The following is a 72,089-nucleotide window of genomic DNA, read 5'->3' as shown; positions in this document are numbered from 1 at the left end:
CAACATGATAGCGACCTTATCCGCTATTGGTAAACGGTCCATTTTAACACGGGTAATTTATCACGAAGCAAATACCGTCCACACTGGCGGAATGTTACGTGATACCACGTACTTATACGTTTGTGACTATTACAGCGCTATCTATCACAAAGCGAAAAAAATGGTCCAACTCAAACATTCATATTTATTTACGTACTACACGAGTATATAATAAAAAATGGGAGTTCCTGTTTTAAAAAAAACGCAGTTGATATCCCTTTGAGCTATGGCAGCGCCATCTAGCGGGCCAGCCATAGCGCCATCTGGTTTCCCCCTTCAAGGTAGACGAGTTTCGTTCTTTGTAGTTTTTCGTTTGATGCTTATTTCGTGAGATATTTGGCTCGGTCACTATCAATGAACCACCCTGTATATCCTTGCCAGAGGTGTTACTAGTTGAGGAGAGAGGGACTGCACCATATCCATTACAATGTTATCTGGTTTGGGAGCCTTGCCCCTCTTTGGGAATTTGATATGGACAGCCACTTCTTCCTCTGAGTTTGGGTATACTATGGCATTGTTGTCATATTGACCTTGATCTTCCCGCCTAATCAGGCGTTGACCCTCTGTGTCCTCTTCCTCAATGTCATCAGGCAACACGGACCAGAGGAGGACCTCAGTAGTATCCTGCAAGGATACCATCATCCAGTTCCTGTTCCTGAAATTGGGCAGCACCATGGGGGACCGTATTTTTTTCCCTTAAAGGTTTGTAAGGGACGCCCGAGGAATCGATAGTCAGTTGGCTCAGTACATACCTCTCCCGACTTTGGAGCTTTACTTCCCTCAGCTCTTTTGTAATTACTCCTTAGCTTCCTGATATATCTGTAGCCATCGCTGTTTTTCCTCTAAGACGACGCTTCTCTGGTAGTACGACCCCGCTCTCCCGACAGACTGACGCATTTGCCCTGGTGATGGAGAGGCCGCAACAGCTCGCTTGTGGTGTACCTGTCGCTCACAGTCGAATTTTTGACGTTTCCCACTATTTTCGGTGACATCAGTTTCATGTCAATATTGCTGCCCTTACCCCCTCTGCCACTGTAGGTTTCCTGGCCTATTGGCAATTAGGAACTGCAAGGCCATAATCGTTCCTTCCATCTTACCAACTCTCTCATCCTCAGTGCTGCTGTGCCAAAGGGGGGATTTGGCGTTTATAACCACCATCACTTCAGTCTTGCACCCCCTCAATACCGTGATGACCTGTACGAGTTGGTCTAGATACACATCTATCTCTCTTCTGTACTGGAAGTACATGTAATGAAATATGTTATTCCTACAGGCGATTGGAGCTCCATGAGGTTGAAGTGGCCAACCGATAGGTGTGATAAAATTGTGGCTCTCTGAGCCTTGTTCATTACCAGAATGGCAGCTTTCGGCTCATCACCGATGGTTATTACTTGTCAGTTGACAGTGGCAAATGCAATTTTACCTGCAAGAGCGTATGGTTCCTATAGATAGAGCACATCAAGGCTCATCGCCTCCACCAACCTCCGAAACTCTTGCATGACCAACGTGCTGTTGTGTGTGTTCAATTGTCCCAGCTGTATTTCTGTTGTCATGGAAATTACGTGTGTACATGTGATTCTGGGATGTTTTCTTCTGCAACCGAAAGCAGTTCTCCCATGGGTCAGGACTGACTGATTGTATATTTCGTCAAGATCGAATAGTTCAATTAGTCTTTCAAATACCTTCCTCACCAAGTCACGCAGGGCACCGAAGTCAGTGAGAAGATTCATTGTCTTCAGCTGTATTCTATCTACAGCCTCCACGGCCGAGAAGGTGACTGTACGCCCACATTTGTGACCGACACGCACCATATGCCACAGAGGCGGTTCCTCCAGTCGGTATAGCTGCATGGAGTATTCCAGATTAGAGTAAATTCTAACAGGATCGATTTCTAGTCTTCTAATATATGATCGACCTGGCGTTGTCATGTCACCACTCGTGCTACTCACGGCGTTGACCTGTACCTTTTGTTCTGGTACAACATTCCGCTGCACAACCACCAGTCGGCCCACCACTAAAGCACGCCCTTCTTGCCGTGTCCGATCTTCTGGCAACCTGTAAACCCAGCAATAGGGAGAGGGAGCTGACTCTTGTTCGTAACGTTCAGTCTGGACGCATGCGTCCACCATTTCCATTCTTCGTATTCGACCTTCTTCGACCATTCTGAAAAATAGCTTGAACTTTTCAGCCCTTCTCGCATCCCTTCTCCTTTTGCAAGATGGCTTTCTCTTAGGCATCCTGTGCCCTGTTTTATCCTCAGCCATAATCGATCCTAGATATTAGTCTTCGTTCTTGCATCCTGTACGTGAGGCAGTTCCTAGCGGTGGTGTTACAGGACTTCTTACCCCTCTTGGTACTGGAAATGCAAATTCCGTTTTTGAACAATTTTTTCTGATGTGATCTTCTGCCCTGCACCTGGAGCAAGCCGGCTTCCGATCACAATACTTTTAGACATGATCTGAGTCTCTGCAGTTATGGCAGCGAGGTACCACCAAATAGTCACGCACAATGGCATGGAACCCAATGTAAAGTATACCCATATATGTTAGCTTTCTCCACATGTTCCCAGAAACCTCAGCAACGTGGTGTACCACGTCTCGCGCCCGAGGCTCAGTTTTAAATCTTAATTTGAACGTATTTTGGAAATCTTCTGTACTCATGTCTTCGAAATTTTGCTGCATAAGTGTTTCACAGATCTTGTTTTGATCTAAAGTGACTGGAACATCATATATTAGCACGAGAGGATTTCTCTGTTTCGGCGGTTTACACTTTACTGCCTTAGAAAGATTCTGGTTGTTTAGTATTTCATTCCTGCCCTCTTCTGTTGCTACATCAACTATAACTACGTTCTTAGTTGCCTAATCTTTCTTTTGCTGCGTTTATCACGGTTGTAAATATTTCTTGCACATTTTGATGTCCCGACCGGGCAAGGGTTGTGTGCAGTTTGGTTGCCGCTTGAGCGGCCACACCTGCCCATGATTTTACTGACTGCTTGCGCAGCCCTTCATTCTCCTTTTCAAGTTCTTCCACTAGGCCGTCGAGCTCTGGATGAGCAATAGTCCAAGAAACGAGTTCATTCTTTATAGCCAGGATCTCAGACTTGTTTAATTTTTCGTTCTTCACATTGGATTTCAGGTGTTGTGTAATCTTTCCATTACACTTTCTTCTGTCTGCCTCAGGCCCCCTTGTGGGAAGGGAACAGAAAGCATCGAAGCCCTTGCAGGCGCTCTCGAATCACTTGTCTCATCATCAGCCATCATCAGTAAAAGACAAGTGAAACAGATTGGGAGCCCGTCTCTTGTTGCCCCGGACCGGGTCCTCTGGTAAGGGAGAGGAGGGGGGTGGGGGGACTTGTGCAGCTCGCCCACCGACATCGCCCCTGCGCCAAGGACACTGCTCAGCTGCTGGGTTCAGCACGCCAACAAACTAGTCCCCCTCGACGGCCCCGTCACGGACGATTTCACTCAGCGTTCCTCGGCAAGTACAACCCGCACTCCGGAGAGGTGGATGCACATTTTCGCTCTTCGCCGCCTACTAGCCCGAGCTTCCACCTCTCGGTCAGGTACCCACTCCTACTCAGGTGGTGGTCCGGTCACCCAGTCGTTCAGCGGTCTTGACCCAGCTAACCTAATGCTAGAACAGTGGACACCAGCCGGCCGCGGTGGTCTCGCGGTTCTAGGCGCGCAGTCCGGAACCGTGCGACTGCTACGGTCGCAGGTTCGAGTCCTGCCTCGGGCATGGATGTGTGTGATGTCCTTAGGTTAGTTAGGTTTAAGTAGTTCTAAGTTCTAGGGGACTGATGACCACAGCAGTTGAGTCCCATAGTGCTCAGAGCCATTTGAACCATTTGAGTGGACACCAAAACATCTTGAAGAAGGTCCCAGAGGGGGTCGTAACGCTGATTATTTTAGAAGGAAATATGACGCAGTCTAACAACTTAGAAGATTTTAACTTTAGTGACAACGACCACGAAAGCCTGCAGGCCCAGGTATTGATGCTAATAATTCTGTCATGGAACATATCGTCAGTTGCGTGCAAAGAAACATTGGCCGTATGAGCCTTTGGCGAATTCTGCTGAAAAAACATGAAGCTTTCTTCCCTATCACCATGTTAATTACAAAACGGTTGCAAAATGTTTTACAGATATCTTTCATTATTAACTGTGTAATTAAAAAATTGGATTTATTATTCTGTCGCCAATAACAGCACAACAGTCGTATTTTCTGACTGTGAAGGTGTTCCTCATGAAGCACAATAGCTCTGTCGACACTCCATACCTGTGTAAATGCAACCAAGCCTTGTCTAAAAATAGAATCTGGCGAGGATGCATTTCACTGTCACGTCCTTCTTTCAAAACCCGTTCGCAGAAATCAACCATGTGCGCAGGATCACCAGGCTCAAATTCCTGCACTACTGTTATAAGGCCATAGCCCAAGTAATTTGGAGCTCTTTGCACAGAGGTACAAGAAATTTGTTTTTGCTGCGGAAGACGTCCAAGAGACTTTCTATTGGAACTCTCCAGGCAGTATTAAGTGTAATCAAGATAAGCGCCGCGTGGGGTACCCGAGTGGTCTACGGCGCCTTGTCACGCTTCTCGCGGCTCTCCCCGTCGGAGGTTTGAGTCCTCTCTCTGGCATGGGTGTTTGTGTTGTCCTTAGCGTAAATTACTTTGATTAAATGATGTATAAGCCTAGGGACCGATGACCTCAGCAGTTTGGTCCCATAGAAACTTAACGGTCACCACAAGATAAGTTTCTGCGAATACTTTACATCGTCATTTCGCTTCTTTTCACGAGACGTATTCAGTAATTTTTGATTTCCATCACGTCTTTGAATTCGAGCACCTGGAAACTTCTGTTCAGTATCTGTACATTATAAAAGGACTCTGTACGCACATACCAACCGCTCGTTGTAGAATGGAATAATTCGGTCTTACCATTGTTGCGTTCCGAGACTCCACTGTTAACACTCGTTATGTTTGTTTCACTGTAAGAATGACACTGGCCGAAAACGCACGTGGTGCGTCACTAACAGGTAGCCGTGGGACCCACTCGACCGACCTGTGCGACTCCTTTGGCCGTAAAACACAAACACACGCGTGCGGTCATCAAATAAATAGAACGCAATGTATTTCTCAATCTGTTGTAGAGTTAATTGTTCGAATAATGGTTATAGACTTTCGAGGTAAATACTAGATGAGTGAATGCCAGTTAATATTTAACTTGAACCAACGACAACCTGCCTAAAACTCTGATCACAACCGGGGACTGACACAGTGTTCACAAGGAGTGTATTCATAGACTTGAATGAGGTGTGCATCGCACACGTGCCATTTTTCTTCTTTCTTCATTACATGATTCCCTCTCCATTCCAGGGAGTAGAGACGTTTAGTTTAGATCCGGCCCATTACAGAGTTGTGGTTCCTTTCAGACAATTACGAAACGAGCTGGTAATGGATCAGAAACGGCTCCCAGTTAGGAATAAATTTGAAAGACTTACCAGCTGCTACTGACAGGCGTCAACCTTGTCTGGCCCTCCCGCTCTCATTTTACATTCAATATTCCGATAAAGTAAAACCGAATTTACGTAAGTTTGTTCTTATTTTGATATCACGTTTATTTAGAAACGGAGAAGGAGTGATTACTGATTTCGCTTTTATTGTGTTCTTCAGTTGATTTAATCTACTTACATTCTTTTAGCGTTTGGTATAACATCGACGCATATGCCATGATGAGTACAGCCTGGCGTTCGACAGTTCTGTATTCTATGCAGGGGAAGGGGGCGGGGGGCGAGGGAGAGGAATTTATAATGGGCTTCCTGTTTGAAAACCTGCAGGACTGAGTGCGTGGGATGAGGAGCCTGGTAATATCTAATCGGGCCAGTTCTTGATGTGCGGTGGCGCCTGTCTGGGTCTGAAAACATCTGGGGAGGGGAGCAAGAGGTGGGGGGGGGGGTTGTATTGTTGCTCAGTCCCTGTTCTTCAGAGTCGCCTTTACTTCGGCATCAGGGAGTGCACAATGCCGAGTTACTCGTAAAACGGAGTCTTCAGTGGCGTTCTTCCGGCACAAGGAACGTCAGAAGATTTTGCTCAATAAAAATTTTGCTGCCTAGGAATGCGATGGCAGGATATTTCTGGGCGGATAACATCATCTATAGAGTCTCGTGAAAACAAAGGGCACTTAAAGTTACATGTATGGCTTCTGTCTTGCATTCTTGGAAGAAGGGTGGGGGGGAGGGGGGGCACACGACACCTGCATCAGACACTGGACAGGGGAGTTGCGCGCGTATTTGTTTCAGACAGGAGAGCATCTGATTGTCTGTTCTGTGCGGACTACGATAGTGGGAGTTAAATATCATTGTTAATTTGTTTAATTAGGAGCTGCGTCTCGTTTCTGCCTTGCGATTGGTCGTGGGAGCGGAAGGGGCACACTGTTCTGCGCTCATGTGGTGAGCCGAACAGAGTGAAGAAAGTTCATTAGGATTCCAACTCAGAGCAAGTTCAATTCTGATTCCAGATTCCACCAAAAGAGGTCTTTGGCATTGTGATTCCCGATTCTATGGATACTTACATTCTGCATCAGGAATTGGAGCGGACTTCGACTTTCAGCGTTGATGTCTTTGAGACGCAAGTTGTAGTAGCAACCTATCTGCATACGCCACTCAGGAACGAGGTGAGGGTGTGTCTTGCAGCAGCTTCACATGATCTGCAGGCATAATCATTAGCCAGTTGAGTTGATAACAGAGCGCAGTGCGAACTTCTGAGTTAAGAATAAGGGACTAGATAGTTAGATTTCAAGTTAGGTTATGTGTGAGTTAGAGTTGGCGTGAATTACAGAGCCTATGTGCGGTGTTAATGATCTTTTGGATATTTCTTGTTCTATTGTTCGAGTCGATTAATTACTCATTAAAGTTGTGAGGATACGTGTAATGGAGTTATGAGAAAGATGGTTGTTACTTATTTCCTTAACCATAATCACCGGGGCTTTTCCTCTACAGATTTTAGATACATGTTGCGTTGACTGTTATTCATTATTGGTGCTGTATAATCTCTTATGTTAGGAAGTTCACTCTACCTTTCTTATGGTTTCATGAAGAAATTAATATTGTTGAATGCTTGATTTTCATTTAGTAGAGTAACCATTTTCATTATTTTACTGTGTGAATTCACCACCATATCTTAGTTATTACACTCATTTTTAATTTTAATCATTGTTCATCATGTAGGGAATTTGTAGTTTGTTCTCTTGCACAGCAGTGTTATAATCGCAAGGATCATGGCGGTTCCCCGCAACACTAGGACGAGCGTGTCAGGTCATAGTACGAGCTTTACTTCATCAGCCTTGGGGAAACTTCATTTACCTGGTAACTATGGGAAACCTGCCAAAATCTTTTTACGGAACTATAGGTACTTCAATTTGTTTCTGGACAATGTTCTTCATTTCCCAAATTAAAACTCATATTACACTTAGGTGTATGTGTATGTGTGATGAATATGTAAATATGGTTGCTGTTGGTGTTGTGGTGTGTGTGCGTGTGGGGGGAGGGGGGGGGGAAGGGCTTGCCTTTGTTTATTTCTATTACTTTTCATGCCCTACTCCAAAAGGTAGAGTACATTGTTAAAGCAATGACCCACTGAAGAGTCCGGAGTTTTTCAGCCAAACACCAGGCGGGCTGCTATTGGTGTGTGGGGAACCCCAGTTGAAAGTAACTGAAGGAGATTTTCGGTTCCGGCATTTTCCCTCGATAAAAGATCAGAACGGGGGCATGTGGAATTATTTTTAATTTAATTCTCGAATGGTACTTCACAGGTATAGTATGAATGCTTGTGTACATAAACGAATATTTGTTTCTATGTATAAATATCTTCATTCTCCACTTCACGGACTGGTACAGGCTGTTCGAGATCTGGAGAATTAATGACACGTGATTCAATTCAGCCAGTTATCATACAATCTGACAGTGAGGCAGATGGGGGATCCCAAATGGGAATAAATGGAATAGGATTACCAGTTCCAGCATTGTCTACCAATCAAGGGAAACCTCCTAAAAATATTTATCAGGACTGGGGTATTGGAGCCTTATTGATTTACTTCTGGGACGTCGTGTTTGGTTGAGGACGTTGTCCTAGCAAAAAACTAAAATTTAGTATCGTGTTACACGTATACAGTGTGTAACGGGTAGAAGTGAAGAGATTTTTGTTGGTGACTAAGGGCAATGTACTAAAATTCATTACATCAGTATTTACGTCATTTACGGACTAATAATAGTAGGTACTACAAATTGTTTGTTTTTAGTTTGGGTAGTACCTCCAAGAACGTGTGGCTAGAGCATGCCTTAATGCTTATTTTCCTTCGGGCAGCAGTTCAGGTTTTGAAGTGTGAATGCGTAGATGTAAAACTGTTATCTATACTGACAGGCGTAGTCCAATTAGTGGTGTTAATAAGATCGTGCAGAAAACATCAGGTCGTAAAGCTTGTGACGTGTTTGTGGGAAGACCGTTCGAAGCAGAGAAAAAACAACCAACACACTGATGTGTGGACATATTAAGGTTCAAATGGTTCAAATGGCTCTGAGCACTATGGGACTTAACTTCTAAGGTCATCAGTCCCCTAGAACTTAGTACTACTTAAACCTAACTAACCTAAGGACATCACACACATCCATGCTCGAGGCAGGATTCGAACCTGCGACCGTAGCGGTCGCGCGGTCCCAGACTGTAGCGCCTAGAACCGCTCGGCGACCCTGGCCGGCGGACATATTAAGGTACTACACATAAAAATATCTGCACTTACACGCATTACACACTGTAGATGTTATATATGAGTGTGTATGTGTATGGACTACTAAACAAAGGGAAATGTTGCTCCTGTGTCATGTTTATGTGTAGATGTGGTGGCCTCAATTGTTCACGTTCACAATCATTGCTAGTCTGACATAACCTGCAAGATTTCGCGATTTCTACATCATTTTTGAGCCAAGTTCCTTTATACCATATAGTACCATTAGATTGCAAATTTTCCGCTACTGAGAGTCTTCACTCAGCTTGCAAATCTGTCGATGGCATCGTTCATGAATCATACAAACAAATTTCGTGAGGTAATAATTAAAATTATTGAAAATCAAAGTCACATGACTACGAGTACAAACAGGTTTCTACCTAAAAGAACTGAGTCGAAGGCAGTTGGTGAGATTATCTCTACTAACCTGAGGTGTCCCTCATACTGTGACAGGAGGCTGTCAACATTTCCCTTCGAAAACCACCACTCCCTGAAACCAGTAATATTCACTGTATGCCACGCTAGACACCACGATCTTCTCTTCTACTCTCCGTGAGGTTAGGCAACTAAATTCCCTATTAATCCTAAAACCTATACACCATTTGCTACTACGTCCGAGATAGCCAGATAGTCAAGAGATGATAGGGACCTGGATACAGGGAGAAGCGGTTCCCGCGCGACGTCGAATACAGCGTGCAACACCCTGTATTATGAGGGAAGTTCTTTTGCCTTCTGTATGCTGCTGATTGCATAGTTGTTTCGGAGGGAACAGTTCTTGACTCCCTACCAGGAATTCGAGCGGACTGGAGACTGGGCCAGTGCGCGGTAGCTCCTGGGGACCGGCGGAGGACGGAGGACGCGTCCCCAGGTGGGCCGCCGGCCCGCATAGCGCACGGGCAGCGGCCATTAGGGCGGCGGCGGTCGCAGCGGGGGTTTCGCCGGCACCCGGCGCGTCTCCTCCTCCACCGCCGCCACCAAGAAGGATGGCCGCCATAATTTCCAATTACAAGCCATGTCGACGAACCGACGATATATGGACGAGGCGTGACTCATAACTCGGCGTAAACAAACCCCATCGAGTAAGAGAGCGGCCAGCGCCGGCGCGAACGGCGGCGCCCAACTTTCCCTCATTACGAGCGCGCGGGCTGATTTAGTTCTGAAACGCGCCCTCCCTCCCCCACAGGTTATCACCCCTTTGGGCTATTATGTGACGCAAATGGAGGGGTAAATTGTTTCGACGGCTTGTAGCGGCGGGGCGCCGCCGGCGGTAAATTGGTTTCTCCCTCGTAGTTGCTTTGACCCGACTCTCGCGAACTCGTTACCTCACCTCTGGACGGGGCAGCGAGCTTGTTCTGAGGCCGCATACGCCACTGCGTCACCAGCCCGCACAGCGCAGTCTGAGTCCGACGGGAAGACAGAAGGCGGCGGAGTCTCACTGGCAAGTGGACCATCACACGTGTTGACCACGGATAATGCTACCAGTCTCCGTACCATTTTTCCACTGTGTCCAGGGTGCAATGCTATAGGCTAAGACGAATGCTGGCCTTCGGCGGCAGTATGGTGTTTGGTCCAAAAAATGATCGCCCTTCTCCTTCGTGTGGTGCCACAAGCAGTAGAACCAAGGATACTACTTCTCCCAGATACGACATACTTTCCCCGAAGGAAAACCAACTTAGTGACTCTGGTTCGGGGTCTGACTGTATTTCATATTTTCCGAGAGGGCAGTAAGAATGTGCTATAATTTTGAGCCTTACTACAGGAACGTCACTCAGTGATTACCAAAAATTCGAGTATTGTACATATTAAACAATTTTTTTAGGGAGTGTCTTGCTTGATCCCCAACCCAGTTGGCTTCTATGGGGTAGGAGAATGTAATAATCTCATATAATTATTCTGAACAAGAAAGGACCAGAACAGTGGCGCGAATTCAACATGCATGAAGACGTACCCGGCACCAACGCGAAATACAAGGGGATTGTTGAGGAACGTACCCATGAAGAGGGACGTGGTCCGTTATTTTTTGTACTGGACCAAGAGCTTATGGTTATTATTCTCGCACCAGTAGTGTAGAAAAAAGTAATAATGAGAAAGTTCACTTATTTACCTTTTCCAGAAAGATTTTATTTTAAAAAGAACGTCGTCTTATTTTCACACAACTAAAAAAAGTAAGCAAGAGATCCTAAAATGAGAAAGGGCGATATAGCACGTCGTGCAGTGGAGCCGTAAGCCGACTCGAATCCTGGTGCTGGAAAAAATTTTCTCTGCCAATATTAGGACCAATGTATTGGACTTAGTCACGGATCAGAGTAGTCGTTGTCCCACCATAGACACGTCGCAAAGTAGATGTACCTGTCGTGGTCACGAGCCGAAATGGTACTGGTTTAAAAAGAAACTGCCTGTTTGGCTGATATCCTTTCACGTGCAGACTCCTCCAAATTTCCGGGACTAAAGTCAAATATCAGTGCATGATTGTCAGGCCACTATGTTCATTAATTCCAGATGGAGGGTAAGATATGGAACCACTCGCCTTCCACCAATGCATGGCCACTACTTACTAGAAATGTTTGCGCCTTCAATGGTGTCGCGGCTTATTCGCTAATATGTTGAATCTTGTATTTCGTTCGTCAAGATATCGGTCGAGTTAACCGGTCCTTGTGGTTTTCTCCTCATGGTCCCGTTCAGGAATATTGTTATGCAGTTCATTTCATTTTTGTAGCCCTGTTTGTTTATCTTTTTTAATTAATGAAAAGAAGATAAACAACAAATTGTCGCACGCAATGACTGACCAAGATTTTTTTTTCTTTTTTAAGTGACGTTAGCCATGTAGGATGAAATCGAATTCCGGTTTCTTTGTTTTTTTTGCTAGTTGTAAGGATAAAATAAATAAAAGTAAAAAATAAAATAAAACATCGAAAAGGCCAGCAACAAGTGTGGGACTAGCACAGTGGCAGGTGGGGTGGTTTGGGGTTATTGCAAGAGTTCTGTAGTCATCAAACTAAGTTTTATGTCGTCATCTTTTAGATGAATGGTTAGGTTAGGTTAGTGTTGTTTAACGTCCCGTCGACAACGAGGTCATTAGAGACGGAGCGCAAGCTCGGGTTAGGGAAGGATGGGGAAGGAAATCGGCCGTGCCCTTTCAAAGGAACCATCCCGGCATTTGCCTGAAACGATTTAGGGAAATCAAGGAAAACCTAAATCAGGATGGCTGGAGACGGGATTGAACCGTCGTCCTCCCAAATGCGAGTCCAGTGTGCTAACCACTGCGTCACCTCGCTCGGTTTTTAGATGAATGAAACTTCATGACGCGCTATCGCCGTATAAAGGGTACTTCGCGCCTATACAGTTGTCATGACCTCGAAATTATTCCACAGTTTCACATGGAGCCATAGGCACCTTACAAAAATCATTTTTCATACGAAATTCTTTGTACTTGCAAATCAAACATAACATTTTTTGGTGTACTGTAGGTGTAGCCTAAAATGCAGTACATTCTTATGTAATGTAGTTTAAAGTAAAATTGCATTCCAGAGGAGACGAGTATCTCTTAACCTTATTTTATGCATACTTATTTGTTGTTTATATGTGACAATGTATGTAAATGTGTCAATGTATACACACAAACTGTCAAAACGTTACAGCCCTACAGAGTTCGCTTTGTGTAAGAACACCGAAATAATAGGGAAAAGCAGGAAATCAACATTAAAATGCTCCTGTTAGAGCAGAAAAAGGTGAATATGCTCCTCCTTAAGCGACTCGGACAGAAAATCTGCCTCAGCCCTCATACTTGCCAGCAAATGTTCAACAATCATAGTTGGTGATCATCATAATATCAGTAATGTGATGACTAGCGTCATCACTACTCTTCATAGTGGAGATTCTTCTGCGATCCCAAAGACATATATAGTCACTTATGTCGAAGTATGAATACCAGTAGTAAATTGCACCAGTAATATGAACAGAGGTAGAAGACCAGATGCATAACCACTTCTATCTATATCGATAGCGAATAATCTGGCTAGGAAAAGTTCAGGGTCCTAATGAAATTACAGACTGGATGATGCGACAACGCTTTACATCAGAGTGAATAGACAAAATTGAAAGTGACCTCCGAATAAGACAAAATCAATAATTGTGGCATCAGCTGCCAATTAAACATAGAATAATCTAACATGACAGAGAACATCACTGGTTCATAATGTTATACTGTGGCTTTCAGTAGCCTTGTATAAGCAATATCGTGACATAATTTCTTAAGGAAACCTAACAGTAAAATCAAGAACTAAATTGCTCCAGGTAGCCTTGTACTTCGAACGCACCCAAATCTTAATATATGAAAAAAATGAATAGAAAATATCAATCATAGGCTCAAAGTGGACTTCCTACAAATATAAATGCTGATATTAAAAGCTATAAAGTGATTGAGGATCCAAATGGCCGAGTACACGAAATAAATGTTGACCTTAATAGCTAAAAAGTTACAGAAATCACCTTTTTGACTCAAAGTGGCCTAGAACATGACGTAAATGCTGACTTTAATAGTTACAAATGTTTTAGAAATCATCTTTGTGGCTCAAAGTGGCCTAGTGAACATGAGAGCTTACAAAATATCACAAAAATCACTTACCTTGATATGGCCCTCAGAGGCCTATGCACAATTCATAATGAGAATATGTAACTCGATATGGCTTTTACTAGAACGAAGTGCATAAATGGCAGTATTACATGGAAGTATGGCTCTATATGGCCTGTATGAGTACATATTAGAGAAACAGCATCATAAAATCAAAGTATGGCATTGTATGAGTAAAGACACAATAATTATAGGTTGTATAGCACCCTCAGGGCTTCATAAATTTCAATCTATTAAATGACCTATATGTCTAATAATGTGCATATCTACAGGGAAGGATATGGGAGTGATTGATAAAGGTAGTGCACTTTATCTGTAAAAAAATGATTAACAATCAATCGTCATTCGCCTGGAGTCAAGAACTGCTATGGCCAAAGCAAAGAAAAAATCGGATTATAGTACTTGCAAGCATGAAGAAAGGAGTATTAAGATAGCTTGTGGTGTTTGAAGGGACCAGACTACAAAGGCAATCTGTCCGAGTTCTATGAGCAATATAGCTTACTTACTAAGTAAATGTAACATATCACAGTAAATCATGAGATATATATGCAAATCTGAGGGTGAATTGCAGAAATAGTGGAAGATGGAAATATGATAACTAACCTGGAAAAAAAGCAGTCGTGCATGATAACATAATAAAATCAAAATCTCATAAGGAATGATGAAAAAACTTTTTTAGGGGCAAAGCTTCTGTGACAGTTTCCCCCAAACACCTCCAATAATGTGGCACAAGGTGAGACAGATTTTCCTAGAAAGAAAACAACATACAAAAAATACATATTAACATCATACAATATCATTATAGAAGAATCATCAATATATCAATACATTCCTTATTACTGGAGTGCAACTCAGTGCGTGAACATTCATTAAACATGAACATTCTATCATTATCTCTCCTTGTCCAAACTGTTTATCGTCCATATTTGACCTCCATAGATGGCTACACTCATTCACAAAAGACTTCCTAATGCTTAAAAGTACAGTTTCATCTACTACATTAAGTGTCTCGTTTCCTAATGAGTTACTGAATAGAAATTGTGAGGAAAGAAATTTGTCGCACGACTTGACGAAAACAAGGGATCGGTTAGTAGGACATATTCTGAGAAATCAAGGGACCATAAATGTAATATTAGTGTGAAGTACGGAGGGTGAAAATCGTAGAGGAAGATTAGGAAATGAAAACAGTAAGCGGATTCAGCAGGATGTATACTGCAGTAGTTATTCGGAGATGAAGAGGCTTGCTCAACAGATAGTAGCATGGATGGCTGTATCAACCCAGTCTTCGGATAGCGGACGACAACAACATGAATCCTTTCAAAAATTTCTATTTTGTCTACTGTCTGACGTGGCTTTTTGAAAATACTCTAAATATTATATATAGACCAACAGGGCAACAAAACTTTAGGGTATTTCCTAATGTCGATTCTATAAGTCAACTACACGAAGTAATCATTTTATGTGTAAATCTGCGTTTTGTCTAACTGTGTTTTCTTGCATAATAAAGAATAACAGAATGGCTTTATCTTACGAATTTTAATAAACACGAAATAAAATTAATGTAGTCGGTCTACGACAGGAAGAAATCTGTTAGGCTAAATGAAATTGTCATCCAGTATTGTAATTAAAGAAGTTGGCAGTGGTAGTCCAGGCCCGGCCTCTACCGATGTCTTACGCAGCCGTAGCTCAAAACACTCCCCGCCTAAATCTGCCACGATGTAGTGTCCATATAATACTACACAGACTTCTCACAGAAATGAAAACAACAAATAAACGGATGTGAACTATGTTACAACAAAGGTATTCAGGTGTAAAAACTTCCAAAACGGGACACAGCTGCAAAAACATTAAAAACATATCATTTGACAGAGCATAGAGAAACTGTGCGATTATGAAATTGTTGCTTTCGTTTGTTGCAGCTTATGTCAGAAACTATTATGTTTTCATCATTTCCATGAGAGGGATCACATTCATACGGACGCCTATGTTGAGGAAGGAGGCATATCTCACTGACTTACCAGTCGTACAAATTAGGAGCGTTGATAACGCATTTCTATCATATGACACACGTACTGTTACTAATGCCGTGTTTGACACACCAGACGTGTTTTCCGATGGAGGATTCGCTTGACTTGTCGCCTTGTCATGTTTGTGGTTTCCATTCGAAAGCCAATTCCTTTCGGTTTGCTGATTGAGTAGTTGTGCAGAATCAACTGTCGTTATATGTCCCTACCATAAATCTTGCTGCTGCAAATGGACACCACGGCACAGACACAAATTTGAATAAAGCGAACAGCGAAAGAAATAAGCTGGTACGAGCGAGGTTTTAACTCTGTTCGCCCGCATGGCAGACCAATACCATAACCGACATTTTTTTTTGCATTTTATTCGTTATTGTTCGTTGTATTTGGTCATAGCGGATGTCACATGGCATCCGCTGAAGTTCGTTGTTCATCCCTTCATTCAATAGCTCATTACAGAAACTAGTCAGCTCGCTGACGGATCACGCTGAGCTACCGTGCCGGCAAACCACTGAACTAAGACACAATTTCTCTGCCAAGCAGCTCTGTATGACACTTCTTCTTCTTAGACCGTTCATTGTTTCTATTTTCCTTTTTTCTCACAGTCCAGTATACCTTCTTCTTGTTTTTATGCTTGATCATTGTTCAGTTTTTGACGGGATCTCCACTGGGCCCCCTACCACTAAATCTGAGGGGGCTACGATGGTGAGCTTTCCTTGTCAGTATTCATTACACGTTCTTCTTTTCTTCACACTAATATTGGTCCGATAGGTGTGTCTGGATATGGCAGTGTTCGAATACGATTTGTATAGATCATTTTTTCCTAGGGGAGAGGCATATGTACCCTTGTCATCTCACCCTCCCCGTGAAGCACTTACAGATGCTTTCTTTGGTTGGTTAATATTAAATTACACGTTTCTGACATGAGACGGTATCGAAATTTATACAATTTCTTAATGTTTGGGGTCATATAAAACTGCAGTACTACGTGAAAATTTCATTCGCCTCTGCGATGGTTCACATGTATTTGTGTTCATTGCAAAAACAAATAAAAGGGATTTTTTTTTCAAGCGTAATAACAGGATGGTTGCTGCCTCGTGAATTGAACCACTGGCTTTAGCGGATACGTGAGAAAACTACGCAAAGGGGAACCGCTGTAGCAACAGCAGCTCATTAGCGTGTGCACAGAGGTGTCTGTGACAAACCGTATCTTTCTGTATTGGGCTGCGGGATTGTTGATCGTCAAAAACAGTGCATGGAATAAAGCGCGCGTTTCTAAACTGACCTAACTCCAAGGAATGTGCATTCTCAGGCAATACAAATAAAATATCAGCTTAATGCTCTTGCAGAAACTTACATTTTGATTCAGGGTTCATACTTTTATGCTGTGAATATGTATATAATAAGGAGGACGTGTTACACACTTTGTATTTTGCAGTTTGGTCAATTTGGAGCCAAACCATAGGATTTATTTTTATTTCGCCATTAAAACATTCAAATACTTTATCCATTTGTTGTAAAAATTCAAACACGTCTTTTGGCTCTGAGCACTATGCGACTTAACTTCTGAGGTCATCAGTCGCCTAGAACTTAGAACTAATTAAACCTAACTAACCTAAGGACATCACCCACATCCATGCCCGAGGCAGGATTCGAACCTGCGACCGGAGCGGTCACGCGGTTCCAGACTGAAGCGCCTTTAACCGCACGGCCACACCGGCCGGCTCAAACACGTCTTTTATAAAACCTCATGCACTGCTTACATTGTAGGATTTAAGGGAAAAGTATTTATATTCAGATAAAATTATCGGTAAGACGCAATATTCCTCGTACAAAGAGTAAATTAATCATTATTTCATAGGCATAAACTGGCTTGGAATAACGTTCATCACTTATTCTTAATTTAGCCATAAACTGATGCCAATGATCCTACGTATGTTACGAAATAGTACCATAACATACTTTTACATTATCCTGGCTGAAAATATCCCACTGAGAACTATAGCTGCTGACTATGATCCTTTCTAGTTTTTGAAGTTTTTTGTAACTTAATAGCATTGCAATAAAACTAATTTGTTGATGTGGATGAGCTTGATTGTAAAACAATTCAGAAAGCGATAGTAACCTCCCCTCTGCAATTTCGCAGCCTAGTGGCAGTCATAATTATTACAAGCCAGCGCAGGCTGATGACTGTCATTAGCACAAGACCACACTTCTTTCTTCTATTATTCTAATGGATTACCGTATCCCCTATCAGGTATGTTTTATGTATCTATCCTTAAAACCTTGGCCATATTACACAGTGACCAAGAAAAGCTTACGAAAATTCAACACGTCGATACCAACTACGCAGTCATGTCATAGCTAGACAACTTACCGAACACTTGAGTCAGAAATGAATTTCTTTATGGATGCTCGGAGATACGGTGGTTAGACGATGAACATCAGAAGCAGGTAAGTTACTCTGGAAATGATATTGAGTTTTCGATACCGCTTAAACAGGATAAACGACGCAAGTAGTACGACAAAACAAACTAGCCAATACTTCGGTACTACACACTGAATACTACTCTGAGGTGGAAGTAAGTCCTTTCAGAAATATTCTCTTCAAATGTCACAAGAGTGCATTAACTGTTTTGTGAGCGGCTTGTGCCACGAATGCCTGTAAATATTTTCTTTACAGATGCAGCACCTATACCCTCTTACACGCAATTTAATTGGAAAGGCTATACAGACACAACACTAAGCACACCGGTTTCTCTACAACAGCTTACTGGAGTTCTGTTTCTCTCCAAGGAGAAACAAGCAGGAGAGAACGGTTTTCATCTTGAATAGGTTTTCAGTAGTATTTGCACAAGCGATGTTCTAGAGTGGAACAGTAGAGAAATAGTTTAAGGGTGGTTCGATGAATCCTCTGACAGGTAATTAATTGTGATTTGCCGTGTAATCATGTGGATATAGATGTAGACTACAGACACCAATCAGAACTGAAGAATTACATGTTACTCCGGACAGTGGATTGCGAACTAGACGCTCCACATATTTTCCTTACTGTTGACACTCGTAAGTGCTTTTATTAGAATTAGAATCGAAAATTCCTTTAACGTGGCAGTAGGTATTTTATATGACTGGAGTATGAGTACAAGTAAGCTACTAGGTATTTATCTCTTGAATATTTATCTCTTGAACGGGCTGGTAACTGCTCTGAAAAGGAAACTGTGCACTTATCAGGTCTTTGACACAATTTGAATCTCTTAGAGTTTAAATGCAACGTGACCCCTTATGTAAAGATGGGCAACTAATTCTACAAAATGGCGAAACCAAATATTTAAAATTAATTGGCAATGCAAATTGTTATGATAAATTTCACATAGAGACTTCATATATATTACATACGTGTCATAGGAAAGATATAGAATGAGAAATGCTTCCGAGTCTCTAACATTGAATGATACACACGACATTTCTCTCCAGAGTCTTGGTTGGAAAAGAGTGGGTGGAAAGAGGTTGCCAGACAAGTAATTGTTAGCGCATTGACTTTCCACCCTGTTTTTGCTACGTGCGGGTCAATTAAAGGGCAGTCGTAACGTTTGAGTACACCATGCGATACCTCCAGTTTAACACCGTTGTGAGACTTCGTCTGTTAACGATCAACTAGCAACTCACGTTTAGCGCTCTCTCTAACGATTACAAGTGAATACTTTACAAAGTTTCCTTCACGCAGTACGGAGCAATGGAAGTGATTTTCTTCTAGTATTTCGCTAATTATACGCTGCTGTGCTGATGAAATCAAATGTCGCGAGTGACTGTAATTGGGTACGTTGCGACATGTTCTTCGACCGGACGCCTTAAAAGGAAGTTAGACACGAAAACGATCGACCTGTACGAGCAACATCGCTTTCACCTGCAATGATTTACAGAAACTGCAGAAAGCTCAAAGCAAGAATACCAGTCAGGTATTTGAACCTCGCTCTTCCGGTATTCAAGTTTATTACCGTAGCTACCACGCTACTTTGTATGGCGGACGTTAAGTCGAAGGTCCGCTCCCTAGTACGCTAAATATTTCCATTAATTATTTACATTACACTTTATCAGCATAGAAAGATGTCTTCATTAAATAAAATCACTGTAACTGTCCAACGCTAATTACAACTCTAATGTCCGTTTAGTATAGTTCTCTGCAATAAGTACAAGAACAAAACAGTCACATAATCTCAAAATTTTTCATCAGGAGACACAGTACATGGACACCAGCACGCGGATCTGGGGATGCTGCACAAAGAGATATGGCGACATCTCTCAACACATCAAGCACGTTCGTGAAATCGTCGGAGCTACTGGTAGGGACAATATGAGCATTAGAAGTCGTATATAAAACTACGTAAAGCCGAAACATGGGAAACAGATTATCGCATTTGTAATGTTTCAATTAGTGTAGTAAAATATCTTTGGTAGTCCGTTATCGGTCTAACACGGCCACTACGCTATTACACAAGATGCAAAAGCATGTAAAAAGCAACTGTGAGAATGGATGATTTTATCGCTAATGAACTGCTACCACGTACTTTAGAATAGCGTAGTCCTTCCTCATGGCTACAGAGTGGAAGAGTGCGGATATCGGTTCTGTCCCGGTTAGAGTGAATCTATCCCTCCTGCGCATCATATCCGGAACTACCTATTTAATTCAACTCTTCTTCCAAGTACTTTGTTGCCTCTGTTACAATTACAATGTTATCGGTAAATCTCAAAGTTCTTATTTCTCCTCCCTGAACTTAAATTCCGTGTCAAAAACTCCTTTTTTTCCTTTACAGCTAGTTTCGGAGATACGCTACAACCAGGTCTTACTCTTTCTCAACTGCTGCTTCCCTTTCATGTCTTCGACTCTGATAACACCTGTCTTGGTTCCGTATAAGACCGTGTATTTTATACCTACTACACACCAAATTTTGAAGTGTTTCCCCTAGCCAACATTATCAAAAAAATTTCTAGATCAGAAAACGTTGTAAACATAGTGTTGCCTTTCTGCAACTTATCTTTTAAAGCTAGTCTTAGGATCAATTTTGCCTATCGTCTTCTTACTGGGCCTTGTCTTATTGCCTCTTTGAGCGTCTGTTGCCTTCACTATATCATATCTCTAGGATATCTGTTCGTCTCCTATTATACTTTTTTCCGATTTTTCAGTCACCGAACTGCCTAATGCTACTTTGGATACTCTCAACAACCTCGTGTTCTTTCAGTTTATCCAGATGTTATCTCCTTAATTACTCACTTTTCCGTGATTTCTGAGTTTCCATCAGTTCATAACTAACATTTATTTGGTGAAGCTGCACCTCTGCCTATAAATATATTCTGTAGTTTAAAATTTAGTTTGGAGATCTCTTTCTTATCGTTATGTTATTTACGTAATACCGTCCTCTTTCTCGAAGTCTCTTATGACTCTTCAATTAAATACCATTAGAAATGATATAGTTATGTTCTGTGCAAAATTCTACCAGATAGCTTCCCCAGGACAAGTTTTCTTAACATTTTTCCTTCTCATCTTATTTCTAATCTTGAAATCAAGGCTCCATCACAATTCGTCTACTATAACTGTATTCGAAACAGGTTATGAGATGAACATTAACAGAAGAGAAACAAGGTGATTTTTAGGGAATTTGATTAAGAAATAAGACACCGAAAGTAGTAGAGTTTTCCTGTAGGCACCAAAAAAAAAACATAATGGCCAAGACAGAGATGAAATCAGATGCAGACTGCCTACAGCAAGAAAAGTATTACTGAAAAAGAGGAGTCTATTAGCATCTAATATAAATTTGACTCTCTCCGTCCGGACAGGTCTCAGAAGGCCCAACGGCACCGACCGACCGCCGTGTTATTTTCTGATTCCAGGCATTTCTGGATGCGGACGTGGTCAGCACACCGCTCTCCAGGACGTTCTGAGTTTTCGTGGCTGGAGCCGTTACTTCTCAGTTGGCCTCGCAATGGCTGAGTGCACCCGCTTGCCAACAGTACTCGATAGACCCTAATGGTCATCCATCCAAGTGCTAGCCAAGCTCGACAGCTCCTGATTTCGGTGCTCTAACAAGAACTGGTGTTATCACTGTGGCGAGGCCGTTGGAAAATGTAAATTGAAGCGTCGGTAAGGCTCTTAAGAAGGTATTTGTCTAGAGTGTGTGTCCGTGTAGAATTGAAATATGGACGAAAAGCAGTTGAGACGAAAAGAGAATAGAAGCTTTAGAAATGTGATGCAACATTAGAATGCTGAGATTAGACGGGTAGAATGCGTAAGTAAAGGGGAGACAGAATATCGAACAGGGAGAAAAGAAATGTAATGCACAATCTGACTAAAAGATGGGATCATTTGATAGGACACATTCTGAGGCATCAAGAAGCCATTTGGTAAGGGAATTTAAGCCTATGTATGTAAAAATTATAGAGGGATACCAACAGATATACATAAAAAGGTATAGGTTGCCGGAGTTACTCGGAGGTGAAGATAGGTATATAAGATGCACTAGCGTTGAGACTTGCATCATACCAGTCATCGGACTGAAGACTACAAGAACGACAGTCACTGTCGAAATAAAGTTTTAGCAGTAAAACTCGAAAGATTCTCTCTGTGGGAATACAGTTCCATCTGACGCTATGCGTGGCTTCCAGGATATTGCAGTCTGAAGGGTCTTGCTTGACTATAGTCAGTAGACATTCTCAAAGAGATTGTCAACAGTTATATCATTGTTGATGCATTCCACGTTAAGGTCGGTGGAAGCGCATGTAACGGGCATTCGGCTGACAACTAACCTATTCACCACTAGGACGTAGCCCCGCTTGTATTGATTCTTGCATCAACCCTCGAATCGAGCAGGTTATTGGTTATTTGTTTTGGTTAGATCAGGTCAGTGTAGACTAATCATCAGTGATAGAAAATCTGCGATCCTGCTGCATATAACCATTTGTTTGTGAATCATATTTATAAGTACTGTGAGTTGACACAGCTTCTCTTGAGAAGCTACTTACTTTAAATTTCGTCAATATTCTTTAGCCTCAACTAATGTATTTTGTGCATGTCTGTGTATTTATCAGTCAGCCTTTGTTATGGATAAGAACTGTGACTGCTGTGTTCAAATGCAAGCCAAGTTGATTACCCTTCGCTCACAGCTCCAGGTGGCGTTGGCTTCGGTCACACAGCTCAAGCCTGTTGCCAATGGGCATCACTGTGGTAGGCCAGATGGGGCGATCCGAGGGATGCCCAGCACGATCTACGTACTACCGTGGCCAACCCAGTAATGCCCGCACTGAGGTTGATCGTTCGCCCAGGTTCGATTGGGATGTCGTTCCAAGGCAGCGAAAGACTTTCCGAGGAGCCGATCGGAAAGTCTCACTGGTTCGTCTAACAACAGCTTTCTGGCTCTATCTGTGACTGATGAAGTCCCTGAGTCAGATGAAGTCGCTCGAGCTTTTCCAGAAGAATCCTCTGGCCTACCAGGTCAGGACATTCACAGAGGGTGGAATTACTCGTAGTTGGGAGCTCCAATGTTTGGCCAATATTGATGCTCCTTACGGGCACAGCTGCGAAGGAGGGGAAAGAACCCAACGAGTACGCTGTGTGCGTAATAGAAGAAGTCATTCCACTCATGTAACAGATGCTTTCGTGTGCCACGAAGATACAAGGTGAAGTCAACTGCAGGTCGTGGCTCATGTTGGTACAAACGGCGTCTGTCGCTTTAGATCGAAAGAGATTCTCTCTGGTTTCGGGTGACTAGCAGATTTTATAGAGAGTACCAGTCTCGCTTGCGCGATGAAGGTGCAACTCACCATCTGTAGTATCGTCGACATAACCGACTTTGGTCCTTTGGTGCAGAGTCGAGTATAGGACCTGAATCCGAAGCTCAGACTACTCTGCGACCGTTTAGATTGCAGATTCTTCGACTTTTGCCATATGGTAGGGGGTTTCCAGGTTCTGCTAAATGGATCAAGGGTTCTCTATATGCAGGAAGCAGCTACGCGGGTAGCGGGGGCTGTGTGGAGGAGTGTGGGCTGCTTTTTACGTTAGACGGCCTCGGGAATGTGCAGAAGGGGCTTCACTTTCAAAGGGTGGAGGACTAACACAAGAAGGGGTAGAATGGGAACAATAAATATTGTAGCTGTTAAGTGCCGTAGCTGTTGGAAAAGAACCAGAGCGCCAAGAGCTAACAGAAAAAGAAAACACTGAACCCCAAACCGCTATCGGTATGGAAAGCTGGCTAAAGTTGGAAATAAGTTCAGTCGAAATTTTTGCAGGGGACCTAACCATGTTCAGAAAGAATAGATTAAATACAGTTCGTGGCGGAAGGATTATTGCTGTCAGAGATAGTTTACCTTGTAATGAAATTAAAATTAATTGAACCTGTGTAGTATGGGTAGAGGCTGTTTTGACAACCTGAGTAAATTAACAATTGATTCCTTTTTTCGTCCCCCGCCCGCCCCCTCCCCACCGATTCCGATGCTTCAGTTGCTGGACACTTCAAAGAAAAATTGAGTGCCATTTCAAACAGGTCTTTCTCTCATACAATTATCGTTCGTGGTAACTTCAAGCTACTTTCGACACGTTGGCGAAAATACATGTTTAAAGTCGGTGGCAGACATAAAACATCGTCCTAAATCGTACTGAATGCATTCTCAGAAAATTATTTTGAACAACTTGTTCAGGAGCCCACTCGAAGTGTAAATGGTTGCGTAAACATACTTTAACTCTTATTGACAAATAGTTCTGACCAAATAATGGGGATCCTAATAGATACGGGGATTAGTGACCACAAGGTTGTTGTAGTGAGACTGAATACCGTGACATCTAAATCCAATAAAAATAAAAGCAAGATGCTTGTATTTTGAGAAGCAGATAAAAATTCGCTGGACACCTTCTTTACAGGCAGTCTCCACTCCGTGCAATCTGACTGTATAAGCGTAGACCAGATGTGGTTTAGATTCAAAGAAGTAGTATCGTCGGCAGTTGAGAGATATGTACCAAATAAATTGATGAAATTAGGTATTGATCCCGTTTGTTACATAGAACAGGCCAGAACTTAAACAACGAGAAAAGCATGAGCCGAGCGGTCTAGGGCGCTGCAGTCATGGACTGTGCGGCTGGTCCCGGCGGAGGTTCGAGTCCTCCCTCGGGCATGGTTGCGTGTGTTTGTTCTTAGGAAAATTTAGGTTAAATAGTATGGAACCTTAGGGACTGATGACCTTAGCAGTTAAGTCCCATAAGATTTCACACACATTTGAACATTTTTGAGAAAAGCATGACAAATTTAACGCAAAATACCCAAGATCGCGAAATTTTACGCAAGTTCGAAATAAAGCGTGGACTTCAATACGAGGTGCTTTTAATAGTTTCCACAACCAAAATCTGTCTCGAAATCTGGCAGAAAACTCAGATTCCGGTCATATGTAACGTACAACACTAGCAAGATGCAATCAATACTTTCCCTGGATGATAACAATGTTGATGTTACAGATGACAGCGCCACAAAAGCAGCGTTACTAAACACGTTTCTATGACATTCCTTCACAAAAGAAGACGAAGAACATATTCAACAATTCAAAGCAAGAGCAGCTGGCAATATAACTTATAAGCAGTTATCCTTGGTGTTGTGAAGCAGCTTAAAACACTTACGAGGGCAAAGCCTCAAGTCGACATAGTATATTAGTCAGGTTCCTTTCAGACTGTGCTGATACAGCAGCTCCACACTTAGCAGTCATATACAACCGCTCGCTTGTAGAATTATCCGTACCCGGAGACTGGAAAGTTGCACAAGCCACAACCGTACCAAAGAGTGGAAATAGGAGTAATCCGGTGTATTACAGATCCATGTCAATAGCCTCGAATTGCAGTAAGATTTTGGAACGTATACTGTACTCGAAGAAGCCGGACAGTGTGGTCGAGCGGTTCTAGGCGCTTCAGTCTGGATCCGAGCGCCGCTACGGTCGCAGGTTCGAATCCTGCCTCGGGCATGGATGTGTGTGATGTCTTTAGGTTAGTTGGGTTTAAGTAGTTCTAAGTTCTAGGGGACTGATGACTACATGTTCGGTCCCATAGTGCTCAGAGCCATTTGAACGATTTTTTTTGTACTCGAAGATTATGAATCGCCTCGAAGAAAAATATTTATTGACAAATAGCCAACAGGGATTCAGAAAATATCGTTGTTGTGGAACACAACTAGCTCTTTATTCTATGAAGTAATTAACGCTATCGACGAGGGGCATAAAATTGATAAAATTGATTCCTTATATTTAGATTTCCAGAATTTTATTGCCACAGTTCCTCACAAGTGACCTCATCAGGTGATCAAAACGAACTGCAAAATGATTAAGATATGATATCTGTATGGTGCAAGAAGTGTCAGTTGACTCTAAGTAATGAAAAGTGTGGAGTCGTGCACATGAGCACAGAAAAAAAAAATGTTAAATTTCAGTTACACAAATCTAGAAGCTGTAAACTCAAATAAATACTTAGAGATTACAATTACGAATAACTTACTCTCGAAAGATCACATAGACAGTGTTGTGGGGGAGGCAAACCAGCGACTGAGATATGTTGGCAAAACACGTAGAAATTGTAACAGGTTTGCTAAAAAGAATACTTCCACTACACTTGTCCATCCTTTTCTGGAGTACTGCTGTGCGGTGTGGGATACGCATCAGATGGGATTGATGGAGCACATCAAACATTTCAAAGAAGCGTAGCTCGTTTTGTATTGTCGCGAAATAAGGGAGAGAGCAAAGAAGCGTAGCTCGTTTTGTATTGTCGCGAAATAGGGGAGAGAGTGCCACTAATATGATACACGAATTGAGATGGCATTCATGAAAACAAAGGCGTTTTTCGCTGCGGCAGGACTTTCTCATGAATTTTCAATCACCAACTTTCTCCTCAGGGTGTGAAGCTATTCTGTTAGCGCCCTCCTACATTTGGAGAAATAATCATATACTCTCGAAAGATCACATAGATAGTGTTGTGGGGGAGGCAAACCAGCGACTGAGATATGTTGGCAAAACACGTAGAAATTGTAACAGGTTTACTAAAAAGAATACTTCCACTACACTTGTCCATCCTTTTCTGGAGTACTGCTGTGCGGTGTGGGATACGCATCAGATGGGATTGATGGAGCACATCAAACATTTCAAAGAAGCGTAGCTCGTTTTGTATTGTCGCGAAATAAGGGAGAGAGCAAAGAAGCGTAGCTCGTTTTGTATTGTCGCGAAATAGGGGAGAGAGTGCCACTAATATGATACACGAATTGAGATGGCATTCATGAAAACAAAGGCGTTTTTCGCTGCGGCAGGACTTTCTCATGAATTTTCAATCACCAACTTTCTCCTCAGGGTGTGAAGCTATTCTGTTAGCGCCCTCCTACATTTGGAGAAATAATCATAATAATAAAATAATAAAAATCAGAGCTCGCACCAAAAGATTTAAGCATTTGTTTTTCTTTCACGCTTTTCGAGAGTGTTGAACTCTCTGCCAGGCAGTTGACTGTGAATTGCAGAGTAGTCGTGTAGTTGTAAATGAAGCTGTGGACATAGTCTTGGAGTTGAACCCTGCATGCCGTCTGTATAGTGTCTCCAGACAGTGTAAGATAATTGTTAGTAAGACTTCCTGTATTTCATTGACCAGAATCGAGTCCCTACTTACTTTTTTTTTCCATTCAAGATTAATGAGGAATATCTAAACGGCACGACAAGGATAGTGGTGAAAGATATAAAACATTTAACATCAGAAAATTTCTTGGCATTATTGTCATTTATCATTCTGACTTATGTTCACAGAAGCATTTATCATGAAATATAATTAAATAAAAAATGTCGTACTTTATCAATATAAAGGCAGGAATGAAGACTGGAGTTGAACGCAACGTTGACAAAGACGTCTTAGGAGACCGCACAGCAGCTAGGCCGCCAAGGGAAAGGTATATGGCGCCTGTGGTGACTCTTTGAACGAAGCGTTCTGCTTTCAGTGATTTCAAGTGTTTTAGGGACACCACTGAAACAGAAATTAGAAGTAGTCCACACTCTTCATGAGTACAAGACGATTCCTGTAGACAGAGCGCGACCACCTCATCAAAATAACACTTGAAGGTGGAGAAAGCATACCCTAAACAGATTGTGCAACATGAGTACAGGAATCGCTCAATCATAATACTGACATACACTGATGCTGACCATGGCCAGCTGCAGACATTTTCATGCTAAACGGCCTCCAGATATACCCATCCAAACTGTTTTCAAAGGTCTCTTTCCCATCTTGAGGTGGTTATTTCTGAGCTTTTGCAGTCTCGCAAAGAATTTTCTTTATCTACTAAGTATCCATTGGTATGGTTAATTACCTCGCCCATCTAGCTTCTGCTTTCATTAAACTCATAATTACTTCTTCACTCCAGGTTCTTCCTTGATCAACTTGCTTGTTTTCCTGTCTCCCTCTTCGTAATTACAATCATGAATCCTCCCAATACTCGGTGAGCCTTCGGTGACATGCACTGATTCTAAACGTTCTCTATAAGCTTAAGGAGACATGTGAACCTAAATTCTGAAAAGGATTTGTGAATTACGATTTGAGATATATAAAAATGAGTGTCAGAAAGTTAGTGAAGTATAGCATTAATCGTGCTGAATTCCTTTACCTTCAAGCTTCTTCTTTACATTCGTTTCAGTACTTACTGATTCATTCATAAATCTGTATTAATTACATTTCTATCCTCTTGTTTCATCAAATATAACACTTTATTTTTGTTGCCAGAGGTTACTATGGAGATAAATTAATTTTACATACGTGAATATATGACTGATTAAAAATTATATCTACCTAGCAACTGAACTCTATATTTAATCCCGCATTACGTATTTGGGCACATTGTCGTATAGTTTCGTAATTAGTTACTGATTGAAGAATTATCTTCTATTATAAAGGAAGTAGTGAAATTTGAACAGTTCGATGGTGCCTGAAAGCAAATGAACAAAAAATATTATAATGGCTGTAAGATCCACTAGAAACAGCGTCATTATTAATACAAGAATTTGAATCATTGCTAAACAAGTGATATATAGTTCCCCCCAATAGCATGGACTTCTTTGTTTATAAACTAGTTACCCCTGGAGTTTCTTCTGTCGGATTTCTAGATGTCTGGCATTATTAGTATTTACTGCATAATAATAAACGTCTAGACTCACAAAAATGTAGCCCTTAGGCAAAAAGCTTTCAGTAGAACCCAAACCAAACACTTGAGTAAGGCAACAATAAACTGGAGCAAAGGTGATCATTGACAGATGCTGGAAACCGGCAGTGTTGCCAATATACACAATATATCCTGAACAGAATCGCTGGAAGCAAAAATTTTCCAGTTGTGTTGCTAAATACTAAAGGTATTCTAAAATTTATTTAACGGGGATTTCGCAGCATACTCGTCCATGACGCTAAATTTAGTATTTAATGGTAATGTATCATTCTAAGTCCGTTACAGTATACATAAATGTTATAAGGATTGAACATAGAATTTAATAAAACAATTAAAAATTACTGTTTTACTGTCATTGGAAATTACCCTCTGTGGTCGCTTCGAGAATGGTGTATATGTATCATTCGAATGGTTACAGGGTACTCGCTTATCTATTTCTGATAATTTAGTCAACGTATTGCGTGTAACAAATGCTTTAGTTCGCATCAACATAAACAAGCGAAAAAAGGAAAATCTTCGCAGAAGTAGAAGTATGATAAAGTACGTTCATTACTCTAATTGCTTAGAATCAAGCGTTTACTGCGAAGATCTCCAACCTAAAAGCGGAGATCGATCTTCGAGCGACAGTAATCGAGCCAAGACTTACAACGCAACAAACGAAGGCGTTATATGGACGTCCTTCTCTATGTACTGGAAACTTTTAAGGGAAACTTTTAAGTTCTAATGCTCGTTCCTATCAGAGAATTGTCACGAAAGCGCACGGTAATACTTTTTCTTCCCTCGATACATGTTTTCTACAAGTACCTGGAGACCGTGTCTCAGTGAAGAAGTCAATGTGCATCCTACAGTCTCAAACAGCGAATATTTCCGAACTCTCCCTCTGTTAGTGCATTTTATAATTGCAGTTTGAGTGCAAAAATAGCCTTTAGACCATAGGAGGAATCTAGCTCGTTCTCGTGAGATAAGATAGTCTGAAAGACAAGCGAAAATGTTCGTTTTTCTTTTAAGAATAGAGAAACTGGCAATGCTTCGCAGTTGTTAGATATATGTGGGACTTGGATATACATCTTAGTCTCCTTCCCTTTCTTCTCTGCCAATCTTCTCCACCCCCTTTGTTTGTCCATCTCCTACTCCTTCACCTTCTCTCTGTGCACCTCCTCCTATCTCTATATGTACTGCTGCCTGGCCCCCCCTCTGTCTCTCCTCTTATCCTTCCCCCTGACCTTGAGCCTTGTTTATTGTTTTACAAAGGAAATCTTAATTGGGAACCGAGGTTCCTTAAGACCAATGGATCAGTTGTGATAATTGATATGACGGGTGTTCAAAAAAATGGCTCTGAGCACTATGGGACTCAACTGCTGAGGTCATTAGTCCCCTAGAACTTAGAACTAGTTAAACCTAACTAACCTAAGGACATCACAAACATCCATGCCCGAGGCAGGATTCGAACCTGCGACCGTAGCGGTCTTGCGGTTCCAGACTGCAGCGCCTTTAACCGCACGGCCACTTCGGCCGGCTTATGACGGGTGTGAGAGACACTTCACCAGTGGTTGTATCTGTGAGGACAGCAGCTTCAGAAGTTGTATTACATACAGTTTTAGTGTGTTTGGTTAGGATTACAAAGTTTCAGACGGTTCAGATTCCGTAGTAGTATTCTAAGCATAAGCTGAATAGACATAGATAGAACTCTTATGTTTTCTGTAAAACCGTTGCTAAGGAAGAAAATGAAGCAGTACATTGTTGTGAATACAATTTTTATTTGAAAATATGCGTAAGGAAAAAGATTCTATATGGGAGAAACAATTTGTGTAGTGATTTACATGCCCTCCTATTGTAATTAAAACCGCCAGTGAGAAAGAAATCGAAACTGCACATTTTAACAGGAAACATAGCAATTTCCTTCTCGCTGTCGGTTGTAGAAAACCTGTGCATTGTTGTTTGAAAAATATAAAGCCTAGGTACATTCGAATATACGTCAGAGTATCATGTACAAATCTGAAGTAAATTTGTCAAGAAAGTTTCGAGGTTTTCGGTAAAAACATTCCACTTTATATATTACATATATATTTGTATATTAAATATATTATAAACACATTTCTTATGCCTGTTCAAACGTTCTTTAGAGTATTGTGTAAAAATTTGAAGTAAATCGATCCAGCACTTTTCGTGATTTTTTGGTAACAACCTTTCTCCTTTACGTCTTAAATATACTTTTATAGATTAAATGTAGAAAAGAACTGAAGCAAATTGGTCAAGAACTTTTCGAGACTTTAGGAAGCCAAGTTTCTCCTTGATATATTACATACACAATTATATGTTATATACAGAAAGAAATATGTAGCATACGTTCACCCGAACCTTCAATAAATATCGTATAAGAATTTGAACTCAGTCGGTCAAGAGCTTTTCGATATTTTTTTATAAGTACATTTTCCTTTATATACGTAGTACACATGCACTGCTGCCCCCCCCCCCCCCCTCTGTCTCTCCTCTTATTCTTCCTTATGTTTAAAAAATATAAAAATATATGCTGTATGTCTGTCTGAACGTTCATTAGAGTATTAAATAATAACGTGAAGAAAATCGGTCAAGTACTTTTCGAAATTTTTGGTAACGACGTTTAACACCGATTTGTCTTAATGTAGTAGATCTATCCAGACATGAATCAAGCTTCGCCATAACAGTTTTCCTTCCACCAGAAGTTCTCTTCTACACTCCTAACAATACCCTACGTTGTGGCTGCGCCATATCTCCACAATGTTTCTTCCATGAGTCCTAGTCTCACAACGCATGGAGAAGAACTTCTGTAATAGCGACCAGTGCCTGGATAACTCACAGCGAAGAAAAATAAGAAACTGAAAAAAAGAAAAAAATTGGTAAGGGTATTGCCCAGAAAAGGAAAGATTCTGGGTTTGGGTCCCTGTCCGGCACACATTTTTAATAGCGTAGCTACTTTAGAATCAGCGTACATCCCGCTGTAGGGGAGTTGCAGGTATGTTATGGCTTAATTGACGGTATCAAATGACAGATAATCCCAGTAAGGCAGAAACAGCCCCCGATGTCCGAGTCCCACGGGCTCACTGGTTGCGAAGACACGCGCGGACTGGTGTTGACTGTGTTCTCCAAAAACAGTGCGAAGAGCCGCGTAGTGGTGGCGGCACGGCCTTCTTTATCGTTCCCATTAGCCGCTCTCTGCCAGTGTTTGCGCTCGCATTCAGCGACTGAACTACAAGTGCTAAGCAAATATGCCGCATTCTCGCGGGCCATTCGCAATATCGCTTAAGCACCTTCATTCTCGTGTCCCTCCCGCAGTCTGGAACGCGAGGAGGAAGTGATGGGCATGGCACGTGTCTGTAATCCACTAGCAAACACCGGTTGCTCTCAGTTGCTTCTAAATTTCTTCTCTACATCTTCAACATTTCCGTGTTTCTCAAGTATCACAAACTTCCCTGGGTTCATTCATCTCAGACTGATTCTCACTTGAAGACGTTCATAATTCGGGACAATTTCAGCTATCTTCAGGCGAAGGGGAGTACTGCACCAATATTAGGGGCCTGTCAGGCGTTTGTGTACCTTTTAGATAGCTTCACACACACACACACACACACACACACACACACATCTCAAGACAGTCGTGTGAATCTGTACCTTTCATGACGCTGCAAAAGCTGAAAAAGTATGTTCGTTTAGCTGAAACTCGTTGATAATTAATAGTGACTTTGAGTCTTTATCCGAGGTTAAGCATATCGTAGTCTACTACACTGCATTGCATGCATCATAAACAGCAAAATATAGGTGACGAGCAGCGGTCTGCAGAACCTACCAATTTACCACTCTAATGTCAGAAAGGTACAGCAACTGCGAATACATTTCACCGCATTTTGTTGACATTAAAAATAAATTTTTATAAGGTAGCTGAATGGTGTTACGAGGAATCAGTTTCCGGCCTCTGTGGGGTTCGTACATGAGACTGACACATTTCTAAAGAACGTATGGTAGCTCACAGATTTTGAGCAGGAAGTTCACGCTTATTTCCGTTTTTGTAAACTCAGAATGAGGAATCAATCACATATATGTCTGTGTGTGTGTGTGTGTGTGTGTGTGTGTGTGTGTGTGTGTGTGTGAGAGAGAGAGAGAGAGAGAGAGAGAGAGAGAGAGAGAGGGAGGGACAGAGTGAGAGACAGAGCTGAAATTGAGCACAGTGAATTCGTGTCGTTGAAGCAACACTACTTCTTGTATTGAAAAAAATCATATAAGGAAGAATTAATTGTGCGCACAAGTTGACAGAAAGATCTACGAACTTGGTCAGAGCTACAACGTCTTAAGTTGGACGATAGTTCATCTATATCTACATCTACATGGATACTCTGCAAATCACATTTTAGTGCCTGGCAGAGGGTTCATCGAACCACCTTCACAACAGTTCTCTATTATTCCAATCTCGAACAGCGCACGGGAAAAACCAATACCTATATCTTTCCGTGCGAGCTCTGATTTCTCTTATTTTATTATGATGATCGTTTCTCCCTACGTTAGTCGGCGTTAAAAAAATATTTCCGTATTCGGAGGAGAAATTTGGTGATTGAAATTTCGTGAGAAGATATGACAGCAACGAAAGGCGCCTTTGTTTCAGTGGTGTCCACCCCAAATCCAGCATCAAGTCAGTGACACTCTACTTTATTTCGCGATAGTACAAAACAAACTGCTCTTCTTTGAACTTTCTCAATGCACTCCGTTAGTCCTATCTGGTGAGGACCCCAGACCGCGCAGCAGTACTCCAAAAGAGGAAGGACAAGCATAGTGTAGGCTGTCTCTTTAGTAGATCTGTTACATTTTCTAAGTGTTCTGCCAATAAAACGAAGTCTTTGGTTTGCCTTCCCCACAACATTTTTATGTGTTCTTTACAATTTAAATTGTTCGTAATTGTCATTCCTAGGTATCCAGTTGAATTTACGGCCTTTACATTTGACTAACTTATCGTCTAACCGAAGTTTAATGAATTCCTTTCAGCACTCATGTGGCCGACCTCTCACTTTTCATCATTTAGAGTCAATTGTCAAGTTACGCACGGTTCAGATACCCTTTCTAAATCATTTTACAATTTGTTTTGACCTTCTGATCTGTTTACTAGACAATTAACGACAGCATCATCTGCAAACTAACTAAGGCGGCTGCTCAGATTGTCTGTCAAACCGTTTATACAGATAAGGAACAGCAGAGGACCTATAACACTACCATGGGAACGCCAGAAATCACTTCTTTTTTACTCGATGACTTTCCGACAACTACTACGAACTGTGGCTTATCTGACAGGAGATCACGAATCTAGTCACATAACTGAGAACATAATCGAGCGATTTCACTACAAGCCGCTTGTGTGGTGCAGCGTCAAAAGACTGTTGCAAATGTAGAAATATGGAATTAATTTGAAATCCCTTGTCAGTAGCACTCTACACTTAGTGTGTGTGAAGAGCTAGTTGTTTTTCACAAGAACGATGTTTTCTAAATCCATGTTGGCTGTGTGTAAAATTGTAAATTTGTGGTAAGATCTTATGGGACCTAACTGCTTAGGTCATCGGGCACTAAGCTTACACATTACTTAATCTAACTTAAACTAACTTACGCTATGGACAACACACATACCCAAGCCTGAGGGAGGACTCGAACCTCCGCCAGGAGGAGCCGCAGGCTGTGTGTCAATAGATCGTTGTCGTCTAGGCAATTCGTAACTTTCGAACACAATACATGTTTCAAAATTCTGTTGCTTATTGACGTTAATGCTATGGGCCTGTAATTTAGTATGTTACTCCTACTGCTTTCCTTGAATATTGACGTGACCTGTGGAACTTTCGATTCTTTGGGTACGAAACTTTCGTAGAGGAAGTGGTTGTATATGATTGTTAAGTATGGAGCTATTGCATCAGAATACTCTGAAAAGAACCTAACTGGTATGCAGTCAGAACCAGAAGACTTGCTTTTATTAAGTGATTTAAGTTGCTTCACTACTCCGTGGATATTTGTTTCTAGGTTACTCATGTTGGCAGCTCTTCTCGATTTGAATTCTGGAATATTTATTTCGTCTTCTTTATTTCGCCGCCTTAGTGAATGAATTTAGAAAGGATGTGTTTGGTAACTGACCTTTCGCAGCACTGTCATCGATAGTATTTCTGTTGCTATCGCGCATTGAAGGTATTAGCTGCGTCAGCCGCTACCATAGTTAACACACGACAAGAATCTCTTTGGACTTTTGCCAGGTTTTGAAAAAAAGTTTCTTTGTGGAAGCTATTATAAGCATCTCGCATTGATGTCCTCGCCAAATTTCGCTTCTGTAAAAGATCGCCAATAGTGGAAATTTTGCGTTCATTTAAATTTGGCATGCCTTTTTCGTTTTTCCTGCAACCGTGTTCTTACCCGTTTTGCGTACCAAGCGGTATCAGCTCAGTCGTTTCTGTACTTAGGTATATTTAAATGACAATTCGTAAGTAGAGCTATGATGATCCAACTTCAATGTGTACTTAATACCTACGCACTAACGTTTGACACACAATTACGCATCGAACGGAAAGAGCTCCACAATCGCACACAGCTGACTACGAGTGGGACTGTGGACTTCCAAAATCTTTTGCATAGTGAGCAAATGGTAGCTCACACGCAGAGAGACTGATGAATGCATCTCGCTAATAAGGGCATTTTCAATTCGTAAATGTAATTAACAAATATTAAATAAATGGTATGTTCGTTATTTATATGATTCAAATCCATCTCGTTTAATATAAGTCATGGACCTGTAACCCTAGACAACAAACGACCAGAAGATCACTATATCCATGGGAGTTATGGGTTTGGGAAACTACAATATAGGCTTCAATTTTATTATTATTATTATTATTATTATTATTACAGGATTAAATAAAACAATGGTGAATTAAAAGCAACATTTTTCTGTATCCGTGTTATCCTCTGACAATCGTCTCTTTTCAGGACGCCTTCCTTGCGGAAACCACTACGCTCCGTAGTTTTGTTGGTGTGGTCATTCCAAGAACATCATGGTCTGCAACGTTTAGTTCTGCCAGGTAGTTTCCATTCTAAAATTATCTTTGGCAACAGATGCCTATATCACTTCTATAATTTTCTTTCACTTCTGTCACCGTTTCATTTGCCTTCATTCTAGATCATACTTCATCACAAGTCCGTACTCGATTACACATGTCCTGGCGCTCCTTCGCAAATAATCCCTTTCCACAACTGTTAGGCTCCTTTTGAAGTCAGCATTTAAAATCCATAGTTCCGATCATATCATAGCACAGATTTAACCATTAGCCTACCCGCCTTTTTCCTATTGCTGTTGGATATGTGTTTATCGCAACAAAAGAATCCCTACACCCTATGACCTTTCCGTTGTATTATACGCTCCATTTTACTTCCGTGTTAGCCAGTCCACTTTTGTCAGTATATGACCCTAAATACTCTCATTTATACACCTGTCTCATAAACGGTGCTTCATTGATGCGAACTTCAAATGTGGTTTCACAATTCACTGCCAGATATTCGGTAATGTTAAACTCGTCTACAGTCCCCATATATCATATTCCTAATATAGTATCAAGTACTGAGATGGTATTCATGTTCTGCTAGAAAGGCTTGATCATCTGCAAAATTTAACGAAAACACCTGTACATGACCAACAATGTTTCCCATTCGTCCACAACTTTTTATCTACCTTAGCCACATCTACAGAGTTAGTCAAAATGATCTAGACACAAACATCCCCAAAGCTGTGGCTAAGTAACCTTTCTTTCAGGAGTGCTATTTCTGCAAGGTTCGCAGGAGAGCTTCTGTAAAGTTTGGAAGGTAGGAGACGAGGTACTGGCGGAAGTAAGGCTATGAGGACGAGTCGTGAGTCGTGCTTGGATAGCTCAGTTGGTAGAGCACTTGCCCGCGAAAGGTAAAGGTCCCAATTTCGAGTCTCGGTCCGGCACACAGATTTAATCTACCAGGAAGTTTCATATCAGCGCACACTCCGCTGCAGAGTGAAAATCTCATTCTGATATAGACACATTCAAGTGCCTGTAAAAAAGTCTGTATTCAGATAAGGTAGTAGATGGTTAGGTGTATGGTAACAGCAACTTACGAAGTTCTTTTTGTTACAGTGATTTTCATCTACATGGCTGCTAGACCAATGGTGGAGGCATTTTGCATGATGGACTTTTGCAAGAGTGAGTCTGCCACCCCAGTGTGTCGAAAATTCTGGACTTCATTTAACAAGCCCATCACTTACCAGACAACCATTTATGAAGGGGAGTAGACGTTTAAGAGAACAGGAAGTCTTTGTAAAGACAGAAGCAATCGATATCTAAGTAACTCTTAAAACAAATCAAGAAAACATTCTTCCGAATTTCACTAAAGTCAACAGCTCGTACCAGTCACGATCTAGGAATTCCAAAGTCAACTGTCTGGAGAATGCTAAGACGATAACTGTAAGTGAAGCCGCATCGGAATCAGCTGCTCCAAGCGATTACACATGGCGAGAAAGAGATGCGGAAACAGTTTGGCATTGACGTGTTTTTGCGGACTTACTATTGGACCACTTAATCACCCAGAATACCTTGTCTGTTTGTCTAGAACGCCAGATGCTACAGATCACCGAGAAAAAAAAAAAACAAATAAAAAAATCTTCTTCGGTTGCTATTTCAAAATAAAAAATGGTTCAAATGGCTCTGAGCACTATGGGACATAACTGCTGTGGTCATCAGTCCCCTAGAACTTAGAACTACTTAAACCTAACTAACCTAAGGACATCACACACACCCATACCCGAGGCAGGATTCGAACCTGCGACCGTAGCGGTCGCGGGGTTCCGGACTGCAGCACCTAGAACCGCTCGGCCACTGCGGCCGGCGTTGCTGTTTCCATAAATATGATCGTATAATATCTGACCTCAGTGCAGACATTTTTTACCATTACTTGAAAGTGTGTAAACTATTTTGAATAACACTGTACATATATATTGATGAAAAAAGCCATAGGATACCTGTTACTATAGTATCGGGCCTTCTTTTGCCCTGCGTAATGCAGCAACGCGCAGCAACTTAACGTGGCATGGAGTAAGCAAGTCGTTGTAAGTCTTCTGCAAAAACATTGAGACATTCTGCCTCTATAGCCGTCCATAGTTCGGAAAATATTGCCGATACACGATTACGTCCTATAAATGTTAGATGGGTTTCGTGTGGGGCGGCACGTGAGGGCAAATCATTCTCTCGAATTGGCCAAAATATTCTTCAAACCATTTGCGTACATCTGTGGTCCGGTAACATGTTTGGGAACTCTATGAATGGCTGAAAATGATCTGCAAGGAGCTGAACATAACCATTTCCACTCAATGATCGATTTAGTTGGACGAAAGGATCCAGTCCATTTCATGTAAGCAAAGTCCACATCAAAATGGAGCCACCAACAGCTTGCACTGTGCCTTGTTGACAAATTAGGTCCATGGCTTTGTGGAGTCTGCGCGACTCTCTGATCCTACCACCACCTATTAACAACTGAAATCACATCCCGTTTGACCATGCCACAGTGTTCCAGTCGTCTACGTTCCAACCGTCGAGCCCAGGAGAGGCGATGCAGGCGATGTCGTGCTGTCAACAAAGGTATTCGTGTCTGTCGTCGGCTCCCATAGCCCATTAACGACAGATTTCGCCACTCTGTCCTAACGTATACGTTCAGCATACATCCCACATTGATTTTTGAGGTTATTTCAAGCAGCTTTGCTTGTCTGTTAGCACTGAAAACTCTACGCACAACACCGCTGCTCAAACACCGCTGCTCTCGGTCGCTGAGTAAAAGGCCGTTGGCCGCTGCTTAACCCGTGGTGAGATGTAATGCCTGAGATATGGCCTACTCGGCACGCTCTAGACACTGTGGATCTCGGAATACTGAATTCACCAACTATTTCCGAAATGAAATGCGTCTAGCTCCAACTAACATTCTGCGTTCAAAGTCTGTTAATTCCTTTCGTGCCGTCGTAATCACGTCGAAAACCTTTTCACATGAATCACATGAGCACAAATGACAGCATCGCCAATGCACTGCCCCTTTATACTTTGAGTACGCCACGATCCCGGCATCTCTATATGCACATGTCGCAAACCCATGAATTTTGTCACGTCAGAGAAAATTAAACAGGATTGCTAGCGTTAATTACATTTGAAATAAACCGTAGAAGAACGCAGTGAGTGAGATAACATACTACTTCGCGCAGTCGCCTCTAGAGTAATCGACAGTTAATAAAATACTTTCATGCTCATCGACGTCATGTGAACTGTAGACACAAAAGGAAGTTAGCCAGCGGAAGATGGTTCAAATGGCTCTGAGCACTATGGGACTTAACATCTATGGTCATCAGTCCCCTAGAACTTAGAACTACGTAAACCTAACTAACCTAAGGACATCATACAACACCCAGCCATCACGAGGCAGAGAAAATCCCTGACCCCGCCGGGAATCTAACCCGGGAACCCGGAGCCAGCGGAAGAGGCTCACGTTTTCTATAGCGGTTCTACATCTACATCTACATCTACACTGTTACTCTGCCTGGCAGAGGGTTCATCGAACCATTTTCATACTACTTCTCTACCATTCCACTCTCGAATGGCGCGTGGGAAAAAGGAACACCTAAATCTTTGCCTTCGAGCTCTGATTTCTCTTATTTTATTATGGTGATCATTTCTCCCGATGTAGGTGGGTGTCAATAAAATATTTACGCATACGGAAGAGAAAGTTGGTGGTCGAAAATCCGCAAATACTCGTAGATCTCGCTGCAAAGAAAACCGCCTTTGTTTCAGTGCCTGCCACCCCAAATCGCGTATCATATAAGTGAGACTCTCACCCCTATTGCGCGATAACACGAAACGAGCTGCCCTTCTTTGCACTGTATTGATGTCCTCCAACATCCCAGCATTAGTGGGTTTGTTGCATCTTGTACGTGTTCTACCAACAAAGCGCAGTCTTTGTTTCACCTTCCCCACAACATTATCTATGTGGTCTTTCCTATTTAAATTGCTGGTAAATGTAATTACTAGGTATTTAGTCGAATTGACAGCCCTTAGACTTGTGCGATTTATCGTATACCCAAAATTTATCAGATTTCTTTTAGTACTCATGTGGATCACCTCGCACTTTTCTTTGGTGGTAACTGCCACTTTTCGCACCATACTAATATTCTCTCTAGATCATTTTGTAATTGGAATTGATCGTCTGATGATTTTACTAGATGGTAAATTACAGCGTCATCTGCAAAGAATCTCAGGAGGCTGCTCAGATTATCACCTAGATCATTTATATAAACCAAGAACAGCAGAGGGCCAATACACTACCATGCGAAACACCAGATTCACTTCTGTTCTACCCGATGATTTACCGTCACTACGAACTGTGATCTCTCTGAAAGGAAATCACGAATCCAGTCACACAACTGAGACGAAACTCCATATGCACGCAATTTGATTAATAGTCGCTTGCGAGGAACGGTATCAAAAGCCTTCTGGAAATCTATGACCATGGAATCGATCTGAGATCCCTTGTCGACAGCAGTCATTACTTCATGGGAATAAACAGCTATCTGTGTTGCACAAGTACGATATTTTCTGAATCCGTGTTAGTTATGTATCAATAATTGATTTTCATCACGGTGATTCATGTTGTTGTTGCTGTAGTCTTCAGTGCTGAGACTGGTTTCATGCAGCTCTCCATGCTACTCTATCCTGTGCAGGCTTCTTCATCTCCCAGTGCTTACTGCAACCTACATCCTTCTGAATCTGCTTAGTGTATTCATCTCTTGGTCTCCCTCTACGATTTTCACCCTCCACGCTGCCCTCCAATGCTAAATTTGTGATCCCTTGATGCCTCAGAACATGTCCTACCAACCGGTCCCTTCTTCTTGTCAAATTGTGCCACAAACTCCTCTTCTCCCCAATTCTATTCAATACCTCCTCATTAGTTATGTGATCTACCGATCTAATCTTCAGCATTCTTCTGTAGCACCACATTTCAAAAGCTTCTATTCTCTTCTTGTCCAAACTATTTATCGTCCATGTTTCACTTCCATACATGGCTACACTCCATACAAATACTTTCAGAAACGACTTCCTGACAAATCTATACTCGATGTTAACAAATTTCTCTTCTTCAGAAACGCTTTCCTTGCCATTGCCAGTCTACATTTTATATCCTCTCTACTTCGACCATCATCAGTTATTTTGCTCCCAAAATAGCAAAACTCCTTTACTACTTTAAGTGTCTCATTTCCTAATCTAATTCCCTCAGCATCACCCGACTTAATTCGACTACATTCCATTATTATCGTTTTGCTTTTGTTGATGTTCATCTTATATCCTCCTTTCAAGACACTGTCCATTCCGCTCAACTGCTCTTCCAAGTCCTTTGCTGTCTCTGACAGAACTACAATGTCGTCGGCGAACCTCAAAGTTTTTATTTCTTCTCCATGGATTTTAATACCTACTCCGGACTTTTCTTTTGTTTCCTTTACTGCTTGCTCAATTCATAATGCTCCTAAATCCTGCTGGAAATTGAGGTCAGTGATATGGGTCCGAGGGACAACACTGGTTTTTCGTATAGGTGCGTAACGCAGAGAAACCAGTCGTTGTCCAGTCTTTTCTCGACGCTCTTGGCCCTCCCAGTGCGTTTGTCGGCGCCGCCTCCACTGTTAGCACGCGGCGTTGAGTGTGTGTGTAGCCAGCCAGCCAGCCAGCCAGCGGAGGCTGCGGCTGCGGCTGCGGCGCGCTCCCAGGCCCGGCTGAGTGACGGGAGCGCGGAGGCAGCGCCAGATAGCATCGGTCTGTCTGCAGCCCCAACAAATAAACACATCACGCGGCGCCCCGCTCCGGAGCAAAAAAGCGCGCTCAATATTCAATGTAAACATTTACATAAACTTAATTATGTAACACGACCAATAACAGGAGCGGCGGGGCGTGATGTCCAGATTAAGGGGAGCGTGCGCCGGCGGTGGCTCGTGACTGGAATCTCGCGCCCGCCGGCGTCGGAGCGCGGCCGGCGGAGAGGTGTGAACGCCTCCAGCAGGGTATTGTCGCCTGTCAGCCGGAATGTTAGCAGTAGCAATGCGTCACAGCTGTGACGTTCTGACCGGATGTCTTTCTTCACCAAGGGATCATTACTTGACGCAGTTACACTTCATGTAAAAATGACCTATTGCATGCCGTCGGTAGATCCACGAAGCTGTTAATGTACGACAGTTTTAACCTATGAAGGTTGGAGCATGGAGGATATCAAAGCGGACTAGTACTGGCAAAATCGGCATTCCTGTCCAACATAAGTCAGCTGTTATCAAATATACGCCGTATTATGAGGAAGATATTTCTGAGAATGTACGTTTGAAGCATTGTGTGATAGTGAAACTGTATGAGAACCGAGAAAGAAGACAATCGAAGGATTTAAGATGTGGTGCTACAGAAGAATGTCTAAAATTAGGTGGACAGATAAGATAGAGAATGAGGAGGTTCTCCAGAAAATCGGCGAGGAATGGACTGTATGAAAATAACTGCCAAGATGGAGAGATTGGGTGATAGGACGTCTGTTAAGTCATCAGGGAATACCTTCCAGGTTACTAGAGGAAGCTGTAAAGGGTACCAACTCTAAAGAAAAAATAGACATCTGAACGCATCCAGCGAATAATTGAGGACGTAGGTCGCAAGTGCTACTCTGAGATGGAAGATTCGTACAGAGACTGGAATGAATCTGAAGCAGAACGTTAATAAATGTAACGTATAGCGCACGGACACTCGAAGGGAAGTGTTACTATAAAAAAACGCTCATGACAATTGAGCACTGCAAACATTCACATTTACAATCTTAAGAGCAATCTAGAGTACAATTAACACATACCAGGGACTTCAAAACGTAAGTTACACATTATTATGTCAAGTAGCTTTTATTAAATATCGCAATACATGTCAAAATCAGCTAGATATATCACACAATTTTTCAATGTAGTCACCAAGTCTCTGTTAACAACGGTCGGAATATTCTCACCATAAATAGGAAGGAGAGAAGAATGGATTTTTCATACTAACATTCATCCTGATTGTAAGCATGTTTCCATGCAGTAATTACGCTGTTACTCATTCTTTTGCCTTTTACATTAGTTATTTGGTATCTGATACATCTCGTTAGCCCCCTAAAAACTCAACGAATCGTCACTAGCAACACACCACAGACACCTGTGACAAATAGAACAATACGCAAGGTGTTGTGGACTAGGACGGGGACGTCTTTTACGGTCCGCCAGTCTACAGATCAATAAGCAATAACGATTTGTAGCACAAGCAGTACAAGCTGTACTTACGAAATGCAGTCCAACCAACTTGAGAGATGTACATGTACATGTACATGTTGATGCAGCCTGTCACCTGCTATGGCTGCAAAAGTAGCAGATATCCTCCAGAGCAGAAGATTGTATCGAGACTAGCTCTTGTCTTCACGTCACCCGACTCACCTACTGGGTGACCATCTTCTGCAAGCGACCACCTCCCTGATGGAACTTGGGCTAGAATCCAGACTGGTATCCCCCTTGGGTGTCCTGCAGTCCAGCCCTTACGCACCACCTTGTCTTTTTCTGTCTTCGAGGGCGAGGAGTGTTGTTTGTGCACCGACCTTCCCTGTGCTGCATTCCTCATCACGGGGCGGGCAGGCGGCCTGGACGGGGCTACCACTCATCAGCCGAGGTGCGCTCTCCCTGCCAGTTACGGCCTCCCTGTTGACATCAACTGGTGACGCTGTCTGTGCGCGCCCCCGCCCATGAGGTTCTGCCGACAGCAGCCTGCAAAGCTTCTGCGCCTCGCTACGTCGTCTCAGGTGCAACGCTTCCCCCCCGCCCCCCAATCCCCTCGCCCCCGCCCCACCATCAACCCGCCAACCTCAAGCGGTGACCATAACATGAATGAAATTCTAATGCAATCAAGAATGCATTACTAACGGTCCTCCGCTTGCTTCCAGTTACCACCACCCCGCGGTGCCGACAGTTCACTCCGTTTTTTTCCTACGTCTTTTTACTTTCCTTAAACAGTATTTATCTCTTGATATGTCATACAGGGTGATTCAGCTGCCTTAGCGATGTATTTTTATGCAACTCACACTTGTTATATCTGGGCTACGAAGAACACTCGCGATATTTTCATTTTCTCTGGCTCGCTAAACGAAAACTATTAATCCTACAGCCGGCCGCGGTGGTCTCGCGGTTCTAGGCGCTCAGTCCGGAACCATGCGACTGCTACGGTCGCAGGTTCGAATCCTGCCTCGGGCATGGATGTGTGTGATGTCCTTAGGTTAGTTAGGTTTAAGTAGTTCTAAGTTCTAGGGGACTGATGACCACAGATGTTAAGTCCCATAGCGCTCAGAGCCATTATTAATCCTACAGAAATAATCAGCACGACGTTTTTATATGAAATTTAGTGTAGTTAAATTTTGTACGGGTACAAGTTTTCGCGCTAGAAGCGGTCGTTCTCCAGTTATTCAAGAAAAGGTATTAAATTGACCTTGAAACGCAGCCCCGTTTCCACATAACCCCCCCCCCCCCCCCCGCCCACTGTTCAGAGTTTCAAGTATATTGTTCTTGGTACTCCCTCCTACCACTGCACACAGATTTGCGGCTACACGAATTATGAATTATTTCTCACATTCGACCTCTTTTGGTCATAATTTCCTGGCCTTGTTACACTACTAGCTTAGTCGAGCTCTTGCGAATTGTAAAACTGACTTTCGTGTAAATCTAAATTAACTGCTTTCTGAATTTAAACAGCATAAACCGTTGCTTCGTTGTATTCCGCTGGTCTTCTGACTACGAAAGAACTGTGGTTGTAAAGGTTAAGTTTGGATCGAATGCTCAATATAATTAGTTTTAGTGTAACTTATACAAAAATCGTTTTTCTTTCATTACTCTCACGGGCACGTTTAAATTAATAATGTTAAGTAGCCGACTATGGTGTGATGTTCCCATTAATAGAGACCAAAATAGGTCGAATATCGGGAATAGTTCGTGTAGCTCGAAATGTCTGTACAGTGGTAGGACGCCGTGCCACGAACAACGTGCTAGAAATCCTGATTGGGGAGGGATGAGTGTGAAGATGGATGTGCGTTTGGTGACTTTTGTAGGTTTTTCTTGAATAACTCGAAAACTGTGACCTCCATCTGTCGGATTAATAGCTTGCGCGCAGAGAGAGAGGGAATAGGAAAATGTCGCGTGTGATTCTTGAAGACCAGATATAATATTGCAGGTTGCGTTTAATGACATCGGTAGGAGAAGCTGAATCGCCCTGTATACAGCTGTATATACAACTGTTAAGTGCAAAACTTCGTCTCTCCTGGTATTTCGATAACAGACCAAAGTAAAACAGCAGAAAACAGGTAACAGCATTTGACTTCAGATATCCTAACGCAATCTTCCCTGGCTCATTAACTTCAATATTCCTCATACATAGAATTGCATACCAGGCATTTGCAGCAATTGCGGATCGATTCACCACGTCCATTTCCTGTAGAATCTAACGTAGCTGTTCCTGACATGTACTTTAGTTCTTGTGTTGGTACCGTACTGTTTAAATGTCTGAGTGCCATTCCCGACTCACGGCTTGATACTAGAGCTGTGTGTAGTACTGTCGTTATTCTACTTGCCGCGTCGCATAAAATGCTCGTGCCGTATCTCTGTTGCTGCAATGGAAAGCGAAAGCTTTTATCTTGGCGGGGTTCAGCCGCAGGTGGTTAACTTCGTAATACATGCTGAGTACGCATAGCGTGCGTGTCAGTTTCTTTTCTGTCTTTGAGAAGGTCAAGCACTGAGCCGCCACTGCTGTGTCGTCAACGTACATGAAATGCCTGATGTGATTTAGCACTGGCTGCACACGTTGTACAGCGCTCACACCACCACACTACCTTGTGGCGGGCCATTCTTCTGCTTCCTCCACCTACCGTCCCTCCTCCACAGCCTGAAGCACAATCTCTTGTAAGGATGGGATGTTTCAATCAAGGAAATCAGATGGTGATTCCTCGTTAAATCATAGTGACGTTCTGTGGTTTACAGTGTAATAGACAGCTAACAGTTCAATTAGAGCCATCGTCTTTCGCTGAAACCCGTTCACGTGTCAACTTCGGAATTTGGCCGTTCCACGGTTTTCAGGTGTGAATAGTGAACGAATTTCTCTTCAATAATGTTGCTATTTCGGGAATCTCGCAAAGGTAAGAGACCTTAGCTATATGTAAAAGACCTTAGGTACAACAAAATTATCAGTCACAGCGTAGCGAAACGTTAAGAAAGACAAAGTATTACTTAGCTTTTAGAAAGTGTTTTCCTGACTACGATTGAAACAAAAGAATTTCTGAAGGCTGAAGGATATTGCATGAACTAATAAATAAAATGTTGTAAACTATATTTAGTGACAGCATGTTATTTCACAGCAGATGTTCTAATGAAACCTAACTGCTGCTTCTTTACCAGTATCTAGAATAAGATGACATCACATAACTTCAGTCTCTCGCTGAGAGATTAAATTGGAAGTAACACATTGATGATCCGCTGAAACGAGTTCAGCTACTTATGCAATAAGGGTCATTGCAAATTTTCGTGATCAACATCTTAGTAAATTAGCTTACTACGCCTATTTTCACTCTTTGCTTGCATATGACATCGTATTTTGGGGTAATTCATCACTGAGGAATAAAGTATTTATTGCTCAAAAGCGTGTAATCAGAATAGTAGCTGGAGTCCACCCAAGATCATCCTGCAGACATTTATTTAAGGATCTAGGGATATTCACAGTAGCTTCTCAGTATATATACTCTCTTATGAGATTTGTTATTAACAACCAAACCCAATTCAAAAGTAATAGCAGTGTGCATAACTACAATACTAGGCGAAAGGATGGTCTTCACTATTCAAGATTAAATCTAACTTTGACACAGAAAGGGGTGAATTATACTGCCACTAAAGTCTTTGGTCACTTACCAAATATTATCGAAAGTCTGACAGATAACCAACAAGTATTTAAGAAGAAATTAAAAGAATTTCTGAATGACAACTCCTTCTACTCAATAGAGGGATTTTTAGATATAAATTAAGAAAAAAAAGTTGTTATATTAACTTAATTATGTTGTTAAATTAACTTAATTATGTCATGTATTGGAAAATTTGACTCGTTCCACATCACTACGAAATATCGTATTCATGATCCATGGAACTAGAACTAATCTAATCTAATCTAATCTGTGTGATAAGTTTCAGTACTGCGGATGACACCACCCTTTGAATAAATTTTAAACGTCAATCTTATCTCTTGTTATCTTGGCTTTAAACAATTACGATTCATCTACAAAACAAATTTTAGAAATTCTGATTTTAAAAAACTATTATAGCTCATAAAATATTAACTTAAGTTTTTCCTGAGCATTGGCATAAAGCTAAAAAGTATTTTTAAGACACTGAGATGTCCAGCTTTTTGACGAATTCATAAATGGGCTGTATACAAGGTGTCTCGAGACAGTCGTGTTTGCCAGCAAGCAATGACGGCAGAGAGCTTTTATGACAATGGGTCCGCCATGCACACTTTTTGTAACGACAGTGTTGGCACCACTGCAGGTAAAGCTGATTGTGTACAGGCACCATCTTCTTACTCATGTGGAAGTACTTCATTATTGTTTTTAGTGTCATCAACATATGATTTGCTGTCATCTTGTTACTGAGGAGCCCATGATACTAATATTCAAATAGCGAATGAAACCACAAGTTTACTGTCACTACTCATTGTTATTTCTGCAGTGCGTTTGTAAGGTTTGAACCTCCATGACCAGGCGGATTTGTGTGGATTTATATGGTATGTATTTATTGACTTTGGAGTGACCTCTTGCATTGTCTAGAGAAGAAAAACAAAAAAACAAAACACTTATTCAATACATGGCTCATAGTTTTGTGGAGGTAATAATAACTAAATGTTTGTCACTTCTGGTAACATAACTATTACACTTAATGATTCTAACATTTCATCCTAATTGTTTATTGTGTAAAAAGTATGAAGTTGTGTAAACTTGACAGAAAAGAATCTGTGACCAGCGAAGACATTCACTCATTTTGCAATTCACCTACTCAACCAAAGTTTTCCACAACCCTAGGAGAACTCCTCCCAAACAGCGCTTTGTTTGTTTTGTTGTATGTTCTTTGCCCTTATTAGGTTATGGACGCCATATGTGTCCCATTATTTTTACAAAGTTTGATTGTGTACGTGAGGTAACACGAAAGGGTAACAAGCTTGCGTCCACCGCAGGTATTTTCCTCGTTTATTTGGACAGTTACGTTTCCATTCATCCTTTCAGGCAAAGACATCCACAAAACTATGATCCATGTACTGAAACAGTGTTTTGTTACTCTCCAGGAGACAGTGCCACAGGCTACTCCAAAGATAACATAACACGTACGTGCTATATTAATCCACATAAATCCACGTGATGACAGAGATAGAACCATTCGAAACTCGAGTTAGAATAAATACCAGCAAAAGTGACTTTTAATAATAAACTTGCTTCATTCGACATCAGTAGCAGTCGTTATAAAACCTAGGCATCGAGGTTCGAATTTAAAGTGAAGTAGCGGTACGAGTTAACCACAGTTTGTAAGATTATTCGCTGGGAATTATACATTTTATTTTATTACAAAATCACGAAACAACCCCGCACAGGGTGAGAGCTGTCGGAAATTGACATAAATTTCATGGTTTCTAGTTGAAGACACTGCATTACTTCATACCGTGGTGGGTAGTGCTCTCAAATTAGCGTGCTTCAACTCACTAGTATAACAACATCAAACTACTCGTACGTAAGTATAAGCGCGAAGAACAATTTAGCCACAGCCTGATGTTCTCTCTAACCTATGGCAACTGCTCTAACACGCCAACCGTCAGTCTGCCAACTTCGATTTGAAGCCAGATCTTCAATTACTGCAATCAGCGTCCGTGCTGCTCTGCGACGGATCCTTTCCTACTGAACATCACACTACATTACAGAATAGTGTCTCCCACAGTGACATACCTTTCACTCTGGTCTTTCGTTGGCGAAATGTCGTTTCTTTTACGCTCTCCGGTGGTGTCTCGAATCGTCCGTAAAGCATTATTTGGGGCCATATTAGTCACCTTAAACTGTTCGACCTTCGGAAGATGCTATTAAAATTCCTTGTGCTGCACGTCTAACTGAATAGCGTTTCATCTTCCTCGAGCTACACGCAAGCGACCGGGGTGGTCGTGACTAGGGTCAAAGGACTCTGTCTGCTCGCGCAGTGAAACTGCATTGGAGGCGACAGCCTGTTTATGGCGATCGCAGCTATCTCCCCTGCGGGATGGCCTGCTCGTAACATTGCGGAACCCCGACACTCACTTCACTAAATACCTGCCACGTCGAACTGTGAGAGGCGTCTGGATGGCTCGCCACGGTTGTGTTGGCACGAGTAACAAGCAGACTGTAATTCTTACAAATATTGTAATCTACCCAGCTGCAGTTTCATTGTAGCACGGCATATAGTAAGAAAGGCAGGAATATTAAGGATGCTCGCTTTCTTAGTACACCAAATTATGGAACTGACATTTTAGTTTCTTTTTTTTAGTCGTTGCTTAGTATTTTTCCTTCTCTCGAACAACAGTAGCATATTGTCATTTTGGAAATAGCTGTCTGACTCAATAGAAAAACGACAGCAATATGATCTGATAATGCAGTGATTTAAGAAAAAATCTACTTTAAATCTTTCAATAAAATTTTCTTGTAATATACTTTACTACTGGTACCAGGTGTGTAACATGATGGTATTATGTGCTTATACTCTGAACGAACGGAATGTCTGAATTACTTCCAATAAGTGGGAAAGACTGAGAAAGGTAAAACTGATAAGAACCTTATAAAGCCAAGATCCCATAAATATCTCTTTATTTACAAATAATCGATTTCGACAGACTTTGCTGTCATCTTTAAGTCTGTGGCATAGTGCATATACATGTAATACCTGTCGTGTAATGAGTTATGACGTAATATTTGAAACGTAAGTTTTACTAAGGAATTACAAGAAACAGAAATGGACCTGTAGATTTACATACCTTCATAAATTTATGTTATAAAATGTCTTCGTTTTGAGTTTGATCTCACGCCAAATAGCCATGTGAATAAAATGTACCACGTAATATAAAGGTTTGTAATAAATAAAACATTTAAAATTAAGAATCACCTTGGATACATGGTCATGTCTACATACGTATCGCTCACAGATGATTGTTACGTCATAAAACACAATATATATATAATAAAATGCACACTAGCCTATCTGTTAACGGTAACTGGAGCTGCTCTAATCATTCCAGATCCACCTTTGACAGCGTATAAGACACAACTGGAAGGCAGTATTGCAAAAATAAGATGTGTGCAGCTTCTTAGAGCCTTAGATGGCTCTTACAATCGGTACCACAAGACCTACGAATTAAAACATTGTTTCTTCTACTTCCTCAGGATTAGACAATTCTGTCGCTGATACTAGCGGCTGTTTGGCTATTTACCATTTTTTTTCTCGTCCTTAGTTCGATAACCTGAGTATTAATATTAAATAAAAACGTGACCTTCAAGTTGTACAGTCAGTAGGAAGATATTTACGTTAATTGCGTCTTCTTCATTGTCTAAATATCAGGTAAATAATCTTAGGTTTTGGTCAATTCTTTTTTCTCTTCACTTGAAACAGAAGCTTTTTACATTTTTATCTTCGTCATCTTGCAGTTACAAGGCCTTGGCTATTAAAAGGAAAATTTCTGACCGATTAATACTGTTTGAGCTATTCGCAGATCAAAAATGTTGAGATGCGGAGTCAAGCGTCTCTCAATGGCTCAGTTAGTGGGTACGTTGCGCGCGAACTTTGGCTTTCCCTTGAGGTGCTGCTGTGAACGTAAAGTACCGTTTGACGATCGTGAGGAAATATCGTAGACTTGGACAAAATTTCTCCTCAGTGCTATGATGTAAGTGCTCTTCAAATGTTGATAAATGTTAGATAATGCCTGAAGAGGAAGAACCCATCAATACTCATTTGCAAGACTAATGGTGAACATCTTGACCACATCACATTGTTAGTAGGGGTAACGCTGAGAAGCGAGAGGAAATTGGATGTCTTCTTTTTCTGTTCCCTTAATCTCGTATGTATACCGGGTCGGCGTGGTTTCTATTAGATGCGGCAATGTTAACTTTCCAAGGTGGCCGGATTCCCTTCCTGTCGCCACTTCATTTACACCCAGGGACAGAATTTGTGCACCCCAGTCATCTGCGTGTGATGTTACTTGGAAGACTGTACAAAAGTTTTCTAAATGTTTGAGAATCCTGTTACTGAGGTGAAACGTGTGTAACAGCCCGATATTTGAGTACCAGCCCAATATTCACCTAGTCGGACGTGGAAAACCGCCTAAAAACCAAATCGAGGGTGGCCTGCAGACCGGTCCTCGTCGTTAATCCGCGAGCGCTTCTGCTCGAATCCCGGAAGCGGCATGCTAATACCCGCAGCTATCGGGGCGGGTGTGTTAGAAATGGAATCACAACGTAAAATTATTATTAATGAAGTTGTATTGAAGATTTAGATTTGTTGGAAAGTTTCTGGTAAAGTGCAGTGCACGTGTATAGCAAGTCGTAAACAAGACATATTCATCTTTTGGATCTGCAGCTCTCGTCCTTTCTTTCCGCATTTACAGTTATATTATAGGATATGGCTTCCGCTTTTTTATAAACGCGTAGCTTTCTGTTCTTACCCAAACATGTTTCAACACGTCTGTGTCGTCGTGAGTGGGTATACTTGTCTATTGAAAACTGTAAAAAGTGAAACAATTATAGTTTATAATTGATTTAACAATATGAGGCGTAAAGAAAGGTTTTATTTGTTTTGCTTCTGTCACGAAAAGTGACAACAGCCGGGAGAGCGATAAGCTGACCACATGACTGTCCATATCCACATGGATTGATGCCTCTCAGCTTAGGTTGACACGACTGTCGGTCAGTACCGTTGGACCTCTGTGGCCTCTTCGGACAGAGTTTAGTTTTTTTATATCTAATTACAAACTAGCTACGCTATTTACGCGTAATATCAGAGTACCGTTTCCTATTTCAAATTAGCTAAATACTTCCTACCTCCTTGTTGTGCGTTAGGTGTAATATTCGATGTGAAATACGAGCCTAAGAAAATGGGTATTACGGTGAAATACCAGTAGTGTGATTCCTGTGATGTTCTTGATGCTCCTCAGTCGTGTTAGGCTCACCTTTGTCTGCAAGATATTACGTGGAACTTCCCATGTATTCACAGCTTCTTCAAGAATTAAATTGATATAAAGTTCTGAAACGTTTTACATTGCTAACGCTGAAGGTGTACTACCATTGAGAAAAGCCACCCAGGCAGAACAGGAAGTAGGCAGTTCTTCCAAGACATAAACCCATCTTACTGATGTGAGTGATAATATCAGCGGATTAGTTTATCGTACTGGATGTGCTGTGACCAGAAACATGCGTTCAGCCAACAATGCCATTAAAACTGCAAAATTAAGTAGGTCCTTATTCCGAAATCAGTAACACTAACTATATGTACCACTCACCATGAAACATCCGTAGACTTTCAAGCCATGAACTAATGTCTGTGTAAGGAAAAGATAACATTCCGTCTAGCTAATACATTTTCCGATACGTTAAATTTCCACTTTCCAAGCTTGTTCGACCGACGGATCATTCTATGAGGTGCGAGATGAATAAAATCTGCTTGCTGGTGTAATCACAGATGGGGAAAAGGCGTAAACTTGATAGGTTGTATATTACGCCAACTACTTCGTAATACTTGCTTTTTTGGTAGGTAGAATTCATAGAACAGGGTGCGCAACAAGACTGTCCACATCCTGATGAGCCTCACAGTTTTATTGGCTGCTCCTTTGTTGTTGTAGACCTCGATACATGTTAATCAAGATAGCAAATGCGCATGTTCACTAAATCGAAGTCCCCGCTCGCACAATCATTCACTCATCAGAATAATCAGAGATTCTATTGTTATTCCGCCACTCTGTAACGATCATGGGCTACCGATTGTTCAGTATTATCCCTGTGTCCAGTAGACTGCTAAACTATGTGCCATATAGCCAGTTCGAACGTTGGAATACCGTAAGTGGTTATACAGTGTATTCAGATTACATATTACTCGTGGTGAATAGCTGTAACAACATGTCCGTCGAGAAAGCCTCAAGCAACACAGCAGTAAAATGCTTATCACTACATGAACATAACAGTACGTCGCAAAAAAATAGAAGATACTAGAAAATACGATATCTAATTTAAATTTTTTTAGATCAATACGGATTCCTATCGATATATAAAGAGGCAAGTCAGTTCATTTGGATTTTGGCGACTCTCTTAAAGAAACAACTCAATGAACACAGAAAATAAACGCACGGCCTAAGATGGAAAACTTCATATTTAAATTCATTATAGTATAGTATTCTTCACGTTGAAAGGTGATTCGTGCAGAGAGAGAGAGGGAGAGGGAGAGAGGGAGAGAGAGAGAGAGAGAGAGTGAGAAAGAGAAATGTAGAGAGAGAACAGAGAGAGAATGTTGTGTGTGTGTGTGTGTGTGTGTGTGTGTGTGTGTGTGTGTGATAGAGAGAAAGAGCGTAACGAGAAATAAGATGCTATAAGGGACAGTGATATTGCTACAAGTGCCAGAGATAGGACAGTCACTTTGCATGTTGTCTGAGCTGTTGCTGCGGAAGATTATCATTGAAATTACGTTACAACTGAAACAACCTTACGACCAGGAGAAGACTTGTAACCATATAGCGTTACATGACGCCTAACTCTGAAGGGGACTAATTCCTATTAGACTGCCTGCGTCTGGTGAAGGTAATGGCTGGAGCTGTTCCAAGATGGGCTGCTTCCCATCTGAAATGCCCAAAGTCTCATTGAAATGTTGCCCGTAACGTCCCTTTTCATTTCATACCCAAATCAGCAGGTCAGAGAGATGTACAATTCGGGTACTGGCAGAGCTGGTTTCTCCGTAACGAAATCAGAAAGAAAAGATTTCCTGATCCATGATTCGATAATTTATAGTGGCGCAAGGGGGATTCATTTTAATGTTTATTTAGAGTTTCTTTGTTAGATAATTTGGGCCCTCTCTTCAGGTTACTGTGACAAGGGAACAGAATCTCTGCTTCAATATTGAAGGTGACCATTTCGAATGGCCCGTTCAATCGATCGATTTCATTTCGGCAGAAAATGCCTGACAAGGGGACTAATCGGCAATCAGACTTATGTGGTTTAGTGTGTTTGTGGTACGTGATGTTCAAAATTGAAATATCAATCTCCCGAAGCAATTCCAAGAAACTCTCAAAAATTCTCACGAAAATCGACTTTGAATATTTCTGAGGAAGTTTAATTCAGAAATCACAATATAAATTTCACGACGAACTGCTTGATCAGTAGGTAGTGTTGACAAATGGTAATTGTGTAATCAGTGGATAACCGATTCGAATAGCGCGGTAGCCTTTTCATTTGTTTCGAGCATTTCAAATACCTACACGATTTAATTATAAAATTCATCAATTATTGGCTACTTAACACATACATGATCTTGACTTTGTATAAACGTGCATTCACCTGTTTCTAATTACATATCGCATGCATTGCAAAATTAAATGCTTAATTGCAGATATTTTATAGAAGATTGGTAATAAAGATTGTTTAAATTAACAAAAGCACTACAAATTTATTAACAATCTTTTATAAAACGTCGATATTTAAAAATTTATATTTGTGACTAAAACTTGGATATTGCGTGTGATTTTCAATTAGAGACAACAAGATGTGTATTTTTCATAAAAAACTGGTAACGATATATAAGTTAATTACAACATATTTGAGGAATTTTTTATTTAAGTAATGTATGTGTCCGAGCTATGATAGCTAGATTCGAGCCAGCGATACACTGATTACGCAACTTGGTCGACTGACGTCTGAGTTGTTAACTTCATATGCTTAAAATATATATATATATATATATATATATATATATATATATATATATATATATATATACGAAACTGCTGTCATATTCACTCTCCATTCCAAATAATCTGACTAGGATACCACCTGGAAATCGGATATATATATATATATATATATATATATATATATATATATATATATATATATATATATATATATAAGATACAAAAATCCGATTTCCAGGTGGTATCCTAGTCAGATTATTTGGAATGGAGAGTGAATATGACAGCAGTTTCGTATCTCTGTATCATCTAATTATCCTTGAGTGCTTGCTCCTTAATGCTACTTACCTGAGCAAACTTGTGCACTTTCTTCCTCGCCAAACTGAATCCATTACCAACCTAGAGTTGGAGTTACATGGTATGTGTTTACAATGTTTCCTGGGGATTACTAATTTTTTTTTTTTCCGGTGTGCTCAAAGCCAAAAACGGCAAACCCTCTGCATTTGTTTCAAAATTATCTTCTATAACCCATACTTTAAAAAAGACAGTATTTACTTACTTATGTACATGGTTAAAATATGTGAAATAAAGATAAAGGGGAAGTGTGAAAGTTACCATTACGTGGTCTGTATAGGGGCTTGGGTATTTCATTTGAAACCAAGTGGTGTGCTTCCAGGCATCAGCTGAGTAACTTCGCCGTGTTCCATGCCTTGCATTCCAAACAGTTGCGCCCTGTGGGCATCGGTTTGCCAAGCTCTGCCAAGAGAGCCTGTATAGGGAGAGAGTGGCCAACCGGACGATACGGCGGCCATTTTTCTGCCAAACTGCGGGCGGGACTTTTGAATGGCCAGTAGTGGAGTAGTGAAGTACACACTCACCGAATCAAAAGCACGAGACAATATGGCGAAATCATTCGTTAAATGCCTTTCTTTATAAGAATAATGTGTTATAATAATTTCACACAGCCAATTTACAGGTCTGTTTTCAAACTTAACTATGTATATTGCAAGTTGTTGTATATGTAGTAAAAAGCAAAAACAACTTACTTCGCGTAGATAAGAGTGCTTGGTTGGTTTCCACAAGGCTCCTGTTTGATTTATGTCAGCTCTGTTGACTGCAACTGCCCACTGCTTTCGTCTTTCTTCATTGCGTGGAAATGCTAACATGCGAAATCCATCTTCGCCGTTATTGGAACAACCAAATGCAGCACAACCTGGCATCGTTTACGAACGTCTGCAGAACGAATTACAGAAGTCAAAAACAATACTGTACAATTACTAACGTGTTTACTTCAAACATGTAGGCCTACCGACTTCATCACAAAACGCTTCATTATTTCAACTCGTATTTAAGTTCGCAAACGCTAATTACGTACTAAAAACGACATACAACTAAATCGAACATGCATGCACAACGCATAATAAGTCTCTCAATAATTCAAATACCTTTTAATCGTTTCCAAAAGTCCTCTGAACTTCAATTCAACTCAAATGCACGGCGAACATAGGAAGCGTGAGACGCGTTTGGCGCCATTTTTCTGCCAAAGCTAATCAACCAGTCACGGGCAACTTCACCTATGGCCACTCACTCTGTACACAGGCTCTCTAGTTCTGCCGAGTTCACACTGCCCTCCTCTGTGAGGAAATCGTCGGCTGTAGTGAGGCCGTGTGACAGCCAGGGGCCGTCGGCGAGGCTTTCACGGAGGCGCGCGGGTCGGCGGTCCCCCGCCGGCCACTCGTCGGCAAGTGCTGGTGGCCCGCCGCTGGAACGTCAAGCAGTGCGGAGGCCGCTGTTTGGCGACCTTGTTGACACCGTCACCGCTGAGTCGTGGCAAACAAAGGCAAACAGTCTCCATTACCCCGCTGGAGCGGGACAGCGAGCGCAGCGCGCATTTTTCAACTTCACAGACATTCCCTCTATGGGTAGCGTTGCTCACCACTGCTTTAAAGGACCTTTCTGAAGTTGACACGACACACACACACACAGCACGATGCGGACATGTCCTCGAGTGAGCTGCCACGTGAGGAATTGGTGGCTAGAACGACTCAGTGCGCAGACGTTAAAGCTAGCGATCTCCTTGTACCGCTGCTACATTTAGATATACACTGTTGGCCATTAAAACTGTTGCATCTGAACGGATCTCTCTCTCTATCGAAATACACTGTCCAGTGACATAAACGTGACCACCAATCAACAGCCTGAATAAACACCTTTTGCAGTGCAGACCTCTACAAGATGTGCAAGAAGTGCGGTTATGGAAGTACAGATGGCAATATGGCAGTAGTAGGGCTAAGGGGCTATCATCTCACTCTGCATTGCTGCCAAATTGATTAAGAAAGGCAGCCATAGATGTGGCAATGTCCACTGACGTCATGGAGGGAAACAAATTTTGGTGGAAAAATAGGTCAACTGGGCTACCTCCACTAACCTAACTCCACTCCTGTCTCCCATCCCCTCTCCCATCTGTGTGTTCACCTTGAGGTTCAGATACCAACTGATGTAGTTCAGAACACTACCATCAGATGACCCTGTTGGCACTCCCCATCCCTCCCCCTCCCATCTCATGACGCAATCCACGATACTGGCCCAGGGAAAAAATGGTGGGAAATATGCTCAATCTGTGTGAGCTGATGGTCTGGGAAGACCTCGTAACAGTGGGCTAATACACCAAGCTGAAGGCATTGTTTCAACAATTTGTTTAACAATAAGGTTTATTGACGTCTGAAACCGCAATACAACTCGCAACTAATGCTAGCGTTTAAATAATTTAGATGAAATTCAACAATTATGGTACTTTTTCTTCCAATAATGAAAGGAACAGATCGTGCTAAACAGATATGAAAAACTTTCTCGTGCACACTCCTTTCACCAGAGCCATGGCTGCCAGTAGATTCCATGTGCTGGGCCACTCCACCAGGCACTTGTACACATATCACAAAGACAGACAGGTCACATAAAAACATAGGCACAACCACTGCTTATAGTCGCAACACTAGATATTCCCCATGAAGTCAGTTGGTCATCCACCACAGCCAACAGTCATGAGGCAACTGCCCCTACACATGCTGGTCAGGTGTGCAGACATTGATCACTCTCCAACAAACTGAGGTACTGACGCTGGGCTGTTTCACCCCCCTCCCCTCCCTCTCTTCCCACCAGCACAAAGGAGTCTGCTAATGTTACTGTTTACGATCTGGCCTGCTTGCTGCCGTGGTTCCTGCGATGAGCTACGATTGTCTCCATACTCTGGGATTAGAACAAAAGCATTTTCATATGGTTTGCCAGAATATCACACCACCTACGCAATACTTCTCGACATCAAGCTCGTAGTATCATGCTACCAATCGCTTACACAGTATAATTCCGAACATAAAGCTGAAACTTTAGTGAGGTCATTATGTGGGACTTGCTGGAAACTTACCTCGCCTGCAAAGATCTTTACGAAAAAACTTGAGAACAGAGGAAACTGGTAGTTCCACTCCCTTTTTTTTTTTTTTTTTTTTTTAAGGAATACTGATGTCAGTGATATAACAGATTACGGATCATCCTTGCAATTTACAGAGAGAACTAAGGTTTCAGCAAACACATCTTCCACCCATTTTTCCCCATCTCAGTGCTCACAGCACACATCACAATCGAATGTTATATGACTTACTCTATTTCCCTTCCGCATCTTGGGCATAAATCAGGTCTTCAGTTCCATAAATATGGTGATTCTAACTTAGTCGCAGGTGTCTGAGGCACTCTAATCCCTGTGTCTATATATTTGCTTGACAGATGCCCTGTTTATGGAGTTACTGGGAGCATGGTATGGAATTTCACATGTCAAATGTTTGTCTGTTTCCTCACAAGAAGCATTTATAAGGCTGATGTGAGCATAGTATAATTTATGAACCATGATCAGATGTGAACAGTCGGCGCCCAACACCTACAGAAAGCTGTATTGTGTATGTGTCACAAAGACTCTATGTTTTCTTCTTTGGCGTGGAAGGAAGTAGTTTTATCATCTTAAACTTTGTCAGTGAGAGGGATATAAAACGTGCAATTCTGACGTATGTCACATGTGGAATATACAGGGTGTTTCAAAAATGACCGGTATATTTGAAACGGCAATAAAAACTAAACGAGCAGCGATAGAAATACACCGTTTGTTGCAATATGCTTGGGACAACAGTACATTTTCAGGCGGACAAACTTTCGAAATCACAGTAGTTACAATTTTCAACAACAGATGGCGCTGCAAGTGATGTGAAAGATATAGAAGACAACGCAATCTGTGGGTGCGCCATTCTGTACGTCGTCTTTCTGCTGTAAGCGTGTGCTGTTCACAACGTGCAAGTGTGCTGTGGACAACATGGTTTATTCCTTAGAACAGAGGATTTTTCTGGTGTTGGAATTCCACCGCCTAGAACACAGTGTTGTTGCAACAAGACGAAGTTTTCAACGGAGGTTTAATGTAACCAAAGGACCGAAAAGCGATAGAATAAAGGATCTGTTTGAAAAATTTCAACGGACTGGGAACGTGACGGATGAACGTGCTGGAAAGGTAGGGCGACCGCGTACGGCAACCACAGAGGGCAACGCGCAGCTAGTACAGCAGGTGATCCAACAGCGGCCTCGGGTTTCCGTTCGCCGTGTTGCAGCTGCGGTCCAAATGACGCCAACGTCCACGTATCGTCTCATGCGCCAGAGTTTACACCTCTATCCATAGAAAATTCAAACGCGGCAACCCCTCAGCGCCGCTACCATTGCTGCACGAGAGACATTCGCTAACGATATAGTGCACAGGATTGATGACGGCGATATGCATGTGGGCAGCATTTGGTTTACTGACGAAGCTTATTTTTACCTGGACGGCTTCGTCAATAAACAGAACTGGCGCATATGGGGAACCGAAAAGCCCCATGTTGCAGTCCCATCGTCCCTGCATCCTCAAAAAGTACTGGTCTGGGCCGCCATTTCTTCCAAAGGAATCATTGGCCCGTTTTTCAGATCCGAAACGATTACTGCATCACGCTATCTGGACATTCTTCGTGAATTTGTGGCGGTACAAACTGCCTTAGACGACACTGCGAACACCTCGTGGTTTATGCAAGATGGTGCCCGGCCACATCGCACGGCCGACGTCTTTAATTTCCTGAATGAATATTTCGATGATCGTGTGATTGCTTTGGGCTATCCGAAACATATAGGAGGCGGCGTGGATTGGCCTCCCTATTCGCCAGACATGAACCCCTGTGACTTCTTTCTTTGGGGACACTTGAAAGACCAGGTGTACCGCCAGAATCCAGAAACAATTGAACAGCTGAAGCAGTACATCTCATCTGCGTGTGAAGCCATTCCGCCAGACACGTTGTCAAAGGTTTCGGCTAATTTCATTCAAAGACTACGCCATATTATTGCTACGCATGGTGGATATGTGGAAAATATCGTACTATAGAGTTTCCCAGACCGCAGCGCCATCTGTTGTTGACAATTGTAACTACTGTAATTTCGAAAGTTTGTCTGCCTGAAAATGTACTGTTGTCCCAAGCATATTGCAACAAACGATGTATTTCTATCGCTGCTCGTTTAGTTTTTATTACCGTTTCAAATATACCGGTCATTTTTGAAACACCCTGTATATGTCCTGCAGTCCAGTATTAATTTCGTTGCACTCCACATGACTAATATATTGGAAACCACCTAGCCACGAGCAAGGTTGAACCACCTGAAGATCTCAGACAGTTGCTCTGAGGAATTATTGTGGAATTTGCACGATGTCGTTTGGCGGCAAACCTGTGAAGACTATTTACGTTACATCCGCTGGGAAAGCTTGAAGAGTCACACCTGGCTTTAACATTAGAACAGGTTTAAGTGCATGTGTTTATGTTCTACAATAATTTCTCTCTTACCAATACAGTATCCTTTTGGTACAGACCGCATATACCAGGGAAACACTTTAGAATTGATAGCGCAGCTAATTTACATAAAATGCTTTAAACTCTGTCCATCTGGAGCTCTATCTTGCATTAAACATCATGTTTCTTCTTAACTGTCTGTTATATCGCCACACCACTCTCATATCTACTATACACCAATAAGGGGTGCTATCATCCTTACTATGAGCACATCTGGAGAGAAGTTGTGCACTTGGATGGGTGTTGTGAGTAAGAATGGTGTGCAAGAGTCTTCGCTGAACAGTAGTTATGAACTCAGCTTCCTCTGTTCCTTCATGAGACATGGAATGAGTGCATATAGTAGCCGTCTACGTCTGGTCAGCTGCAAATTCAATTGGTTGACACTGTTGCAGGGAGTGTGCGTCAAAGACAACATGGGGAGATCTTTCCAAATAGGGAAAGATGGGCAATAGTATTCATAAATGATGCACTATGGTCCAAGTTCTAGAAATACATAGGTAACCTAACTGCAACGGTATGGAATGCTGTCTGGGGTATATATGTTCTAGAATTAACAATGAATCGACATACTACATAGTCATTTATCTACATTTGCATTCTAGTACATAGTACCTCCAAAGTAGAGGAGGGGTGTTTAGTGATGATACAGAAATTGGGAATGGACTGCCATTGAATTTACGGATAAACTGGTAAAACGGCTAAAATTGATCACACTATCAACTGTGATGTTTATTACAGTACATCGTCCCATGTCGATGGCGTCTTCTCCATTCCATCTGTCTGCGGGTGTGCTGTTGATTACCACATAATGACTGACTGAAATCACTTGTTTGAGATGGAGAGAGAGTCTTAGTGGGAGAAACAACATCTGGGGATGGTCAGCACAGGAACAGTGATTGCATACATGACTGCAATATGAGGAATCAATCGAAATGTACACTGAGACATCTACTACCCCGTCACTGTGAGAGATACAGCTACATGTAGAGGTCATCACCTTTGGATAGCTGTTTGAAAACACTCAGCAATGTTGCAGAACTCTTCTCGTTTCCATATGTTGTGATATCTTCTGCATTTCTTTTTCAGTAAGAAACACTGCCTCTTTCACTTCACTCACCCTGCAAGTTGTCGGAGTGGCAGCATAATTTAACCATGTGACATCCAGTTTTCTGTGAGAGCCAATCGATCTAAATATGTTCATGTCAGCTTAGCACCTGACACAGTCTAGTCATGGTGGAAAAACAAAATGTGTGGCAGTTACGAAGCTGTACTCACACACCGTTGAATGTGTTACAGCAGAGAAAGCAATGTATCAAACAACAGGACAGGGACCCTCTCTTGCAACAGATAGTCTGTGGGATATGGTCCGCCTGCAGTACAGGTGATGAAACTTTACACTGCTCTGTGCAAGGGACTTCGATCACTGGCCACCTGCTCCAATCGACCAATACATGTATATTCAATAGGTCCACCACGTATGGTCATTGTCAATATGCAAACAGTACTTGTTTTCCAATATATCAGTAGAGAGAGATACAGTAAAACCTAATCATGCTCCCTATCATATGACATTAGTGGAATTTTTATAGTTTGTGGTTTTTCTCTGTTCGATGGTACAAAATAATGCTGATAGAATGTTTGGGTGACAGACATGAATGCACTCTGAGGGATGCTGATCTCCTTCAGACTGCCATACCGGTATGAAGTTTGGAGATGCAACACAATGCACTAGCAAAACCCTCCTCCTTCTTCCAGGTAGCGTAACTGTTCGCACTGTCTTTTCTACTACCTCGTGTTGCACAAGATCTCATCATTTGGTACTGCCCTTACACATTGTTCATGGGTCATGTAGCTACGACATGTTACCACTTCCACCAAATGATGAAAACACTATCCCATCGAATTAATTCAGCTCACCATATTTCTCCACAGGTTGTAGAAGGTGGTAGATATAGCGCTCTCCGACCTCTGCTCAGTTCCTACTTAAATTGGGACAATCACATGAACAAAGCTAGAGTGAGGGCAGAGTAAAGACTGAGGAACAGTTATATGATGCAGAGGAACTATCTAAAACCACATTCGAGTTTTACAGTATGGGGTCCTTAGCAGATAGGTTCGAAAAAGGTGACTCGTTTTAGATCTGAGGGTGCCATGAATATGATTCACTAGTGGATGCAACCATTAAAAGACATCACTGTAGGACCCAACGCAAGTATGTAGTTGAATGGAGAGACATGATTCAAAATCGCAGACAGCATATCTACCACAAGCCAGAGTACTGGTCATAAGATTTTGTACATTTCGTACGAAGTCAATGTAGGTTGCATTTGTTTTAAAGTTACTCATTACATAGCATACCATCTACTGTATGTCATCATTCTCAATCAACCATCATCCTCCCTCACCTATAACCCAATGGATGTAACACAGAACTTACGGCAGGGCATCACGATAGAATACATTAAAAATACTGTTTGTTAGAGTGAGAAATATCTAGCGGCGGTATGAGGGAGGTTGCAAATATCGGCTTACTAGCACATTCATTAGCCGATCCACTTTCTAAATTCGGTGAGAATCGTGATATTATTATGGGGACGTGCACCTGCACTTTCGCTCTGTCGGAAATGTTGCCACCCCTGGCCTATAAGCCAATTATCCTGCCCACTGTAACAACAAATGCGCTATTGTCCACGTTCCCCTGACACGTTTTATATACCTTCCTCTGCTAATGCTGCCATCTGCCACCTCTGAATAGTTATAGCAGTCGAGCTTAGGAGGTGGTCGCATTAATGTGATTTGTGTGCATTTTCTTACGGCGCATATGTATTATGGTAAGTAGAACACATGATTACATTTATAGGTGGTATGGGGTGCACAGCTTTCGGAATTTATCGTACAGGGCTGTCACCTCTGAGCTTAATAAAGTTTCTACCCCATATGGGTAACAAGTCGAATTGAGCATGTATGATAGATATCGATATATATTTACCCTTTATAGCAGAGGACATCAATCATAGAGACTGTTGATTGGTAATGTGCCAGTCTGTTGGTAATTCATTACTAGACGTTGTCAGTGGCTAGCCAGGGCATCATGTGACCACCCTCCACATTGATCTAGGTCAGGACACTGCAGGAAACATCCGCTGGCGCCCTTCTTTGATTCCGCTTCGAGGGAAGCGACAACAATGTTGGAAGCGCTTAACCACTCTGCCGAAGTGGCTCCTTGTCTTGCTGCAAACCGCGTTTTCTCAGCCCACGTGTCTATCGTGGATGCAGGTTCCTTCGTGGCAGACGAACTATTTGTCGGTCCTTTTGGGTACTAGTTGTGTGGAACCATAGAGATATTTCAAAAACGTTTGGAATGGTCATACTGAACTCATTGATTCCATGTTTGCAGGACTGTCATGATATCCTGGCCAATGCAAGTATTGTGGGACGATAAACTGTAGCCTCAGTATGTCTTGATTCTACCATTGTCTAATTCCCACGCACGCTATCACAAGTTCTCCTTGTAACATGAGGCATAACGCCACATCTGCACTGACATGTGAGTTATGTGTAAGGAACACACTGCGTAATATGCCCAGATATACAAAATGTAGGAGGCTTTGCCCTACGTACATCGTGCGATTGCGCTGAACTGCTAATGATTTACTTACCCAAGCACATAGTGCATGGCCAATTAGAAGTTCATTACACGTCACCTTCACAGAGTTACAATTTTAATGCTCAGATGTGTGCAGATGGATAAGAGGCAATCAAAAACTTTCAGTTTGAAGGCTGTACAGTCCAGAATGGGCATGCCAAACAGGCAAAATCACTGTGAGCATTGATGCAGTCATTTAACCGACGCACCAGGTTCAAAATACCTGTCTGATAAAACATCGTGTAGTTCTACATGAGGAAATTTGTAACTGCTTGTGCTCATCCTCGACCGATTGGGATCGTCGATCCTTCAAGGTATTTGTGAAGAGACGTAATTTGCCTGAAGCGATTTAGGGAAATCACTGAAAACCTAAATCAGGATGGCCGGACGTGGGTTTGAACCGTCGTCCTCCCGAATGCAATTCCAGTGTACTAACCACTGCGCCAACTCCCTCGGTTCCGATGGATGCCCAGCAGTATCCTTCGGTAGAATAAAGGCACTCTGGTTCTGTTTTTACGCATTTGTAATAGCGTTACCATATCCGTATTTGCCACACGTAGATCAGTAAGTCACGATGGTCACACAAATTGTGCACTTCACAAAACGAAAAAACGTAGTATCTTATGACTATAATCTCAGTGAGTCACTGTTGGAATTAGCCAACTCATACAAATACCTGGGTGTAACACTCTGTAGGGATATGAAATGCAATGATCACATAGTCTCAGATGTGGATAATGCTGGTGGTAGACTTCGCTTTTATCGGTAGAATACTGGGGAACTGCAATGGAGATTGCTTACAAATCAATATTGCTCAAGTGTGTAGGACCCGTAGTAAATACGACTAACAGGAGTATTGAACATATATAGAGAAGCGCAGCATGGATGGTTACAGGTTTGTTTGATCCGTGGGAGAGTGTGCAGAGGTACTGAAGGAATTGAAGTGGAATAGTCTTGAAGAAAGACGTAAACTATCCCGAGAAAGTGTATTAACAAATTTTCAAGAACCAGCTTGAAATGATGACTCTAAGAATGTACTACAAGCCCCTAAATATTGCTCACAGAGAGATCGTGTGGATAAGATTAGAATAATTACTGAAGGCACGGGACATATTTTCTGCAATTCACCTCATAGTGACTTGAGGAATATATATGTAGATGCAAATGTAATCCCTTGCCTTGTATACCCACATCGGAGTCGCGCTACGTTCTATGCCCTCTGCATCAAAATCCACAAACGGAAACTTTTTGATCGCTCCTTACAATTAGGTAGGCTCTGTACAGTCCATATCAAACGGAGATTAATAGATAATAATCATCACCTGTCCTATTTTTCTTGATGCTTAGAGCGTGAGAAGGAAATGAGTGTCTGTGTGCTAGCCCGCATCTCGTGGTCGTGCGGTAGCGTTCTCGCTTCCCACGCCCGGGTTCCCGGGTTCGATTCCCGGCGGGGTCAGGGATTTTCTCTGCCTCGTGATGGCTGGGTGTTGTGTGCTGTCCTTAGGTTAGTTAGGTTTAAGTAGTTCTAAGTTCTAGGGGACTTATGACCACAGCAGTTGAGTCCCATAGTGCTCAGAGCCATTTGAACCATTTTTTTTTTTTTTTTGTCTGTGTGCTGTCGTGTCCCGACATAGATGGGAGAGGGAGAAAAGAGGTTACTGGTCAGTCTGCGCTCCCGAGCGGTACAGAGCAGAAGGTAGTAGGACAATTCACAGTGAAGGTATTTGAGTGTTTCCTTCTATCTCAGCCAACACTGGTACAGGCATCTACTAGAAATGCAGGTGGTGAGACTTGGTAGGGAACCCGTTGTGGAGACACTCAGACAAACAGGGTTTTGAAATAGTGTTTATTCCAGGCAGGAATAACTAATACACTGTAGGCTAGTTCTAGGGTTAGAAAAAGCATGAATAACTCTGCTACTACAGAAGCCAGTGCAGAAGTCCCAGGAGTGGGTGCTAACTAAGGTAGCAAACCCTAGCAGCATCTTAAGGCAACAACTTAGTTGCAGAACAAAACATACTGAATGTGATACTGTTCACTGAGGCACTCCAAGTGAGAGAGCAGACTTACACGGAGCTGAAACGAGGCTGGAGTCGACGGACGCGGATTCGGTGGCCAGATCGTCTGATTGAGAACTTCGCCAAAATTCAGAATGTAGGGATTTTAAAGAGTCGCGTGGGGGCACTGTTTTTCCCATTTAAAGCCACCCAGCCAATCCCGCAGGTCTCTTGAGGGGCCTGCCAATTAGTTAGGTCCCCTCTACTGCTCCTAAGGCGGGGATGTTAATGCAGTTGCACTAACTAAGTTCCTATTTGGTATCAACATTGTTCAGCTGAAAGCTAAACGTAACTGATCTGCCAAATAAGGCTTGCAACATTATTGTTAAACGTCATTTACCCCCGCCCCTCGGGCTCCCCGGAGTAGGGACTGCTAGATCAACAGTTTTTTGGCGTTTTCGCTCTCTTTCTAACCCTTGTGAGCCTACTGACGTTGCTGTTCTGAGGGCTGGTATCAAGCTGGCTTTATTGCTAATACGTGCCTGTTGGCTATAAAGTTCTACGGTGGTAACCTACCACAGCGTCTAGACGACGTATGAAATTACACATTAATTCCTTGAAAAGTAACTGGCGCCCTGGAACCGCGGCTGGGGGCGTCTGCATTTTCGCAGGGCTCTCCCCTTACGGCTTGCTTCATGTAACAATATCTCTCCTAGTTTCGTCTGTCCTCACAACCGTCTCTGCTTCCGCACCTTGGAGCGCCTGTCCTTTCTCACAGCTTCAAGGTAACACTACAGTAACAAGGAATAATCAATATATTACAGTGCTACCATTCACCTTTCAGTTTCTGTCATTTTAATATCATCGAACCGACTCGATGTAACCGATCGAAGGGAGTAAATTACTGCTCTGGCTTCTTCACACAGCGCCTCTATAAAATTACCCAGCACACTTTAATGAGAATAAGCTTTCTTTATTTGAAAATGTGTGGATTTCGTTCCCAGAAAATTACTTTTGCGCATTTTTAGGGGGCATACTGACGTGTTGCGACCTAACTGTCGTAGCACAGCTGCTCTTTGAATCCACTGAAGGGTCCTGTGCGACTAAGACAAAGTCAGAGACATACGTTTGACTTATCTCAGTGTAGTGTAATGAAATAACATAGCTGTGCTGTTGTATTACTGTGATATGCTACTTTTAGAACACCTTAAAACATGAATTTTTAAATATTTATGTCGCTGCATTTTAGTGCACCACAAGGATTTCCCCAACAGTGCAGACTGTCCTTTAGTTCAGTTTAAGAGATTCCCCACACTATCTGAGTGACAATTTGCTATATCAACTTGTTGAATACATGTCTACCTATTTATCTGACTCCATTCTGTAATAATTTTAATCCCTTTACAAACTTTCTAGAGGTTTCTTTCGTTCTAGTGTTGTCTGTATTCATGCTGTTCACTGCTTCTTGAGAAAAGAACAGCCTCGGTAATAAAAATCACATTCGCCAAAATACCAAGCTTTTTGAAGAGGTCTCTGCAGGATGTTGTGGAATTAATATTAAATTTATTTCTTAAGCGTAGTTCCGTATTTTGAAAATAATAGCCTTATTTGTTGAGTTTCCGCCAAAAGTCACTCGATAGCTCATCAGTAACTGGAAAAAACTTGTTACATAGTTGGTCATCTGAGGTTTTCCCTGCTATATGCAGCTTCCATAGTCTTCAGGTGTATCGCCGAATATGATAGGGAGAAGTCAGCGATATATCGGCGGATAACCCTTCCGCCATCTTCAGGTGGTGCTGATGTTATGCATTAGTACCAACTGGTGATAGAGCAACGGTTGTCCGCCGAAATATCGTGGACTTTCTACTATCGGATAGGGCAGCACACCCGTGAATCATGGAAGTAGTTACTTAACTTCTAAAGTATCTATGAAGATAATCATTCGTACTACAAACGTTGCTAAACTAGAGCATTTCAGTAATTCTAAGCAATGTGTTTTCTAGTAAAGGTTGTGACCTACCAGTAATGGTAGAAATTTAACACTTTGTATTTCGCGTAGTTCATTGTTTTGGGTTTTTTATTTACAGCTGGTAGAATTCTGTGAGAAGTACCGAAGTATACGTCATGAATTCCTTCAAAATTCAATAATAATCTATTTGCCACAAAACATGTTTTGATGTTTTCAAACATCTCATAATTTGTCAGTAAGAAGACTGGTTAGCAGGACAATACTTGCACCAACGGTAAAAAGTATAAACTTTGCATCCTCTTAAACTCTAAGTTTATTTATGTATATCAGAAACAACAGGGGACCAAAAGTAGGACCCCGTGGTACATCATGTCTGCATGCTTCAAATTTTAACCGCCTATTGGTATATACATTCAGATATCATGGTTAACTCCTCGAAAAGCACTAATCATCACATAGAATGTAATAATGGTAAATTCTGATATACTGATTCTAGCATATCATCTGTCAAGCTGAGAACAGGCTGTTCCGTTTACGGGTCTACCTTAAATCCAAATCCTTCGCTACTGAATGCGTTTCTCGTACTACGTGTGTATAAAGTGATCTTATTAATTTGTTGAAAATCATGGTAGGAACGTGATTCTCTTTGGCGTTTTAGTACCTTTCTCGTGAGGTCACTGCACACCAGTTTGTTGAAGTGTCTTAGAAAGTGCCACTGTGATAACATTTGTTTATAACCATGCCAGTATATTACGAAATTAATCTGAACAACATTTGCTTATTTTACTACCAACTTCACGACAGTCACTTCAACATTTATTTTAAGATAACTGCTTACCGTGAAAACTTCTTTTGGAGATTTAGAATGAAATCAGATTTTATTATACTTTGTTTCCAGAAGCTTTGCTTACGTATTGTAGTCTATGGATCAAGAAAGTGTTCAAACCTAAATTATCCACTAATGTAGAGTAATCTTATTCCAGCTGTCAGTAATTATGGGGCTTCTTTAATCAGGATATTATGTAGCTTTAAATAAATATTCATTCTCTTAACTGGTTTTTCTTGTCTCATTTTTCACTGTGCCCCAAATATCTTTTCCATTGTTGATGGAGGTGTTTCCTTTTTATTGAAATTACATACATTTTGACGCTGTCATAACTTCGCTTAGAAGTTTGTTTAAACCTGCTATAAGGTGTGCCCTTGATGTTAATCAGATTCTTCTTTTAAATTGTCATAATATTCTGATTCGATTTGTAATTCACGATTTAGGTACATACAATTTCTTTGTACTGGGTAATTTTGTAGGGAAATAGCTTCCACAGAAGCTAACTGCTACGATATAGGATACATAATGCTTTTAGTTACATCAAGGATGTTGCGCAGTTTTACAAATACGACATTTGAACGCTCCCAATAACTGACAGCAGTTGACCTTCATGACATGAGAGGTCATTAGTTATTATAACTAAATTATGTCTTTGCATGCTCTATACATGTGTAAAGACGTTGTCAATATCAGTGCTGTATGAGTGTGGGGCGGAGGGGGGGGGGGGGGCGGGTGAGGATTGGAGTGTATGGAACAGTAAGAAATTGAAGTACTGGAAGCTATTATTTAAGAAATTGAAACTGAAATTTCCGTTTAATTTTACCTGATTCATTCCAGTGCACGAAGCAGTGGGTCGGCTGTAGCCAACGAAATCGAGTCATACGAATGCTGAGAGCGTTGCTCAGATGTGGAGTGGCTGCAGACTTCTTTTTCTGCCTGTTTTTCTTCCTAAGTTATGGCGACAAAAAGGGATTTCTGCCATCCATAATAGCCGAGAAACGTCCTTTGTCTCTGCCATTATTCAAAAAACTGTGTAATTTATAGATTCGATTAGTCACAATTAACTAAAATTACTACCTCAAGCTGAGTTTTATAGCCTAAACCTAATTACGCACCTGGAAACTCCAATGGAGTTTGCGATAAGTTCACTGCACGTTAATGTTCCACTGTTCTTAGCGAATAAAAAAACGAAAGAACCGAAGAAAAAGAAGCGGCTGCAGCACCTCATACCGATGAGTCCGGGATATTAACTGAGGAACCCAAGTGTTACTGTCCAGCGGCAGAGCACCAATTGTAGGTTGAGCCACTCCTACCTGCGGTCGCTGGATGTCTTCCAGCCGTAAAGTTTAATTAATGTACGAAGGTCTACGACAGGTGCGGTGATTATTTATTAGAAGAAAATCATTATTAGATGCAGCGGCCGAGATACAGAATTGTTAGAAATGTCTGCAACCGGTGAAATGAATTATACCTCAATATATTTTCATATTCGCAATGTGTCTAATATTACCGTGTGACAACAATGACAAATTTATGGTTTCATTACCTGACTTCAGTGATTTCATATTTGCCCAATATGATATTTGATTAAATTGATATTTTATGAACGTGGTTGTTCAGTAAAGAATTTCATCAGCAGCCCAGGCATAGTCGTTACATCTTTCGCATTCCAACATGCTATTAAGTAACAGTCACAATATTTTGTCTCACAAGTGTGTATGCTTGTGTGTGTGTCAGATCGTCGTAATGGGTCCGTCTTCTGAACTGAAATTTACAATCGAAATTGAAATCAGAGCGTCAACGTAAGTTTTCATAATATTCGTTTACTATTACTATTTCCCCGTGTTTTTAATATGGAAGCGAGCAGCGGTTGCATTAATCAATTCTTGGATCATGTGAAATTTGTACACCTGAATATATGATGTACAGTGGATACAGAAAAGAAGAACGAGTCGCCGGTATCGGTTGTAACTGTGAACGAAAGTTGGCGGCCGGCCATTCTATACATAGAGAGTATTCATTTTTATTTAAATGATCCGAGTTTCCAACATCCTTCAAGCAAAAATTACCTCCAGAGCGCTTTCGTATTCAGAGTTCTGCAGGTCTTGATGGTCAGCAGTCCAAATTATACCACCTAAAACATGAGTACAGAAAAGAAGGGTAGAAACTGCATCAAATTAGATCCAAGTTCACAGTTAAACTGAGGCCGAAACCTATTCAGGTAACGGAAAACCGCAATACAACGATTTCCTTTCATTCGGCGCAACTTTAACCAAATAAGACGCCTACTTGGAAAGTACTGTGTCGCACCAGTCTTCTATCGACAGCTTAAAACTGAAGAAACCTTTCGCTCATAAAAATACCTCCCTAGCTTCACTGTATCTGATGCTTGCCGTGTTCCACATGAATATGGTGAAAATTAGACGGGGCAGACAATCTGAAAAGTGTCCTAGTACTGACCGGAAACGTCATACCATTTTCAGAAACTTAAAAAAAAAGTCATAGTCAACGAAACATACACTTACGAAAGGAGGTAAGTTCTCCTTCGAAGATACGAATCTCTTATGTCGCGGCCGGCCGGTGTGGCCGAGCGGTTCTAGGCGCTTCAGTCTGAAACCGCGCGACCGCTATGGTCGCAGGTTCGAATCCTGCCTCGGGCATGGATGTGTGTGATGTCGTTAGGTTAGTTAGGTTTAAGTAGTTCTAAGTTCTAGGGGACTGATGACCTCAGATGTCAAGTCCCATAGTGCTCAGAGCCATTTATCTCGCGCTTCGTCTTCCTGTAATAGAGAAGCAGTTAGAAGAAAAATATAGATTAACAAATTTTAGAGATACAGAGGCTATAGTTCTATTGAAATCATTACCAGATAACCTCAGTACAACCAGCGCCGTACATGAAATATAGCTCCAGTTTTTTCTCATGATCTAAATTTCGGCCACTCCACGATCCATTATGCCCACCAACGCACCAATCCGCTATCCACGCCTTGTTCACTACATTCACTACTTAAGCACAATGCTT

The sequence above is a fragment of the Schistocerca nitens genome, chromosome 4 (genome assembly GCF_023898315.1).
Source record: "Schistocerca nitens isolate TAMUIC-IGC-003100 chromosome 4, iqSchNite1.1, whole genome shotgun sequence".
NCBI classification, from domain to species: Eukaryota; Metazoa; Arthropoda; class Insecta; order Orthoptera; family Acrididae; genus Schistocerca; species Schistocerca nitens.
This window is presented reverse-complemented; position numbering follows the sequence as displayed.